General features: G+C 45.0%; 2 long non-coding RNA genes across 2 annotated transcripts in view; both read left to right on the top strand.

Moving 5' to 3' along the window:
- The first annotated feature begins 1275 nt into the window (after positions 1-1275).
- LOC308478824 lies at positions 1276-28267 on the top strand. Its single transcript, XR_013987316.1, has 3 exons — positions 1276-1611; positions 9913-10008; positions 25843-28267. It is a non-coding gene; the product is annotated as an uncharacterized lncRNA (long non-coding RNA).
- A 22708-nt stretch (positions 28268-50975) lies between these two features.
- The window catches only part of LOC308479879, a 12082-nt gene continuing 2109 nt past the window's right edge, over positions 50976-60948 (top strand). Inside the window, exons 1-2 of the long non-coding RNA XR_013987866.1 lie at positions 50976-51697; positions 58656-58733. This is a non-coding gene — a long non-coding RNA (uncharacterized lncRNA). The remainder of the gene's footprint in view (positions 51698-58655; positions 58734-60948) is intronic.

The raw sequence follows: 60948 nt of genomic DNA, 5'->3' as shown, positions 1-60948 counted from the left end.
TCAGAAAAGAGCACACAGGACATCTGGTGGAGAGATCACTTGCTCTTTCCCAAACACATCAGTCTTGAAAACCACATGTCAGAAAATGTCAGTGAACTGGCATACAGGTTTGAATGGCATACTGGTTTGACCCCAGTTGAATTCTTATCCGTGCCCCCAAAATAACAAATGCTCCTTAAAATCGGATGCTATTTGATAATTTAATCTTGATATGGGTATGTGTATGAACTGGATGAATAAAACATCAGTTCTATATAATATATGATGCTATATGACAGTCTTTCTTAAACTTGGGTCCCCAAATATTGTTGGACTACAACTCCAATCATCCCTGACCACTGGTCCTGGTAGCTAGGGATGATGGGAGTTGTAGTCCAACAACATCTGGGGACCCAAGTTTGGGAAAAGCTGTTGCTATATGATATAATAGCTCTGGAGATGCAGTTTTCTAGACTCCGCTGCAGTCTTCAGCAATTGGGGATGTAAAAAGAGGCTTTGGGGCTGAAAACTCACTGCTACAGTCATTGCAATCAGTACTCCCTCCTCAATCGTGGGTTAGGACCATGAATTAGGAATGGGCGAATCAGGCAATTCAGATTTCTTCCTGTTTCTTTTTCTTCCAGTCTTTGGGTCAGTTCTCCACATTTCCACCTCAGTATGCTGCTGATTTTACTTTCTTGGGCTCCATGATCACTGCAGATGGTGACAGCACTCATGAAATTAAAAGATGCCTGCTTCTTGGGAGAAAGGCGATGACAAACCTAGATAGCATCTTAAAAAGCAGAGACATCACCTTGCCAACAAAGGTCCGTATAGTTAAAAGCCATGGTTTTCCCAGTAGTGATGTATGGAAGTGAGAACTGGACCATAAAGAAGGCTGATCACCGAAGAATTGATGCTTTTGAATTATGGTGCTGGAGGAGACTCTTGAGAGTCCCATGGACTGCAAGAAGATCAAACCTATCCATTCTTAAGGAAATCAGCCCTTAGTGCTCAGTGGAAGGACAGATTGTGAAGCTGAGGCTCCAATACTTTGGCCATCTCATGAGAAGAGAAGATTCCCTGGAAAAGACCCTGATGTTGGGAAAGATGGAGGGCACAAGGAGAAGGGGACGACAGAGGACGAGATGGTTGGACAGTGTTCTCGAAGCTACCAACATGAGTCTGACCAAACTGCGGGAGGCAGTGGAAGACAGGAGTACCTGGCGTGCTCTGGTCCATGGGGTCAACAAGAGTCGGACACAACTAAACGACTAAACAACAACAAATGCTGCTGATTTATTTATTTAAAAACACCCGGAAAATTCACCAGCATTTCACTGCAAAATTATCCTAATACATGGATCGATTTGTGCGTAGTTTTGCCTAATGCCAAATGGTGTGTTAACTTCACAAATATATGCTGTTTTATGCACACTTTATGAACATGCATCTTTATGTACACAAGACTTGGCCAGAGAAGCGCGATGCAAAATTCAGTGAAGCACAGGTTGCAAGGGATCGCCGTTTCTCGGCCGGCTTGTCGGTTCGGGCAGCGCGAATGAGGCAGGATTGCCTCTCGGTGTGAAGTGGAGCGACTTCCTCTTTGCATCCGGACAGTGACATCAAAGGGTGAGCACTGGTTCTTGTCAGCTTTCTAAAACCAGCGGTTTCCTGCGGCCAGCATTTGATAACCCCCAGAAACACAAGAAGCGCCCTAAAGGAACTTTACTAGAGGGGTGGGCTGGCGACTGATACCCTCCTTGGGGCAACATGGTGGTCTTGGGGGAGTATTGGGAGCTATTGTGGTGATTAGAGAACCCCGCCTCCCCCCTCAGCTGATCTCGAGGGATTGGCCAGATGGGCTGCCCTTGTGCTTCGCTTCCCTTTTTTTTTTTTTTTAAGACCTCTGGGCTGCAGAGAAGCTTGATATAATCACCATGACAACTTGCCATCTATGAGCATACAAATCATGGAGATGAAATAGACAAAAGATTAGGCCTGCCCTGAAAAGTACAATAAGTTTCTTATTTAGCATTTAGATAACTGCCTTGCCTTTCGGAGCAAGCTTCAAAGTTGAAGCCAGTTTAGACCAAGAGGATTAATTCTTTCTCCCGCATGCTTCATTGAATCTCTCATTACCAAACTTTGTCTGTATTGATGTAAGATTTGATTGAAGATTAGAGCATTTAGCAAATCTTGCTTTTCTGCATGTATCAGGCCTTTTCAAGCACAGCCCGGTGCTGCCCCAGTGGTCAATACCCTTACTTTTATCCAGTGTCTGCTTCATTTAAACTTAATCAACTCCATCAATGAACTGGAACAGGGAAACGTCCCTGCGGTAAGAATGCGGTGCTCTTCTTAGATAATTCTTTGCTCCTGTTCCCCAGTCTGTTGGTGTTAAACCCAAAATTGCACTCTGATGAACTTCATCAATATGATAATGACAATTGGAGCTCGATAGCCGTCCTGGATGTATGCGCATGGTTTTTGTGCATGCATAGGAGAATGGAAAGTGCATCGTGAAAACCAGATACAGTGACTAGCACTTATTGTTCCTGCTAACTTCTGCTTAGCTTGCCTTTCTGGGTTTTTATTTATTTGCTTTTTTTTCCCTTCAGGAGGTGGTGTCCTTGCCCCTTCACCAGATCCCTTCCTTGGTGATTTTGGAAAGAATCTTTTTGGCCGCCCTTATTTTCGGGCTTGGCACAGGCGACGCAGCAGTGAAAACGCTCCTGAAATGCCCTTGAGCATTTCGTTCCAGACGAAATGTGTGGCTCTCCCAGATTTTCATAGAATTGTAGAGTTGAAAGGTAACCCTGGGGGGCATCTAGACCAACCCCCTGCAATGCAGGAATCGGCCATGCAACCTCTGCATAAAATACTGCAAGGAAGGTGAGTTCACTGCCTTCTGAGGGAGTCTGTTCCGTTGTCAACCAGCTCTTACCGTCAGAAAGTTTTTCTGAATGTCGGAATCTCCTTTCTTGCAACTTCAAGCCATTGGTTCGAGTCCTACCCTTCCATCTTTCATGTGAAAGCCCTTGAGATATTTGAAGATGGCTTCTCATACAGGGGGTGATGGAACTGCCACACCTTTGCTGCTCTGGAGGCTGGAGACTTGATATGGAATGCTATGCCCTCAGACATAGGAGTCATCTGTGAGGGGCTGTGGGGGCTTTGGCCCCCAGAATAAAATATTTGAGGGGGCTGGGCCTCCGCAAAGTTGATGGACATTCCCATTCAAATGGTCTGTGTGCACTGCATCATGTGATTGATTATGTGGGTCGGGGCTTACCTGGACCCCCACAATATTTTATTCAAGTTGGCACTGCTGCCCTCAGACTAGGAAGCCAATGGGTGTCTTCCTGACGCCATTGGACTACATCAGCCTCCCATCAGCCTCAACCAGCACAATTGGGAATGTTGGGAGTTGTAATCCAACATCTGAAGGACATCACATTGGCAACCCTTGGATGAGAAGCTGGTTAGTCAAGCAGTGAGAGCAGAGCACTTCGTACATGCTCTGAGAACCTCCTTTCCGCCACTTCCAGGAATGAGCTTGATAGCTTAAAAATAGGGCTCTTCCAGGCAACCTGTTTTGTTGAACTTTCATTCTGATTTGCTTGCGCAAAGCACCTTATGTGGAGGTTCGATTACAGCTGGCCTTTATGGAGCATTCCTTCTGATTATGTTGTGGGGTGTTTAAATGTCTTCCCCTCCATCCTTCCACACTTTCCCCTTCCATTTCTCATTGCTTGCCTAACTGCAAAAAGCCCCTTCTTTTTTGAAGTGGGTTTGCGGCGCTGAAGCGAGCTTCGATCCACTTCGATCTGAAGGATCGTCTCCACCCCCACCCTTCTACCCGGACACTGAGGTCCAGCACCGAGGGCCTTCTGGCGGTTCCCTCACTGCGAGAAGTGAGGTTACAGGGAACCAGGCAGAGGGCCTTCTTGGTATTGGCACCTGCCCTGTGGAATGCCCTCCCACCAGATGTCAAAGAGAACAACAACTACCAGACTTTTAGAAGACATCTGAAGGCAGCCTTGTTTAGGGAAGCTTTTAATGTTTGATGCATTACTGCATTTTAATATTTTGTTGAAAGCCACCCAGAGTGGCTGGGGAAGCCCAGCCAGATGGGCGGGGTAATAATAATAATAATAATAATAATAATAATAATAATTTCAATTGCACCAACCAAAATTTCCCAGTGCTTCAATTCCTCATGCAAAACACCAGCCATCCAAGAGCCTAGAACTATGTGGGGTGTTGTTTTTAAGTGACCAGGCTCATCCTTGGAGGTGATAAAAAGGAGTTTCTTAGAGCATGTGCAGATTGCTTTGTCTCCACTACCGGCTTTAGTCATAGGGCACAGCATTCCACATTTCTTTTTTTTCTTCTCCTTTTAGAAATTAACCTTTGACTATTCAACCTTTGCTGAGAACAATTAGCCACCGCCCGTTGGTAGGGATGAGGATTTGTTGCCTGGGGCCAGCCTGGTCAGGTGAATGCTTTGGCTTGGGGCCTTGAATTATGTGCCCGCTTTCTTCCCCTTGTCAACAAGTTTCCCCAGCAGTAGAGGACAGATCAATCAAAGCTGACAGGGTGCATGTGAAGCTTTTACGGTGTAAATCTGGAGCTCTCGTCCCAGCCCAGCGGCTGCTGCATCTGTATATCATTTTTATACGGCTACCAGTAGAGCAATTTCCAAAGTATTTGCAAGGAAAATGGATGTCCCCATCTGTTCGCAGCATCATAAATGTGCCACTTTTGGAAGCTTTTCCCCGGTAATCATATCTTTAATGATGAACAAACTTGTGATATATACCTTTCCATAAAATGGGGTTTTCTTTCACTTTATTGTGATTGGCTGGAATAAATAGCTTTTCCATATGTTAGGGAGATAAAATATAAGGATTAGCAAGGCTCGTTTGCTAGATCGTAAACAAAAGAAACAATTCATCCCAAAGACTCCTTAAACAGAAACAACTACAGAATTGAGAGGTGTTAATGAGGGAGGTCCGGTGGCCTTGGCCATAAAGAGAGGAAGAAATGCAATAGAACAGCAGTTCCCAAGCTGGTGCCCTCCAGATGGGCTGGACTACAACTCCCATCATGTCTGCTTTGGAAGAATAGCATCTGACAGGGAGAGCCTGCAGTTTTGTACATTGTTCTGTAGTTTTCTAATGCAGTCAGCCTTATCCGACACTCGGTCATTATTCTTGAGAAATGCTTTAAATGTTGTTATGGCATACTCTCTAACATTTCTCTGATGAAAATAGAGACATCCTATTCTATTATTATTATTATTATTATTATTATTATTATTATTATTCCCCCCTGTACATCTGACTGGGTAGCCCCAGCCACTCTGGGCTGCTTCCAACATATATTAAAACATTAAAAAGCTTCCCTATACAGGGCTGCCTTCAGATGTCTTCTAAAGGCTGTATAGTTATCTCCTTGGCTCGCCCAGTTGCATATCTCCATACCCTTCAATATTTATCCGATGAAAATAGGGACATCCTAAGGGACGCAGGTGGCGCTGTGGTCTAAACCACAGAGCCTAGGGCTTGCCGATCAGAAGGTCGGTGGTTCGAATCCCCCCAACGGGGTGAGCTCCCGTTGCTCGGTCCCTGCTCCTGCCAACCTAGCAGTTCAAAAGCACGTCAAAGTGCAAGTAGATAAATAGGTACCGCTCTGGTGGGAAGGTAAAGGCGTTTCCGTGCGCTGCTCTGGTTCACCAAAAGCGGCTTAGTCATGCTGGCCACATGACCCGGAAGCTGTATGCCGGCTCGCTCGGCCAATAAAGTGAGATGAGCGCTGCAACCCCAGAGTCGTCCGTGACTGGACCTAACGGTCAGGGTCCCTTTACCTTTACAGGAAAAGCAGGACATTCTGAGATCAAATCAGAAACTGGGACAATAGGAGGGGCTGTTATGAGCCTTGATTAAAAAAAAATCTTTGTTTGAGTCTTTCTTGTGATTTTGCTGTGACTTCATCATTGCTTAGGTCTTCACTGTGAGACAAGGCAAATGGGTGTGGTGCAATGGTAGCTAGGAATGTTGGACCCAGGAGGCTTAACTTCAAAATCTCCCACAAACCATGCACCCTCACTGTGTGATCACGGGCTGGTTCTCTTTGGCGCAGGACTATTGTCAGCACAAAGTGATATGTCTGTGTATGATTCTGCCCTGAGCTCCTTGGATGGTGGGCCGAATTACGGAGGTGAGAAATGAAGACCTCTTGAACATCGAAACCAGGCTCCTGAAATCCTACAAGTTTCAAATCTTCATGGGAACTGTATATGCAGCTGCCTTTTCCGCTGCTCCTACCAAGCTTTGTAAAGTTGTGTTAAAGAACGTAGGGCAGGGAGGAAGCAGCTGGAATACAACTCCCATCAGTTCCACCCAACGGTCAATGGTCAGGGATGGTGGGAGCCATAGCCCTACAGCTTCTGAAGGACCACAGATTCCTCTATCCTTGCCTTAGAACAGTGTTTCCCAAATGTGGGTCTCCAGCTGTTTTTGGACTACAACTCCCATCATCCCTAGCTAGTCAGGGATGATGGGAATTGCAGTTCAAAAACAGCTGGAGACCCACGTTTGGGAGACACTGCCTTAGAATGTGGACTTCCTGGGATTAATAGCTAGGTACTTGGTTGATTAAATGTCAATATCTTCAATGTATTGTATAAGTTTACAGCCCCTAATGGAGGCTTTATCAAGCTTGTGGATGCAGGGACAGACTTTGGTCTTTCGAATTTCAGCAGTGCCCTTTGCGAGCCCAACAACTGATGCCCCCTGAAATATACTCAGAGTCGCAAAGTGATTTCATGCTCTTTATTCAGCTCTTAGTGGTGAGGAGGAATGAATGAATGTCCCCTCAAAGTATCTGCTTTATATACATTATTTACACAATGGGCTGCACATGATTGGCTAATTCCGGAATTCTACTGTAAGCCAATCAGGTTGTGGATTCGCTTCTATCTGGAGAATGATTGGGTGGTTCCTGCCAACCAATCATACTGCTGCATTGTTCTAGGACCAATCAGACTGCTGCATTCTGAATCCTATTGTTCTAGGACCAATCAGACTGCTGTGTTTTGGATCCTATTGTTCTAGGACCAATCAGACTGCTGCAGTTTGGATCCTATTCAACTCAGTACAAAACACCCCCTCACCTCTTGTCTCCCGTTCTTGCTCAATTCACTATATCATTGCTGCGACGCCCTGCAGCGCCCCCTAGGCTCAGCACCCATTGCGTCGGAACCACTTGTGCTGCCCTAAATCCATCACTGGCAGATGTGCACAGATACGTTGCTCCTTGTGCCATTTCTGATGGGAGGCCAGGATTAGGCCATGTTGTTCCAGCAGCCCCTAACCCACTGAATTCAGTGGCCAGACTCGGGCTGATTTAATGAAGCCAGCTCAATATGAGACAATAGAGATCACAACTTCAACTCGCCGATATTTATTAATACAGGCACCTTGTACACTGCCGAAAGTGAGATCCTGATGTGGTGGGGAGCCACACCAGCACCTCAGGTTTTCATGTTTTAGTCTGCCCCCAGGTTTCCATGTTTTATTCTCCTTTCAAAGACTTGTAGAATTCCAGCTGTGGAGATTCTCTGATCTTGCTCCTCCTGTTACGAACAGTGCAGGTCCCTCACTCCAAGTGGAACAGCGGTTCATCATCCTCTGGCAAGATAGTGATGAACGGCAGGTTGTATTCTCTGCCTTTTGACTCTTAACAATGCTTTAAACGCATGCAGGCTGCACAGAAACAACTTCACCAAGCATCCAAATTACATAAAGTATATGTAATTTAATTTGTATGCCGCCTTTCCACAGTTCAAACGATGCTCAAGGTGGCTTCCAGCATGAAAAAATTACAACAGGAACAGAAGCAGTCATAAACACTAAACGGAGAATTAGAAAACACAAAGCCAAACTGACAAATTTCCACATAAATCGCAACAAAATCTAAAATAAATTTACCAAAAATCAACCTTCCCCGCCACAATACCCCAGCCCAGCAGCAGGAAATGTTCCAAGTAATAAAATATCCCCTTGGGATACCAAGGCTGCTTCAGAAATAAATGCCATTTGCCCACCAATCACATGTTATTCAGTGCTTTCTGAGGTGCTTGCATCAGAACAGAGGAAGCTGCCTTAACACTGAGTCGGGCCATTGGCCCATCTAACTGGCAGCGGTTCTCCAGGATTTCAGACAGAGTACTCTCCCAGATGTTGAGGACTGAACCTGGGGGCTTCTGCATGTAAAACAGTTGTTCTACCCCCAAGCTTTGGCCCTTCACCATTAGGTATGGAAATATTTCTTCACAACGGTGAATTTTCCCCACTCTTCCCAACAGCAATTTCCTGGAGGCCTTTGCCCTGTTCTAGCAAATTTCCTGTGGATGCAAAGGCTCCCAAAGTGCCGTATTTTTCGCTCTATAGGTCGCACCGGACCATAGGACGCACCTTGTTTTAGAGGGGGAGAACAAGAAAAAAAAATTCTCTCCCTCTCTGCTCAGCGCCCCTTCAGCGAAGCGGCAGGAGAAACGGAGCCCCTTCCATTTCTCCTGCCACTTCGCTGAAGGGGCGCTGCGCAAAGAGGGGGAGAATTTTTTTTTCTTATTCTCCCCCTCTAAAACAAGGTGCGTTCTGTGCGTTCAACTGTGCTGCCCCCTGAGCTTGTGGGGCTGGCGGTGGGGGGAAGCGCTGCTTCCCCCACCACCAGCCTCAAAGACCAGGTCAGGGAGCAGCGCAAAGGCAGCGCGCTGCCTTCCCACTGCCCCCCAAGCTTGTGGGGCTGGCGGTGGGGGGAAGTGCTGCTTTCCCCCACCGCCAGCCTCAAAGATCCCTGAAGCCTGCGGAGCGCAGTGCGAGTTCCCGCTGTGCTCTGCAGGCTTCGGGTTCCTTTTGCTGAAGCCGGGAGAGCAAGACTCTCCTGGTTTCAGCGAAAGGAACCTGAAGCCTCCGGAACGCAGCGGGAACTCGCGCTGCGCTCCGAAGGTTTCAGGCGGCTCTCCCTGAAGCCTGGAGAGCGAGAGGGGTCGGTGTGCATCAACCCCTCGCCCTTCAGGCTTCAGCGATAGCAACGCGAAGCCTCCGGAGCGTGGAGGGAACTCTCCCTCTGCGCTTTGGAGGCTTCACGTTGCTATCGCTGAAGCCAAGGAGCCTGCATTTGCTCCATAGGATGCACACACATTTCCCCTTCATTTTTGGAGGGGGAAAAGTGCGTTCTATAGAGCGAAAAATACGGTACGTACAAACGCCCTGCGAGATGCCCATTATTTCATGGCAGAACATCTCTGCATGTATCTCTCTTTGCACATGCAGAAAGGAGTCTTCCAATGTTCCTGTCCACAGGCACTCCAGTATGTGCAAGGAGTTCCTGTGTTTTTGGACTGCGGTGAAGGAAGCAACTCTAAGTGCGCTAAGGAGGAATACACACACAGGGTGTGTACACACCACCCATTTAAAGCATACAGCTTCCCGAAGGAATCATGAGAAATGTAGTTCACCCCGCATAAAGCTACATGCCCAGTACCAGAAACAACCTGCAGTTCCCAAGATTCTTTGGGGGAAGCGATACGTTTTAAATGGATGGCGTGAAAGCAGCTCAAGACAGATGTCTGCTTTTAACATTTCAGATAAACTATCGTAGCCCAGGATTCTGACAAAAACCTGGAGAGTCGCTTATTTCCTATCCCCTATTGACAAAGCAGCCATATTGGCTAATTGGCTGAGATTTTAATAATTCATGCTAATTGAAATATTTCATCTAATTAATGACTGCGGCTATGATAGCTGGCCTCAAGAGTTGCAATGACAATAGGAGCAGTACATCTTTTTAAGGTTTAAAATCTTTCTCCCCTGATTCCCTTGGCTTGATATATGGGCTAAGAACACAAACATTATCTTTTAGGAAAACGCGACTTGGTGCCATCTCAGAAGACAGGCCCAATACTGCTCTTCATGAAGTCCTTTCCCGGAAGGCTTACCATGCAAATTCAAACTTAAGGTGAGGACCAGTCAGGCCGTGTTTGCAGGTTTGGTGCTCTAGTTCTGATTTTCCATTCAAGACGCAGAAGTGCTGAGATGTTGAAGGACATAGAATAAAACACGATAGATAAAATGCTAGCAGTCCCATTGCAGTCTCCCCATTCTGTGACATGTTTTGGGAGGAGGGTGGAGAGAAGATGAGCATCTCATCACCAAAATTGCATTGAGCAGCAATTTCATGAGGATTGCAGAAATGGATTCCTCATCCTTCACCAGGGATGGGGTCCTCCGCATGTTGTTACACTCCAACTCCCATCAGCCCCAGCTGGCATGGCTAATGCTCAGGGATGATGGGAGTTGCATTCCAACCTTTGGTCTGGAAGGCCAAAGCTTTCCCATCCTTACTCAACACACCTCCCTAGAAGTAACTCCCATTGAACTCAGTGGGACTGTCCTTTGCGAGGACTCTGCGTTGGGTTGTGCTGTCCAAACTGTGGGATGTGATACATAAGTAGTAGTCAAGTACAACATTCCTTGTTTTCCTAGAGTGGACATGCGGGGGAATGTTTAGTCCAGCCAGTCGATAACTTCCTGTTTCCTCCTGGCTGGGACATATATAATGGGTATGGGTTGCTCGTGCGTAAGTTGCCGCCTCTCCAGGCTTTGTTGCCTTGGTAAACCTTTCAGTCTGGGCAGCCCTTCACTTCGCGGCTGCCTCAGTCGCTAGCAGAATCCGTCAGTGGGCGTTTCGTAAATCTTTTCCAACATAAAAGTTGTTTGACACCCAGTCTCCTCCTACTCTCTCTGCGCGGAAGTCTTCTGCGCAGGGTGGGCGTGGGTAGCGGGGGACCAGTGCTCTCCCCGCTGGTGTCCGGTGAAGAGTCCTGGAGCCCTCCCGCCGATTCCCCCATCAGCCCCTCCTTATCCCTGGTGTAGCACTGATTTGCTTCCCCATCTGCGGAGCTGCCTCTCTCCCTGCTGGGCCCTTCTCCAGCATCATTTGAGAGCCTTCCCTCCGCCTCTAGCTCCGATGTCAGTTCCCTGACAACATACTTCCTTTGCATGTCACTAGAAGTGGGTGTGACCTTACCTGTCCAGGTAACAAAAGGGCAAGGCATGCTGCCACACTCTCTGTTCCATCTTTCCTTCGTCATTGGAGCAGGTTTTTAGCTAGAAATGCTCTGTTGCCTTTCAGCCAATAGAGGACACTGGGATTATCCCCCTATGGGATAGATCCACATGTATCTACCGGTACTTTGTAACTAAGTCTGCCTTCAGGGATCCAACTCTGAACTGATGATGTGAGTAAACTTCTTTTACTGACTTCAAATAAGGTTGTTGTGTTTTTATTCTTTTAAGAGGGATAAAAAGGGAACTTACCAGGAACATACAGTTCAATTACACAAGCCTGCAACCCGCTATTTGCTGTGCGTTTAAAAGGGAATGTAATTGTCATGAGTTGGCTCGCACATACATGTTCACCACTTAGACAGCATATCACCACAGACGTGTTTCAGTGGGGTCAATTCACACACTCAGCTGCCAGTCATCAAGTATTCTGTATTCTTGATGACATAGGAGCCAACTCCTAGGGGCCAAGGTCTCTTTGCCCCCCCAAAAAAAATATTTGAGGGGGCTGGGTTGCCCCAAAGTTGATGACATTGCCATTCAAATGGTGGATGTGTAGGGCTGCCATACATTTGGGTTTTCCTGGACATGTCTGGGAATCTGCCAGCAAAATGGCGTCTAGGCGGATTTTTGCTGAATTGGCAAAATGTCCGGGAAAACCTGAACATATGGCAAGTAGGGTGATTTTTTTTAAAAAATGATGATAATAATAATTCTTTAAAAAGCAAAGAAAATCCCCCCCCCCCCAAAGAAAGCTCCACAACCTTGTCTGGATTTTCACTTTTGGGAATACGGCAACCCTATGTATGTGCACTGCGTCCTGAGATTGATTATGTGGAGCGGGGCTTACTTGCCCCTCCCTGTTTTATTCATGTGGGCACCCCTGTTTGATGAGTGGCATATGGGCATGTGAACATGTGGAAAAGGGAAAGTAAGTGATGTCTAAACATGTGGATATCGGACCAAAGAGAAAGAGAGAAATATTCTGTTCCTCTTGGTTCCAGAGAGCAGGATCCGGAATAATCACGGGCAGCACGTTCGAAAGCAAAAACATATGCGGCGGCGACTTTGATACACCGTTTCCTTGAGTGCAGGATCAGACCCTAAATCTATGCCAAGAATGACATGTTAAAAATAAACCTGCTAGAGCTCTTGGAATGCAAAGAAAGCATCAGCAAATGTGTGAAAGTGTGAAAATGCCGCCCCCCCTCTTCCGTGGGCCCAATCCGATCATTGCTGAGCTCCCACTCAGTTCAATGGCATATCTGCACAGAGAGCCTTCACCACCAACCTCCTTTTTTTAAAAAAAGCAGAATAGAATATTTATTCCTGTCTTTGCCGACAACTGTAAAAGAACACCTTTCGGCTGAGATGATGCTTGTGAAATATTAGCCCACGTAGTTCTCTGCCCCCCCCCCCAAGAAGCTGCTGTAATTAAGGTTTCATAATGAAAGCCTGCCACCTATTTATCACCCAGAACTTAAAACCTTGTCCAGAATTGATGCACAATTCAGCTTTATTAAGAGTTTGGTTTGCAGGGGTCTGGAGGGAGAAGAGGCAAGGATTGCTAATTGTAGGCAAGCCTTAAATTTCCGGGTGTTAAATACAGTAAAAGGGATAAATAGGGTGATAAATAAACCCTTGTAATATGTTATCTATATAAAAAGGGAAAGGAGAAGCTCAGGTTTTTGTTTTTAAGCAAGGATGCCTTCACCTTGAAATCGGTTCTGCTCACTGGTCAGGTACAGCTTGATTAAATTGAGATATAAGCTGCTTATAAAATTAAAGGCAAGAACAGATCTAAGCGGAAAGAAGGGCTTTACATATCCCATACACATGCTTACTTTTGTGATATAAACACTGGTTTCTTAGAACTTTCTTTGCAGGCTGTCAAAATGCAACTGGCTTTTCCTTAGAAACAAATAAACAAGATATATGAATAACTTAGCATGCCTTGCGAGTTTGAGTTGTGTTGCACTTCTGATGGAAAACATACGTCCTCATCCAGCAAAGGAAGTGACTGCCTATCTGCCGATTTAAGTTGCAATCCTATAACCATAGAATCCTAGAACCATAGAGTTGGACGGCACCCAAGGGTAATCTAGTCCAACCCCCTGCAATGAAGGAATCCTGTTCATATTTAGCTGGGAGTAAGTCCCATCGCCTTTTGACAGACATACATCAGGTTGCTGTGTCAGTTGCACACCTGGAAGCGGACATCCCCATTTGAAATGGCTAATTGCCCGCTACAGAGCTCACCTAAGGATGAATCAGGAAAGTAATCTCTTAACAGCGAGTCATGTAGAAGCACTACTAACAGTATGGATAAAATACACCCATACTATTAGAACAAATGTGTTAAACAGGTTCATTCTGTTTCTATGTAAGAGCCCATTCAGACATTTGGCGCCTGTAAGACAAATGCTGAAGACATTCGTTAAAACAGATCATGGTTCATTCAAACAGACCCCCCAACATCATTAGGGTCTACTGACGATGTATTCCCATAGCAAACCGATCACTCGGTTGACACTCTAACTATCACAGCTCAGATTGGGCTAAAACATGAATTGTCCAAGGTTCACAAACCAAAGACTGGCTGAACAGCATAAGGGCAATATTATACACAGCAAAGCTTTTGCATTTAGAATGGTTTAAAGACAAGGAACAGGCAGCGAACCCTGTGCATTTATTTCAAGCTGGCATTTATTTGTTCCTTTTTTCAACCTTCATTTTCAACAAAATGCGACCATAGATGTGTTGTGTATATATACAAGAACAAAGGCATCTGAGCTATCAAAATGCTTGCTTTTTGTATTATTATGGAACAACAGTTGTTATTATGCTCATAGGCGACACCAAGATTCTGGATCCAGTCAGCAATACAACATTTTCATTGCATTGTGATATTAAATGGTTGTAAGCCACCCTGGTAGGTGCTGGAAGGATGGGCTAGAATTTCTGTGATAGAAGATTGGGGAACATCTCAGATCAGATTTAGGGGGTGAGGAGAAGGAGGAAAGTCCCATTTTGCAAGCAGACCTCATTCTGCTTGCACCCCCACCTGCACTTAGAACTACAGTGGTACCTCGGGTTAAGAACTTAATTCGTTCTGGAGGTCCGTTCTTAACCTGAAACTGTTCTTAACCTGAGGTACCACTTTAGCTAATGGGGCCTCCCGCTGACGCCCAATTTCTGTTCTCATCCTGAAGCAAAGTTCTTAACCCAAAGTACTGTTTCTGGGTTAGCGGAGTCTGTAACCTAAAGCATCTGTAACCTGAAGCGTCTGTAACCCAAGGTACCACTGTACATTGAATTCCACTCCCTAACTACAAGCAAACTGGGAAATATGAATGGATGCTTCATCATGGGAAACCCTCGTCTGCAGCCAAAGATATCACGCCATGTTTTGTGGGTGCATGATCTGCTGTGTCACCATAGGCTGGAGTTTGAGCACATGTTTTTCCCCCCAGAAGTTGTTAGTGAGTAGTTTGAAAAACCTCTGCCAACTAAAAAGGCTTCTGCTGACATAAAGGCTGACCGAGATGTTACTGCAGTGCCCCTTCTTTCCCCTGAAGGCTCTGGTATGCTTTGTCCATAAAATTAACCTTTGTTTAAAAAGCATTGCAATAATTCACAGAAAAGGGCAAGTGGTTAATGCAATGGTTTCCCCATGTTCTGCCTTCAAAGAAGTCTTTTTTGCATTCACTTATATTCTGGGGGTTTGCTGCAGGATGTATGGATATTGCATTCTAGGTCATGTTCAGCCCCTCTGGAGTTTGCTCTCCCCACAGGAAGTATTTTTGCCTCTGAAACTTCAGAGCAGAAGTAGCTGACAGGACACTTCCCAGAGGTGAACTCCAACACCCTCTGGAGGGCACCGCAGATTAACCCCATCTTCAGGAGTTTGACTGGCCCTGGCACTAAAAGGGACACAGGCATCTGGGTATGAGGCTAGGTGGACCCCTAGGCCTGGTTACAGCCTAGGCAGGCCCACTGTCAGGAGTGGGTGTCAGGAGAAGGTCAGTAATAAATCACATGGCATCAGTGAAGCAAACTCCCTTTATTCAAGGGAACCAGGAAACCAGGTTGACTCAGGAGGCCAGCAACTTGGCTCAGTAGATCATGCCCCAATGAGGCAGTTGTCTGGACTGAATGTCCCCGCCTTCCCGTGGTTTCCTATATCTCCTCCCCTAGGTCCTTCCTAAGCAATCTGAGACTTGGTCGTTGTGTCTGCCTTTGCTCCTCCCTCTTCATACCTCTTCTGGTCCTGGAAGACTCCCTGGCTTCTTTACCAGCCAGACTCATCTCTGCCTCTGGGCTTCCCTCCTCTCCAGCCTCCACTTTTGCCTCTGATTCTGGACTGCTCTCTGCCACAGACTCTTCCTGCTCACTAAATCCTGTTACTTCTTCAGCTCATCCTCTCAGCCTACTGCCTCCTCTCCCTCTGACCACTCGCTGTTGTCCTACCACCAATCTCTGAGCTATGAGCCTTCTTCCCTTGGGGGTTCCCCAGGTGGCGCCAACCATCATTCCTCTGTGTCCAACCAGTCCATGTCATCCACATCCTTGCCTGTTTCTCTAGGAGCTGTGCTGCTAGCTAACCCACAGCTCAGTAAGCCAGGGGCAAAGCAACACACCCCAAAGACCTGTATATGCTTGTTGTTGTTGTTTAGTCATTTAGTCGTGTCCGACTCTTCGTGACCCCATGGACCAGAGCACACCAGGCAATCCTGTCTTCCACTGCCTCCCGCTAGATGCATATAAAAATGACACCATCCTATATTGTGACTTGTGGCAAGCTTTCCAAAAAGCTTAACCAGCACTACTCTAGAGCATGCTTAAGCCAATGTAGTGCCCTCCAGGAGTTGCTGGACTACAATTCCCATCATCCCTGACCATCGGCCACACTGTCTGTGGCTGATGGGAGTTAAGAGTCCAACAACTTCTGAAGCGAAACGACATTTGCTAGCACAGCTCTAGAGATACCAGACAATATTTAACAGCATAATTTTGCCCCATCAGTAACTATTATTAGTTTTGATCTCACAGCGCCCTCCCAACTCCACAATCCTGTAATTCTGTATCACTCAACTTTTCTCCCTCCCCCAAAGCAGAGAGAGCCTTTGATGTAATTTGCGCTACACCGTTATTTGTGTTTTGAGTCTGCCCTGTGTGTACGTTGCCGAAATCTTTCGGCTTGTGCCCTTGGCTTGAATTCTCTCTTCTCTACCTTTTCTTTGACACCCTCGCTGGCTTCCCTGCACTACACATTATGTGTTCTATTTCACAATATTGATGTTCTGCTTCGCCGTGTTGTGCAGGTGAAACCCGATTTCCGTTAAAGCTGTGTCACCGACTTCAATGAAGCCGGGATTTATTACGACGATTCTCCTACATGTTTCCGTGGAGCCTGGCTTGATCTTGACTCGGATCTTTGGGGAGTTAACATAAATAACAACAATGATCACAATCCCTCAGAAGCAACGCAGGGCTTTGTTCACCGTGGGCTTCAGTGGGAATTGAGACCTCTGAGCAAGTGGCTAGGCTCCAAATGCGGGGGGTGGGGTGGGGAGATAGAGGAGGGGGAGCTTCCCTAAGTTTAGGTTGCCTGACTTTTCTGCTTCTTGCCTTTTAGGATGTCCTAGACTTGAATGCACAGAAGTGATAAACATCTCCCATTGATCTAACCATCTTTGAAGTTCCAGGCATGAGGTCTTAAGCTGTGTTCTTAATTGTTATTGTTGTTTTTGTTTTTACAAATCATGTCCTAGTCTAGTAGCCTAGCACAGATCTTTTTTTTCAAAGGGGCTCCTCTCCTGCTGTCCTCAAAGAACATGTTAAACCCTCCTAAGCTGTGATTCTAAATACACATACATGGAAATAAATTCCCTTGTAAACCACGGGGATTACGTTCCAAGTAAGGCTGCTGTCATAAACATGCTTACTCAGTTGAACCACTGAAATAATGAGAAGTAAACTTGGTTAAAATCAGACGCTGTCTTTGAGACTGACATTCCAGAAGGGAGAAGACAGGAGAATTGCTGTAAGTCTTTTTCCCAGCATGGAGATGCAGGGATAGTGAAAAACTGAGGCATGGAGACACAATGAAATTCTGCTATGTGTACCGGATATCTGCCAGTCTTGCAGCTTTTAAAGGTGTCGCACCTCTTCAAGGAAAAAAGTGGGTAACTTTAGCGCAAGTGAAATGCACAGGCCCCAAATCTCTGCTTATGGATGTCTAAAAATTTAGAACTTGCTAGACAATGTTTTTCAGTTTTTTGCCCAGTTGTTGCATGGGCTCCAGACGTTTCACTTCTGCCTAGCACTTCTGTTGTGGGGAAATGCGTGTCTTCCCATAATTCAAATGACTAGATCTTGATATGGGGAAAATGAAATCCTCCCGTCTGGCCCTAGCTAAGGTCCCTTATTATAATCTGAGGTGTTCTAGGCACATATAAACAAGGAGGAAACAAGCCCATTTCTTATTACTTTGTCTTTTTCTGCTCTTTTAAGAACTTCACTGTTGATAAATTTTAGCCATTAGAGGTGTTCCCCTGTTTTATTGTACAGACAAGAGAGGACCACACTCTTTCCTCCTCAGCAGTACTCTTTCAGAGGAGAAGTCAACGTGGCACCCTCCAAATTTTGGGCTTCAACTCCCACCAGCCTCTGCTAGCATGGTCAGTGGTCACAGATGATTGGAGTTGTAGTACAGCAACATCCGAAAGACATCACATTGGCAACTCCTGCAGTCTTTCACTTGCCATGGACTTCTGATTCCACCTTTTTCTCTCCCCCTCTTAAGGTTTCTCACATCTCCTTTTCAGTTCACTCTCCCCCCCCCCCTAAAAAAAAATAAGATAAACAGCCAGGGCAATTTCATCTTTCCGCTTTTCATAGCTGTGAAGTGACAAACTGGATTTAGGATGGAGAAAACAGTGTGTATCTAACATGACTGTCCTAAAACAAGACTTTTCTTTTCTTTTTGGTAGCAAAACAACCACCTACCCACCCCCACCTGTCAGGGAATGATATAACAATACAAGGGAATTGTGGGTCACTTGCCCAAAGGACAGAATAAGTATGGGACAAACTTTGGATAATTTTTTTAAAAATCAATCAAATATTTAGAGAAAGTAGATGCTAAGTAAAGCCTTGTGATTTGGTACTTTACTCGAGTGTAACAGTTCAGACTGGAGGTTGGCAATGCTTCCTGTGTTCCAAGAAATCTAGCTTGGATATATAAACATAGCATAAGAGGGAGAGGATATTCTTGCTTTCCTTCTACCTAATGTGTTCCTTTCCTGTGTAGAAAGGTTTCTTAAAACACATGGAGCAACATTCAAAAGCATGATCATCCAGCCAGAAACTGAAATAAGGCAGTCGCAGGAGGTTTCTACAACATGGTTTTGCTGAATTGGGTACGCAGACCTTTTTAGTTTTGTCACTGGCTTAAATAGTCTGCACTCACTGTTGTTACCTATAAGACAAGATGGATTTCCAAGCAGCTTTGGCAGACCATAGACTGTGTACACACTCCTGTTTGCTCTATATGCAGTGCACTCCCACCACTGGTTTTGGAAATGGTGTACACATGACGTTAGCCACAATTCATACCTATCCTTTTCTCATATCTGCTTTTTTTTAAAAAATGAAACATTGCATTTTGATGTGGTTCCCACTTGAAACCAGCTTTGATCTGAACCGAGAAAAAGAACAACCTAGCTACATTTGGAGCCAGCAATGTGTACGCAGCCTTAGTCATGGAAGTTGAACTAAATTTCCTTCCCCCTGCCCACTGTGGCAGGAGTTCAACAGGTGCAGCCTCACATCACTGCGTCTGTATGGAAGGGGGGAAAACCCACATTTGCCAACCATGCAACTATAAAGGCACAGGAGCCTTCCTAGCAGAAAAGCAGCAACTGGATCTAGAGGGAGCTCGCCATTATATTCATTGTACAGTTAAGGAACTAATATTAGTTTCGCAGTAAGGCCACAGCCAAGCAAGGATCTGGATCCAAGAATGAGCTTAGTACTTTTGCCATTGCGCCCATTGTCTTCCCGCAGCCGAAATGAATACAAATGTCTCCATCCGGCTGGTAATAATTCAAAATAAAACAAATCTGTGGCTCAATAACACATGCATATGAGAACTTCTTTGGAGAAGGCTTTGTCAGAATTCATGAGCTCTCCTCCATCAGCTTTTTAACATAAGACAACCACCACCAGCAGCAGCAGAAGAAGAAGCCAAGGGGGAACAGATTAATTTGGCACTGATTATATGCCCGCGCAGCAGATTATGGCCCTGCTGCTGGTGAGCCCTAGGCCTGATTTGGAAAACGGGAAAGCTTGGCTCAGGCAGTTGTACGTCGCATTTGCAGAGCGCCCCCTGCCGGTGCCCTTCACGGATCAATGGAGTGCAGGGCGCTAATGAAAGGAAGATTGGTCAACAATATATTTTAATTACTGTACGGCTTCTCTCGCTTCACTGGCCTTGTGTGGTGATTGCAGGGCTTTGCGGTGTCCTGATTGACACTTGGCCTTTTTCACACACACCCCTCTCTCTTTCTCTTTTCCTGTGCCATATTCTAGGGTTGTCATATTTCAAACGGTGAAAATCCGGACAGAAAAGTTTGTTTGTTTTTTGGCCAAAGGTGTTGAGCTTTTTTGGGCAAGATAAAAAAACAAACCAATTGCTGTTTTTGAGCTATTGTAAGGGGATATTGGCACTGCCGACATGAGATGCGTCTGGATTTTTCCTGGATATCTGGATGATTACTATGGACGGATGCGGAATTCCGTGTATGTCCATGGAATTCCGGACGTATGACACGCGTTCTCTGATTTCCTTTCCTTGTCACTTTTGTCTTAAGAAGCTCCCCATCATCCTTGGCTGGTCTTATCTCTCTCTTGCTCTCCTTTCATTCTCCGATATACACCCCCTCCCCGCACCGTCGAAGCCACCCGGCGGGATCCATCCGTCGCGGGCAGCCCAGACAGTTTTCTTGTACTTTATTAAAGTGTAATCAAACATCGGTTAAGTGGAAAATAAATATCCAGATCTAATAAGCTGCTCAGTCAGATCGTGTAAATGCAAATTGCAAGCTGGTTCCCATCTCCCCGCCAGGGGACTTGGAACAAGCCGCAGCAATGGCTTCATCCGCCGCGATTGTAAATCAACGAAAATAATGGCTGGATAATGACCAGTTTGCGGTTTCAAGCAGATTGAATGATAACAAACGGCGTGTGTCGCACCAGCTTTTCATTTAGCATCTCATCATGGAGCGAGCAGCTCGCCTAACAGCTTGCCTGCCTCATTAGGTTGTTGTCGGCGGCTTGTAAATTCCTGGCTGCAGCGAGCAGATTACCTGACAAAGTTCCGGAGGAGGGGAGGAGGGATGCGAGACAATTCAATCCTGCCCATCCATCCCCTTCCTTGCAGAAGGGAAACCGCCTTGATCTATTGCTGAGGGCTGCAGTGAATGGATAGCAATATGATGCTTTCCTAATGGGGCAATGGGAAAGGGGGGGGGGGACATACACACGCCGTATAATATAGAGAGACGGAGGGAGAGAGAGAGAGGAGGGAAAGGAGTCGCAGTGCTCTGCTAGGTGCCCCAGCGAGCTTTCTATTTCTTGTTTGTGCTGATGTTGATTTAGCTGCTAATTGGTGACAGAAATTGTCAAATAAGCGGCAGAGAGCGACTCCCCTCCCCTCCCGGAAGGTGCGAAAACCCTTTCAAAGATGAACTGCTTGCCTTTAGAAAAAGGGGGGAGAAGGGGGTAAAAAAAAACAACCACAACCAAAGAGAGAGAGAGAAAAAATGCAGAAAGGGAGGAGCAGGAGGAGGCGACGACGGAGTTTTGCTAAATTTCTCCCGGATATTTATTGCGCGCATTAAAAAGACAAATCAGGCAGCAGGCCCCATATTACAAAGATCTCTCTCGTCCTCCTCGAGAAACGCGGATCGGGCGCGTGTTTGTTTGCGGAATGTGTTTGCTTCCAGGATGTAATTTAACAGAGTCCCACTCAACCTATTTAAACAGAGAGGCGGATAAAGGGCTTCCTGGAGATCTCTGGGGGAGCTGCCAGAACCCTGCTTTGACTCCTGCTTTCCCCAGGAGCATCCGCTGAACAGTAATTAGGCTTTGATACTCTGGCAAATGAACAGTAATTAGAATCTGCTACCTCCAAGTCCTTTATGCCGCGTTCCCGGCTCTCCCGCTCCCTCCCCATTATGGAGCATTTAGATGAGGCAGCTTTCCACCATGGCGAGCCTCGCCACAGCCCCACAGATGGCCCAGGGAAAGGGAGGCCGAGCGAGAGGCTCTCCGTTGGAGGGCTCTGGGACCTCCGAGGGGATTTTCTGGTTATTAGAACCCGACTAGATCAGGGCCAATTATAAAGAAAACTGTCAGTCAAGGGGAAATGGCTACATGATTAGTGAAAAGGACAAAATCAGGTGAAAAGTGTGAATCATTCAGGCAGCTTTGATTTGCTAATCAGGGGAAAGGGAGAGAAGAGGGGAGTCCCCAGCTGCACCTCTCCGGTTTACTCTTTTCGTTTTTTATCGTGACCTTCTGAGCAAGTTGCTGATTTAATCTGTGGCTGTAGAAGAAGAAGAAGGGGGCCAAAAAAAAATAATCAAAATACACGCACAGAGACAGAGAGATGAAGGGGGAACAAGCAGCTCTCTCGGAAGCCCACAGAAACAAGCTCCCAAGGAGCCATGGCGGGGTCAGGCAGTGTAAATTGAGACGAGACGACAACCCCGCCTTTTAACAATGGCTGCGGCGGGAATAAGCGAAGCCCCCGTCGTTCTTAGGGGCAGGAGCTTCCTAATTATGTTAATGGTTTTTAATAGACTAATTCCCACTGTAAAGCTTCGGGAGACGGCGTGCGCTCCCGCCCCTTCGCTTCTCCGTCGAGAAGGGCAGCATTAGCAGCAGCAGGGCTGTCTCTTTTTGCAAGCGCGCGTGGCGCCATTTTTTCCTCTTCTCCCCCTTCAGGGGCGCGCACACAAGAAGGCGCCTCTCCCTTCCCGCCTTCCCTTCCTCCTCCTCCTCCCCCGCCGCCATGGTTTTGACATTTGAAGGGCGTGGCGGCCCCTTTTGTCAGGTCTAGCTAGGCCTTGGAGAGAGAGAGAGAGGAGGCAAGCAAGCAGCAGCCGCCGCCGCCGCCGCGCGCCAGGAAGGGAGCTCTAATGAAGATGAGCGAGAGGAAGGAGCCTGACAGTTCTGGCAGCTGCGGCATCGGGGCCGCCATGCTAATTTTCCTCGCCGGGGAGAGAAGGGGCCGCGATGATGGATCCCCATCGCAACCCCCCCCCCCGCCAAAAAGAAAGAAAAAAAGAAATCTTGACCACCCGTCCCATTAGCCTCTCGTCGCTGACAGTGGAAGAGAAAGAGACGGGGAGAGGGGAAGGGGGAGATGACGGAAAGGTGGGAAGCAGTCAAAAGAGCCGCGCTGAAAACCTGAAGCTTCTCTTCCCAAAGTAATAAAAATAATAAAGCCACCCCCGCTCTCTCCTCCCAAGACGCTGCTTACTGCCAAATTAACCTCTCGACCGAGGAGCTGGTGGGATTTGGGGACTGACAGGAGGGGAAATAGTTGAAATGTGTTTTCAACCCCCCCCCCCACCGCCCAGCCCTTTCGTGGTCTGAAGCTACTTGGTGATACTCTTAAGGTGCGGCAGAAAACAACTGGACATTAAGGAAAAGTAGCTGCCTTCCTCCAGATGCTTTGATGCCCCCTTCCTCCAGACGCATTGGTGCCCCCTTCCTCCAAATGCATTGGTGCCCCTTCCTCCAGATGCATTGGTGCCCCCTTCCTCCAGACGCATTGGTGCCCCCTTCCTCCAGACGCATTGATGTCCCCTTCCTCCAAATGCATTGATGCCCCCTTCCTCCAAATGCATTGGTGCCCCTTCCTCCAAATGCATTGATGCCCCCTTCCTCCAAATGCATTGGTGCCCCTTCCTCCAGATGCATTGATGCCCCCTTCCTCCAGATGCATTGGTGCCCCCTTCCTCCAGATGCATTGGTGCCCCCTTCCTCCAGATGCATTGGTGCCCCCTTCCTCCAGATGCATTGGTGCCCCTTCCTCCAGATGCATTGGTGCCCCCTTCCTCCAAATGCATTGATGCCCTTTCCTCCAAATGCATTGGTGCCACTTCCTCCAAACACATTGATGCCCCCTTCCTCCAGACGCATTGATGCCCCCTTCCTCCAGACGCATTGGTGCCCCCTTCCTCCAGACGCATTGGTGCCCCCTTCCTCCAAATGCATTGGTGCCCCTTCCTCCAGATGCATTGGTGCCCCCTTCCTCCAGATGCATTGGTGCCCCCTTCCTCCAGATGCATTGGTGCCCCCTTCCTCCAGATGCATTGGTGCCCCCTTCCTCCAGATGCATTGATGCCCTTTCCTCCAAATGCATTGGTGCCCCTTCCTCCAAACGCATTGATGCCCCCTTCCTCCAGATGCATTGGTGCCCCCTTCCTCCAGACGCATTGGTGCCCCCTTCCTCCAAATGCATTGGTGCCCCTTCCTCCAGATGCATTGGTGCCCCCTTCCTCCAAACACATTGGTGCCCCCTTCCTCCAGACGCATTGGTGCCCCCTTCCTCCAGACGCATTGATGCCCCCTTCCTCCAAATGCATTGGTGCCCCTTCCTCCAGATGCATTGATGCCCCCTTCCTCCAGATGCATTGGTGCCCCCTTCCTCCAGATGCATTGATGCCCCTTCCTCCAGATGCATTGATGCCCCCTTCCTCCAAATGCATTGGTGCCCCTTCCTCCAGATGCATTGGTGCCCCCTTCCTCCAAATGCATTGGTGCCCCCTTCCTCCAAACGCATTGGTGCCCCCTTCCTCCAAACGCATTGGTGCCGATGGATGAGCACAAATATTGTGCATAGAAAAGAGGGTTTTGTCTCCAAATGCTGGAATCTTAGGCTTTTAATACACCATAACTGGGGTGGGCAGGCAATAATTATGCAGTTGTCACTCATTGGGAGTGATTCAGTTGCCTTTGCTCAAGATAGTTATTTTGCTGGGGGTACTGGATGTTTCTAGCACCTCCACTGCTTGTTGCTGGGAAAGTGAAGTTCCCTGGCCAGATATTGTCAGTATTGCGATTGCCACCTTGCAGAAATGTCACAGGCTCTTGTGGATTAGATCTAGACTCTATATCGGTTTTCTTGAACCTGCTGCCCTCCCGATGTTGCTGCTCTACAACTCCAACCATCCCTGACGATTGGCCAAACTAGCTAGAGCTGGTGGAATTGCCAATCCAGCAATTTAGGAAGATGACTGTAGATCACTGATGAGTGGCAATGTGCCTTTCTCTTCGAAATTTTCATCTTTGAGTTTGTTTTTTAAAAAATATGTTAAATGGGCATAGGACCACCTGTCTATCAATCAAGTTCTTCCATCAAGTAGCTGTCTTGTCTCCATCGAGCAGCAATCTTCCTTGAGCTTTCTACAATGCTTCATACCCAACTGTACATTTTGGGTGCATGGGCTATTCTTTCTCTCCACAGCCTGCTCCCCCTGTGGTTATTTTCCTGCATCAATTCTAGACCCACGCTTCCAGTTCTGGATAACCTCTAGATAACAACTGTGTGAATACAGTACTGTAGGAAAAGATGGCTGGATTACACGTTGTTTACAAACGTTTTGCAACATTTGTGGAATATGTTTGCAAAATGTCAATTTGATGGGATCGTTTTGACATGCATCTTTTTTAAAAATTACATCTTGAGAGTGTTCAAGCCCCAAACTATTATCAAAGGTCTCTTTAAGTTATTCAGACACTTTCTGCTGCCCCCTTGTTCCCTCCATTAGAAGCATTTCTTCTAATGCTCAGCTTAACCCTTTCTGGGCACCTTCTTGGCTACCTGACAAGCCATGAAAGATAAGAGATTTGTGTGCATTGCTATTGAACTGGGGAAGAATGAATTGGCACACCATATCCTTCAGCAATCAAGAAATGCAAATAGTGAGCCAGAAGGAGTTGGAAGACCTTGCATCTCCCCTACCAACTTCTTTCACGTCACTGTTAGGCAGGCCAACCTTACACTTCGAGAAGCATGACAGCAGATGCTGTGCGCATACGAAATCCATCCATCAAGCTCCTCATTACAGCAATTTTTATTACCGCCTTAGTTTTCAATTTGTATACCTGTGAGTTTGGATACCTTACGGCTTTGCCATACTAAAGGAATTTAGTATTTAGAGTATGACATCGGTACCAAATGACAGAGGCTACATTTCATCTTGAAAAACTGGCAAAATATGGATGACTTTTGCATTCCTCATGAAAGGCTAAGGCTTTAGAATCACAGCCCTATGATGAAACTTAAAACCCAGGTGTATCTTTGCTGTGAATGTTATTGTGCGGATCAGGCTAAAAACTGTTGACACATCCCCTAAAATACAAATGACCTCCGCTTCGGACAAATAGAAAAAACCAGTTTGGAGGGGATGAAGCACAGGGAAGCTTCTACACAATTGTCAGGGTGATTTTTTTTTTTTTTAAGAGCGAGAGGGAAAAAAAAACCCTGTGTCTCCACTTTACAGTTGACAAATAGTACGGTGTGGAATGCTTTGGAAGGCAGAGGAAGAGGGTTACCTTGACAGACAAGAAGTACAATTATCACAATATGATGAAAGAGTTTCCACGAGGGTGTATTGCACCGTTAATTACTGTCCTTTTTCTACAGGCTTCTAATGTGAGGAAAAACACGCAATGACAAGTGTGGAAAAGAGCAAGCACTAAATTACTGTCAGAAAAATAAACGGAGTAGTGTGCTGCTGCACAGTGATTTACGGGGGCAATTAACCACCACCCCACAGAGCTGCTGAGGACAGCACTGCTGCCTGCGGAAGTGTCAGGCGAAGAGGAAGGAAGAGGCATGCTTGGCCGTGGCTTACCAGACAACTTTGCAAAATAAAATAAAATAAAATAAAGCAAGGAGCCTGGGAATGCGAGGGCTTCAGTAGCATGTCTAATCCATGTGCATCTCTCCTTGCCTTTCTGTCCTTAAAGGTTGAATGCGGAAACAGGCTGAAATGAATGCACAGATCCAGGGTGTTTCACTAGTGGCCGGAGGCTGCTTCTAAGTGTGGTCTGCCTCTATCCGTGACCAACTTCATGCCCATGGGAAACTTTCAAGTAGGACATGTCTTGCTGTTTTTTACCAGCACCTGCTCATTGGAGGGATAGGGCCTCTGAACTCAAAGTTCCAGTTGTAGACACACACTATGGATAGCTATTTTTTTTAATGCATTCTGGGCTAGGGGCCCAACTTCATGCTTCTGATGCAGTGTTTTGTAGCTTCGACTGTATGGAAAGTGGATGCAGTGATATCTTTACCATTCTTCGTCAAGTGATTATGTTGATCTCTTCTACCCAAATCTCCAGAATGATTTCCTGTTGTGTGGCGCTAAATTTGAAAAGTGGTGCTCTCTGTTTCCTTTATCATCAAGGTTTCCTGGAAGTATTCCAATCTACAAATTAAACACGAAAGAGCCAAAATGCAACTTGGAATTAGTAAGAATTTAAAAGGGCTCTTCATAGTGATTGAGGGAAAACCCCCCACATATGAATTAACTCTGGCATATACCTACTAAAAAGGTAAAGAGATCCCTGACCATTAGGTCCAGTCGTGACCGACTCTGGGGTTGCGGCGCTCATCTCGCTTTATTGGCTGAGGGAGCCGGCGTACAGCTTCCGGGTCATGTGGCCAGCATGACTAAGCCACTTCTGGCGAACCAGAGCAGCGCACCGAAACGCCGTTTACCTTCCCGCTGGAGTGGTACCTATTTATCTACTTGCACTTTGACGTGCTTTCGAACTGCTAGGTTGGCAGGAGCAGGGACCGAGCAACGGGAGCTCACCCCGTTGCGGGGATTCGAACCACCGACCTTCTGATCGGCAAGTCCTAGGCTCTGTGGTTTAACCCACAGCGCCACCCGCGTCCCATATACCTACTAGAGAGCAACAAACACACGCTGTGCTATACATAATCTTGGGTTGGAATCAATCTCATTCATCAGCATTTCATCAGGTCCATGGTTAGGCCAACTTAACCGAAACAGAAAACCAACCTTCCACGTTTGCTGCTGCTTTTTCTTTCTACAAGCATAAAATTTTGAATGGATTTTCAATTGTTTCTCCCATTTCACCCTAAATTGTGCCAGTTCTCGTGCTGCACTCCTGCTTTGTGCACGGAGAAGGAAACAAATCTCCCAGAGCTGCGCTCGGGAGCTTGTGTTCTTCAGGAACTTGGAGGAGTCTGCAGATCTGCTTATTTATCATTGAAGCCAATCTGGTTTGCAGGTGTGGTAGATGATTAAAGAGACTGTAAAATAAAGGTTAAATGAAAAATACTCTGCAAGAGGAGAGGTTTGAATGCAAGTTTTGATTAAGAGAGTGCTATTCCATCAGGAAATCTGGAGCAAATGTGCTATGGAGGATGAGCTGAAATGGTACGAGTGATGGTCACTGGGGCAAGGCAACCAATGGGACCCAGAGCCAAGGAACCCATGAACTAAAGGCTGCACTGTCATTTGGGCTGTTTTGATAGAGTCTCATCACATAAGAGAGAATGCACACTGCCTATTGACTGAGAGAATGTCCAAAAGTTCCCTCTTAACAGGAATGCAGATATTCTCAAAGTCTGTTCAAAGCACCCTCCTAGGCAGACAGCCTCAACAGAGCTGAAAAACTAAAGGGGATCCTGCAGTTCATGCAGCCCACAAGCCTCCATGTATAATTTGATAATGGATTTGGTAATACTTAGCAATGAGAATCCAATGGCAATTTTGTCATTGACTCTAATGCATGGCATGCTGCATTAGTAATTCGGTACTTCTCAGTTTGCAGTTCATGATTTTGCACCTCATCCTTGTTACTACAATATGAAAATAATTGTGGAATCACACAAAGAAAGCCCTTCCTATCTTTGCTCCTGAGTTTCCTGGGTGTCCTAAGGATGTGAATATGTGAGATTTGTCACACAGGAATCTTGTTCTAAACATTACATTTCCATGCCATGCTCAATGACACTTGGAGCAACCGCTTTTTCTGCCATTGTGTTTTAATTATTTTGAAATACTGTGTGTGACCCAATGGTGCTATTGCCTGATGATGTTTCTCCCTGAAGGTGAGTCTTGCCAGGGGAAAATCAAGGGTCTGATTTCCCCTCTTTCTAGGTGGCCCACCATCTCACAAAGAAAAAGATCCCACCCAAATGTCTCAGCATTTGAGTGGCTGACCCTAAGGTGAACTTCATGACGAACCAGAGCAGCGCACGGAAACGCTGTTTACCTTCCCGCCAGAGCGGTACCTATTTATCTACTTGCACTTTGATGTGCTTTGGAACTGCTAGGTGGGCAGGAGCAGGGACCGAGCAACGGGAGCTCACCCTGGCCAGGGATTCGAACCGCCGACCTTCTGATCAGCAAGCCCTAGGCTCTGTGGTTTAGACCACAGCACCACCCGCGTCCCTTGTAATCCTTGTTTAGGATGTCACTAATAGGGAAAGTTGATCAGAGGGTAAGTATGCTAGTCAACACTTGTCTTAACTGCCCACTCAGAATAGTTTCTGACATCCTCAGAACACTTGGCCATTTCATAGTAAATGCTGGCGTATGTCATATGTACAAGATTTTTGCTCCGGAAAGCAACTGTTAGAAAGCAAAATGCTAAAAGGTAAGGGATGGGTAGCAAAAGCTGACCCTAGTTTTTAGAGATTAAGGATACAATTTTAGACACTTTCATATGTAGTGCTTTTCACTCATTAAACCAACCCAAACAGCTGGTTCTTTGCTTCTTAAGGCTGAGAACTCCCAACCAAGGAGGGAAATATGGGTAATTTCTATTTCTAGTCATTCTTACAGGGTGCAGTAAAGTATATCAGGTATCAACTCTGGCTTGTGTAAGATGCACCCTTCAACTAAGATGGTGTTCTTAAAGAGAGTAATAATAATAATTTATTATTTGTACCCTGCCCATCTGGCTGGGTTTCCTCAGCCACTCTGGACAGCTTCCAACAAAGATTAAGAATACATTAAAATGTCACACATTAAAAACTTCCCTGAACAGGGCTGCCTTCAGATGTCTTCTAAATGTCAGGTAGTTGTTTATCTCTTTGACATCTGATGGGAGGGCGTTCCAAAGGGTGGGTGCCACTACCGAGAAGGCCCTCTGCCTGGTTCCCTGTAACCTCACTTCTCGTAGGGAGGGAACCACCAGAAGGCCCTCGTCGCTGGACCTCAGCATCTGGGCAGAATGATGGGGGTGGAGACACTCCTTCAGGTATACTGGACCGAGGCCGTTTAGGGCTTTAAAGGTCAGCACCAACACTTTGAATTGTGCTCGGAAACGTACTGGGAGCCAGTGTAGGTCTTTCAAGACCGGTGTTATGTGGTCTCAGCGGCCGCCCACAGTCACCAGTCTAGCTGCCGCATTCTGGATTAGTTGTAGTTTCTGGTTCACCTTCAAAGGTAGCCCCACATAGAGCGCATTGCAGTAGTTATGAAATCCCAATGATTCCTGAATGCTCAGGGAAATTCGGGTTACATGGATGACACTTCTTTTGAAGCCCTTATCTCACTACCTGGAATGGTGAGATGGAAAGGGCTATTAACAGGTATCATGAAATGCCTTCTCTGACGCTGCAGAGCTCAGAGTGCCTCCTGGTTTTTCCAGTAAGCTTGAGGCAATGAAGCAGGCTGGATGACCACTGGCACAAAAGTCGCAACCAAGCTGATCGAACACAGATTAAAATATATAACCACCCCCTACCATTGAGACAGGTGTCTTATGGAGAACCTTTCCTCCATATCAGCCAGCCTAGGCTCTTAGATCGGCAGAAGGGACCTTATTGTTGCCCCACTGGCAAATGTTGCTTCTTGTGTGGGGATGCAGGATAGCGCCTTCTCAGTAACTGTGCTCTGGCTGTGGAACCCTCTCTCCTCTTGGCCGTATAGATGACTACGTCACCGATGAGCTTTTGTTACGTAATTAACACATCTTGGCTGCGCCTGGTGTGGAGTTGGGGGATGTTTGCATTATGAACTGTTGCTCCTAATCTGAATTTTAGCTGTCATTTTGTTGTAAGCACTGTGTTTTATTTTGTGTCAGAAACCGCTTTGGGACCACATCTGTGGTGAAAAGCAGCCTGCCAGTTTATTAAAATAAACCAACCAACCAACCAACCAACCAACAGGGTGCCTGGCTCATCAAAATACCTGGCATGACTGAGGCCTCCCAGGGATGTAGCTAGGACCAGCTTATCGAAACAGCTGCTGTCAGCTGTTCACAGGAGTCTGTGCCAGAAGCAAGGGGTGGGGGGTGGGAGAGAGAGAGCCGGGTCTTGTTTGTCAAAGGAACCAGCAGCAGTAGCCCAAGCAATATATACGACAAAGGGAGGTGAGGTGTGACAGGGCTGGAAGCAGGTGAATGTTGATGATATCCCAAGTCTTTATAAGGAGCCAGGAAAAATACTAGGAAGAATTCTAAAGGAATTAATTTCTAAGCATTTTGATGGCTAGTAGAAGCCAGAGTGGACTTGTCAGATTCTGCCAGACTAATCTTTTTTGGGTGTGTGAGGTTACTAGTTTAGTGGACTTTGGGAATGCTTTGGACCTAATTTATCTTGATTTCAGCAAAGTATTTGACAAAGTTCCCCATTATATTTTGATTAGTCAATCCTGAAGCTGTTTCTCCTGTAAATATATTATATTTTTTCCGTGTATGGGACACCCCCATGTATCAGACAACCCCTATTTTTTTTGAACCCAAAATTAAGAAATCAATATTTCTTTGGTTGTTGAGCGTTTTCGTCTGCCCACCCTTCTCTGTATTCACTATCCGTGTTAAACACGAATGTGGAAAACTATCATAAAGCCACTCCATAAAGTAATTTGAGGAATAAAAGCATCATCCCATCTCTAAAGGCTAAGGATGGGTCTATATACAAGAAAAAATGCTATAAAAAACAAGAAATTAAATTGTTATAACCAAAGGGGGGGGGGAGCTATGTAACAATTGCATAGAACATATTTTTGCTCCCTTGCGCCATCTGGTGTTGCATGTTTATAACGAATTCAAAACGTTTTTTGGCTAATGTAGCTGAGTCCTAGGAGAGAGAGAGAGCGCTTGACAGATCTCCTGGGGAAAGGAATCCTACAACTGTGGAGCCACCACTGAGTAGCCCCCACTATTAGCCAACTGACCTTCACTAGTGCTCAGCCACTTGGGTAGGTTCACAAATATTTGTGAAGCCTTGTTGGGTGTTCTGCACATTTCGATTTCCAACGGAAAGTCCTCCCACCCCCATCCAGATAAGCTCCCAGTCACTGCCCATGGCATATGCTCATCAAAGACAAAGACACACACATATCATAAGGTTAGAAGTTACAGTCCTTGATAATGTGCGCATCTCTCCTCAGAAGAGCTCCGTTCGCTCTGGCAAATTGCTTGAACAGAGGCTGCAACACATCACATGTTTATGTATGTATATTCTAATTATACATGCTGCGTTATCTACCTACTTAATTACAGCTGTAGTTTAGAGATTAAAGTTTATATGCTTTGTGATGCATGCGCACCCATGCATAGTTATGCATTCATGCTTGAAAGGAGCATCATTAAATATTCATCATTACTGCTCAGATTAGTTGTCAGATCCTATAGAATACAAGGGGCACCTGCTATCTTTCACTGTTTTAAATTCAGCAACGAGCGAACAGCCGTATTTTACATCTCGCAGTTAATGTACTTCTCTCCACCCCCCGCCCCTTTAAAAAAAAAAGATCTTTTGGATTACGTGTTGGGAAGCGTGGAGGAGGTGGGAGGGGAATGTGCTGTAGAATCCAATATGTTACAATCTTTGTTTACAGTGCATTTAAAGGGTTTATTGATTTATCAATAAGTGCCCCTTCTGCTGAGTGCAAGTCTGAGGCCCTGTTCAGTGCAGAGCAGCTATAGCATGTCAGCCTGGAAGCAGGGAGGTCTAAAGGTGTTTTCTGGGGAGAGCTGGGTAATGTAAGGTCATACCTTTGTAACCTATAGCATCTCCTAAACTTTGTTGGTGGCGTAAAATGCTGGATAGTTCAAAATTTAGAAACAACACATCTGTTATTTTTAATGTTGTGTATCTGGTATGGGAAGAGTGAAATAAGAGCCCCACAGGGTTTTCTTTTTAAATATAGAAATCTGATAGATTTCTCAAAGTGAACCTGTATGTTACAAAACGAGACATTTTTGTTTGTGCAGTATATATAAATATCATATATCATATCATATATCATATCATATCATATCATATCATATCATATCATATCATATCATCATATCATATTTCTATATATGATTATTATTCTGGCCAAAGTGTCTGTCTATCTATCTATCTATCTATCTATCTATCTATCTATCATCTATCTATCTATCTATCTATCTATCTATCATCTATCTATCTCACTTTGCCTTAATCTCTCTATTTGCTACTGCTTAAATTGCTTATTTTCCTACAGACGAGAAATACAGTTGTTAAATGCCACTCAGCTTCCCCCTCCTCACTGCAGCTGGACTGGCAATAGCCACCAATTTCTCTCTCTCCCCCCTCCACCCAAACAGAGGGGAAGAAATATATAGGTCCATGAATCAATCTAGATAATGGGGAAGGCTGAATGTAATAAATAATACAGTAACAACCCTAAACTAATGAGCTGTTGCTAAGGTACATTTCACAGGCTCATCCTCTATATAAAAAGTCACTAATAATCCCTTGGTGTAATCAGATGATAAAGCTTTGCCATAAGGCAACACCTGTGCAATTAAAACTGCAGATTCTTTTGCACGTTTCATTAATTTCAGGATTTTGTAAAGGCACAATGACTGCACTAATAATCTAGTCTACTTGACTCCATGTCTACTGGAAACAGGGTGTCTAATTAGGTAAAGGTAATTAATTAGAGATAAATGGAGCTAATCAGACTCAGTTAACACTAGTTCTCTGAATTAAGACATTTGGGGACACCTACTATTCCACTGCCTTTGATATTTCCCCAACAAAGAGTTGGAGGGGAACAAGAAAGCATTTCATTGATGTCATTCCAACAGGCCTCAACAATTCCATAAATGTTTTTATTAACATTGGTAGCCCCACTAGAGTCCATAGGGAGTTATGTAAGTGGTCATTATACACAAGGTTTCAGTATTGAAGGGCCATTATGAATTTGGGATTGTGCAAACCAAATACTCTGTATTATCTGATTTGCCACATGACAGAAAAGGCAATTACTGGAGGTGGGTGGAACTTCCCAGAGAACTTCAACCAATCTTTTTTTTAAAAAATAAATGAGCTGCCTTTGAGATTTCTCAGGGTTTGTTTTGTTTTTGCCCATGAAGGAATCGGTGAATGAAAATTTTGTTTCCAATTTCAGGTTAGGCAAAATTTGATGGCAACTGTAATAGTAATGGAAGATTAGGGGGTGGGTTGGGGTGAAGAGTACATCTATAATAATACACTACACCACAACCAGGAAAAAAAAGTTGTTTGTGTGAAATAGGAAGTGCCATTTTCTCTTTAAGAATTCCTTCACCAAATCCCAAAACTGTTTCTTTGAACTCTTGAGACTTTGAAGCAGTTTGATGTTTTAATCTTATGGCAGATTTTGGGTTTCAGTAGAGAGACTGGGTTCCTAAGTCATTACTAGAGTCCATATATCCTGGTTGGAACAATATCTTTTTTAAAAAATGCTGTATGCTTTGTGATCAGGACCTTGTTTGAACTGCAGATAAGCTGCAATCTCTCTGTAGTTGAAGAATAGCTACTTTGGCATGATGTAATAAAATTTAGACACCACTTGATTGTAAAAACAACAAAAACACCCAAAACTATTAAAACGATTTACAAAAAAAAAAAAAAGATTAAACAATAAAATAAAGGGAAATTTACAGCCATACTTTAAAATTTATGTCTTTTGTATACAAAAGTTAAAATACTAAAACAGATTTAAATTACCTCAACTTTCCAAGCAATCTGAATAGGCTTGTCTAAATAATCATGTTTTTAGCAGGCACCTAAAAAAAGTACAGTGAATTCGCTTCATTGATATCAATAGCAAAGTTGCTCTTGTGCAGATATCACCAATTTTGTCTTGTACCTCCTACCCATTCTTCTGCAAAGAACTACTCATCCAAGTAACTGAATACACGCTTTTGGGCCTTCACAGAACATTATTCTCTACAATCTACATGAAAGCCCATTCTGTTTCATTTTAAACCCAGGGATAATATACAACAAGGCAATGTTTTCCAGAATTTTAAGTGTGAATGAGATCCATCAGTGACACAATAGACCCAAAGACTTGTAGATGGACCACAGGCACCCTGTTCAAAATGAAATATTACCAACACCTGCAAAAGTTGATTGAAGGTTGCATTGGGTTGGAATAAAAATGATAACCCAAATATTTCACCTCTTTATTTGGTTCTTTGGCTCTGACATATTTCTCGAGGGCAGCCTATCCCATTGGCATTTGGTTCTGAGTGTCATGTATTCTTATATAGTTATCATAAAGACCACTTTAGTATTGACTGAGTTATTGATATTTTCCCAAAGACTTAACATTCCATTCTTTCCCTCTTGCACAGTGTTGAGCCAGCTGTACTCCTTTGTGACCACATTGTGGGTTGCAATCCAATATTCGGAAAACGCAGATACGGGTGATTTGAAAGAACTGCTTATCCACGTCAGGCTCACCAAATCGTCGTAAACTGTAATCTGTGAGAGCAAAGCAAATAAAAGCCATTTTTAAAAAAAATCCAAAACTGTAATGGAGGGAAGGAATCTTTGCTCTTTGGAAGCCCCACCTTGTGACTTGCCACCCACCGGAAGGTTGGAAACTTCTAATCTTGACTGTTAAAAGTGCTTGGAGAGATTTTTTTTGAAATAATGAAAAATGCTGTAAATAAATAAGGAGTGTTCTGGGAATGAGACCTTGTTGAGAGAGTTTTAGCCTACAGCATGTTTTTTAAGCAGCCAAGTTCCACTCTCCTAAAAGGAGCATTTATAATGGAAATGCCTGAACCTTTTAACTCTGCTAGTACTGTCAGAGAGTGTTGTAACAGGACATGAAAATCTTCATTGTGTTAGAACTGTCAATAGAAACAGGAAGGATCCCTCTTGAAGGATAAATATGGTCTAGAATAGTCAACAGTGCAATTAAAGACTTTTAAGTCTCTGGACCTGGTGGGTTCTATCCATGTGACAGTCACCTCCAGGCTTGATTATTGTAACTGGCTCTACGTGGGGCTGCCCTTGAAGCTGACCCAGAAATTCCAGTGGGTGCAGAATGCCGCGGCGAGGCTCCTTATGGGGTCCTTGCTGTGGGATCACATTCATCCAGTGCTTTACCAACTGCACTGGCTCCCGGTGGAGTACAGGGCCAGGTTTAAGGTGCTGGTTTTGACCTTTAAAGCCCTATGTGGCCTAGGACCCTCGTACCTATGGGACCACCTCTCCTGGTATGCCCCGCGGTGGACCTTAAGGTCCACAAATGACAACATTTTGGAGGTCCCAAGTCGCAAGGTGGTTAGATTGGTCTCAACTAGGGCCAGAGCCTTTTCAGTACTGGCCCCGACTTGGTGGAACGCTCTGTCACAAGAGACTAGGGCCCTGCGGGACTTGACATCTTTCCACAGGGCCTGCAAGACAGAGCTGTTCCGCCTGGCCTTTGGTTTGGACTCAGTCTGACCCTTATGTTTCCATCCCCTTATGGTTTTGATCTATGGGCTACTTTTAAGATGAGGCTGCATTTTAAATAGCATTTTAACCTGTATTTTAAATTGTCCCCCCCCCATTATGTTTTTACTGTAATTTTACTGGTGTTAACCGCCCTGAGCCCGGCTCTGGCCAGGGCGGGGTATAAATAAAATTTATTATTATTATTATTATTATTATTATTATTATTATTATTATTAACACTGCATGAGTGGATGTTCAACTGTGCAATGGGACTTGCGGTTCCTTTCTTTCCCTCATGTACCCACCAGCTCTGCTCTGGAAAGCATCGTCCAACATTGCATGGATACCTCGTTTGTGAGTTAATGTAACAGGTGACCCATGATCCCAAAGTACCCACCTCCCAAGCTGATTTTGAGGCTGTGCAGAGAGATGGAGGTGACAAGAGAAGTTCTGCTGCACACACAGAAGTCTGTTGTGTGAGGTCGTGAACAGGAAAAGGATGCAGAGGACGAGACTCCTGGCATCAGCACCAGAGGAGGAGGAGAGGAATAGTCTGATGGGGACATGCCTTTGCTCAAGGAGGAAATGAAGCTTTAACAGCTTTCTCAGGGACGCAGCTTACACATTTTCTGTGTTACCTGTGTTCTTCCTGCAAGCTCTCTCCTTTGTAGGTCCATTATGGCACTGATGTCTTTGTGTCTGAGTCTCCTGTCCCAAAATTGCAGATCCACCTCATCCTTCTGGTTTGAGCGTCCCACTTTAGCAGATTGTGGTTCTGAAAGGTTAGTCTCATACACGCCATCTGTTAGACTTGCTTCAACATACGCTATGCCCCTGCCCTCTCGGTTCTTGAGAAGCGGAAGGTTCAGGAAAACCTCTGAAGGATCTTTCGTTTTTGGAGAGAGATGGGAAGGAGCACCAGAAACTTAGGACACTTTTGTTAATAGCTATTTACAAATGTACAGCTACAATACTGTGCTGACTCTTGAGATGTTCTTTCTCCCCCCGTGGCTTAGTTCCTTATAGAGCACAGCAACGAACCATACCTAAGAAGAATTTCAGGTGTGCAGCTGCACCTATTGGTGAGTTTCCAGACTGTGGCTTGGGAAAACAAAACTCTGTAATGCCATTTGCTGGCTCCTGTATTGTATTTGCCGAACTGGAAGTCGATGCAAAACTGCAGAGTATTTCTAAGGTCTCTAGCGCAAAGGATGCTTCTTGATCATGACGTAGTGGTGAGAGTATTGGACCTGGGCAAGAGAGTATTGGGTTCGAATTCCCATTCAACAATAAAACTCAGTCGGCAACCTTAGGCCAATCCTTGTCTCTTGGCATAACCTTTATCTCAAAAAAGATTGTTGTGAGGATGAAATGGGATGGCTCCACTTCCCTGAGCTGCTTGGGGTGTAAATGTGATGGCAATCATTAAACAGAGAGGGAAAATAAGGCAACTTCAACAACAATCACAAATAATATATATGAACTCAATAAAAGAGGAGGAACATTAACCTGTTAAGAATAACTTACCTTTTCTTCTCTATTTCCAGTCATTCCTCTTGGCTTTTGACTGCTATTTACTCAAGTGATATCAAAGTAAGCTTCCCCACAGCCAGGAGCTATAATGCAGCCCATAATCCCCCATCTTGTCAGCCACTCACTAGATTCTGTGCCAGGAATTGAACTGTTGTTCTTAAAAACAGTGGTTGGTTCCTGCACCGTCTTAGGACCCAGCAGGCCAGCTTCACATCTTAATTTCTCTTTATCTAAACACTGAAGCGCAGAAACTGATTGAGGAGGGCACGAAGTCAAAGCCGGACTCCAGCATTTTCCGCTCATATAATCAATGAGAAGTGAGTTAAATATCTTTTAAAACACAGCACTCCACCTGATTTCGTATGCTCCACAAGCCAGAAGAGAGGAAATGGATGATGGATGTGCAGAGAGAGGGAGTATAGGAAAGAGGGGGAAAGAGAAAATGGGGCTTACTCCCAAGTAAGTGGATATAGTACTGCAGCCTTTGGAAATGCCATCCAAATAGGCCATATAGGACTGATGTTGTGTTATGTAGTTGTGCCACACTTTCCAGGCACAGGTCTGGAGTTTAAAACTCTGTGTCTGAGCAGTTTTTTTGTCCACGTTTTGCCCACATTTTACCACAGAAAGGCGATCCACAGAAAACCCAGTTGAGAGCTACAGTTCCCAAATCTCCCTGGGGAGAGGGATTGGTTGTTGAACCATTCTGAGAATAGGGTTCTCCTAACAGCTACGGGGTGTGGGTGGCGCTGTGGGTTAAACCACAGAGTCTAGGACTTGCTGATCAGAGGGTTGGCGGTTCGAATCCCCGTGATGGGGTGAGCTCCCGTTGCTCAGTCCCTGCTCCTGCCAACCTAGCAGTTCAAAAGCACATCAAAGTACAAGTAGATAAATAGGTACTGCTCCGGTGGGAAGGTAAATGGCGTTTCCGTGCGCTGCTCTGGTTCGCCAGAAGCGGCGTAGTCATGCTGGCCACATGACCCGGAAGCTGTACACTGGCTCCCTCGGCCAATAATGCGGGATGAGCGCCGCAACCCCAGAGTCGGCATGACTGGACCTAATGGTCAGGGGTCCCTTTACCTTTATCTTTAACAGCTACCAGCACCCTTAACAAGCTATAGTTCCCAGCATCCTTTTGGAGGGGGAAGCCATGGCTGTTCAAAGTGGCATGATGCATTAAAAGTACAGTGCAGATGGTGTGTTGTACACTAAACCTGACATGGATATGGAAGCTAGCTGCCATTTTGTTTTTTGTGACTAATGTCACAGACGCTTGCCAATAGATGGCTGCGACAGTCCCACCTCTGTAATCCCAATGGCGCTGCAAAGTGTAATGGAAGCCCCTGCTGGATGAAAAATTGCACCACCCCAGCATCGGCTGTAAATCATACAGTGGAGTTTTTTAGGCCAGCTGCCCCACTGCTGTTCCTTGCACCCCTGGTAATGCCACGTCTGAAAGTCCAATGTAACACGAAGCTGAAGTTGGAAGTTAAAATGGCCAAGGCCTTCATGCACCTATGTGGAGGTGTCTTCACTTACCTGGGAGTAAGATCCACTAAACTCAATGGGGTTTACTTTCAAGTCAACATGCATTGCTATTGCAGTTGTATCCAGTATTGCCTTGGTCCAGTATATCTGAAGGAGTGTCTCCACCCCCATCGTTCTACCCGGACACTGAGGTCCAGCACCGAGGGCCTTCTGGTGGTTCCCTCACTGGAGAAGCCAAGTTACAGGGAACCAGGCAGAGGGCCTTCTCGGTAGTGGCGCCTTCCCTGTGGAACGCCCTCCCATCAGATGTCAAAGAGAACAACAGCTACCAGACTTTTAGAAGACATCTGAAGGCAGCCCTGTTTAGGGAAGCTTGTAATGTTTGATGTATTACAGTATTTTAATATTTTTCTGGAAGCCGCCCAGAGTGGCTGGGGAAGCCCAGCCAGATGGGCGGGGTATAAATAAAAAATTATTATTATTATTATTATTATTATTATTATTATTATTTGGCACTCTTTAGATTCTGCCAGAGGTTACTGACAAAACATAATTCCCTTCTAGCAGAAGTTCCCCTGCTAAACTGTTGTTGGGAAATTGCTTGCCGTGACTGAGCCACAATAATGTATTGCCCACGTTGTAAAATGATGATTTGCAAAGCGTCCTTTTCTTCTGGGACTCCTCTAAAACTTCCCCGCTATACTGTTCAAGAAGCGTTTTAACTACATGACAGTTGTCGAATGTTTAATATTTCAAAGAGAAAGTTCATAAATTTAATAGTTTCTTTTATTATAACTCTTTTGGATGCAATTAGCCGAGGGTGTACTTTAAACTGCCTTCTCCTTGCTATCAAATTGGGTGGGTTTTTCCCCCTCTTTTTTTTTTTTAATGTTTCAGAAGGAGGATGGGGGGAAGGTCTGTCAAACCACGGGCCTTCTCCCTTGGTGCACATTATTAGAGTCTTTTTAGAGACAAGCAAGCAATTTTGCTGTCATTGGTCTTGTTCAAATAGACTCTGTTTATTTATGCAATACACTTGGGGAAGGGTGTCGAAGGAAAGCTCACCACCGAGCAGCTGACACCGAACCTGCACAATCATCTGAAAATACTCTCAAACAATGCACTGTCAGAGAGAGTTCACTTTAAGAAATATCGCTGATAGCACACTTTGTGCCTCACTCCTTCACTATGAGGCCAATTTATATTGCTCTGGCAGGGCAGAAGCGATATGAAGTGGGAGGGTGGGATTAGGTTTGCATCCTTTTTGGACAATGGGGATGCGATGGCTACTTACAAAAAGGGGGGAGGAATCCATCACTGAAAAAGAGTGCAGATATTTGAATAAATCTGTATACAGTGGTACCTTGGTTCTCAAACGCCTTGGCACTCAAACAACTTGGAACCCAAACACTGCAAACCTGGAAGTAAGTGTTCCGGTTTGTGAACATTTTTCGGAAGCCGAACATGCTCCGTTTTGAGTGCTACGTTTCCGTTTTGAGTGCCGCAATTCCACTTTGAGTGTTACTCTGAGGTCTGTCTGTTTTTGCTATTTATTTTGCTTTTTTTGTTTTTGTGGCTCTTTTTGTGACTGCGTGAAGCCCAGTTCAGCTACTGATTGATTGATTGATTGTGTGACTGCAGTACATTGTTTATTGCTTTCATTTTCAGTGGTCTCGTTAGATAGTAAAATCCACGTTAAATTGCTGTTTTAGGGGTTGTTTTTAAAAGTCTGGAACGGATTAATCCATTTTGCATTACTTTCTATGGGAAAGTACACCTTGGCTTTGGAACGCTTTGGTTTTGGAACGGAATTCTGGAACGGATTGAGTTTGAGAACCAAGGTACCACTGTCTTCCAATACACGCACATACAAACACAAACTGATGCAAATGCTGAAATAAATTACTGCAATATAAATGCAATGCATCTCTCCATAATAGGGATTGGGAAGGGTGCGGCCATCTCAGTCTGCTGTCAAGGTGCTCCTGGTCTTCTCTTTGAATCAGCCTCAGACTGGACTTCAAATAGAATACAGCTTCAAATAGAGTGCTCTAAGGTAGGACACATGGCCCTTTGAGCAGACAAAGAGTAATGCAAAAATGACCCATGTGCTAAGGGAAGCTTGGTTTTTGGTGAATTGCGGCCAGCTTCTTAACCCTGTACAGAGTTGGTCCAAGGTTTTTTGCTGCCTGAGCAGCAAATGGCATATTGCCTCCATGCCAAGGTGGATAGTATTCAAGCCGATCATGTTGTTTCGGTACCTGAGGCAGAAGCCCCACAAGTACCTTTCGTGTGTTTTTCCTGTCATTAAAAATACGATAGTAAAATGATGAACAACTTACTGTTTGGTTACCTACAACAGTTTTACAAGAAGATACAGCAACTCGGGCTGTCAGTGGAACATTTGTAATCAATGTCCCCACCATCTGCAAAGGCTATAATAAAAACAAGGTTGTGGGATATTGGACGCCAAGAACTAACAGTAGCATCAGAGAAAACATGTTCCCCTCTTTATTTTCCACTTTCTTGTGCACATGAAACTAACCATGATTACCTTGAATTTCCGCTTAACCCTCAAGAAAGAAGGGCATTTTCGCTGGCCAGGTTTAATTCAAATCCATCAAACCTCCTTTGGGGAAAGTTCCCAGGCAGGGTGGAAGGAGAAAGAACTTGCCCATGTGAAGACCACCTGGTGGAAACCCTTACACATATGGTTCTCAATTGTAAACTGTATGCTGATCTCCGCCAGCAATTTCTAGATCAACTCTGTATCCCCAAATGAAAACCAGAGTCAGAGGTCATACAATTTCTATTACTGGGGAATGATCAGGAGCTTACCAAGATAGTGGCTAAATATCTCTATTTGGTTTTTTTGTCGTCGAAATACACTGCAGACGTCTGATCTCCCTGGAGACCAAGAGATGTGACGACAGACTGCTCTGCCTCCTTTCTTTTAGCAAATGTTTTGTGCCACTGGGGAAGTGGTAATTCTGTATTGATTTGATTTGTTTTGGATGTTGTATGTGGTGCCAATAAAAGGTTTTACGAATACGAATACTTTTCGGTTAGGACTCCTCCACAGATCAGCCAATTGCAGTGGCTGTCTCACGCTGCCTAACAGTAGGGCCGGCTTGCTCAGTAGCTCACGTGTGGCTCCTGGGCAACCCTTTCTGCAGATCTGCAGAGAGGCAAATACTCACAGAATCATAGAATAGTAGAGTTGGAAGGGACCGCGTGGATCATCTAGTCCAGCTCCCTGCAATGCAGGAATCTTTGCCCAACATGGGGCTCGACCCACAACCCTGAGATTAAGAATCTCAGGCTCTACCGACTGAGCTATCCCTTGGAACGTTAGCTATTCCACATTTAAAAGTCGTGGTAGTTTGTTTAATCCCAGGGAGAGGGGTTTTTTTTGGGGGGGAGGGTAAGGAACGCGATGCTAGTACTCATATCTTGATAAAAGTGCTGTGCATCCCAGAACAAAATTATCATTATTATTTATTAAATTTGTTTACCGCCCTATATCCACTGGTCTCAGGGGAATCAGCTATACAAATAGAATGTTTTAAATGTGTTGTAAAGTGCAATATACAAATGTGACACTAGAGGGCGAAACTGAGCTATGCAAAATTCAATGTATTTTTCAAAACTTTTTTTTTAAAAGCGTTTTCACAGCATTTTTTAAATATGTGTGTAAATTCCACCGGGGTGGTTCCCAGGATAAAGTCACGATATAAAAACACAGAATACATAATCAAAATAAAAAACAAGAACAACCCAATAACCCAACAGCAAAATGATAAGTGATGGTACTCTACATTGGTGAGTAGCGTCACAAAAAAAGCACTGGGTTTGTAGGATTGTCTATTTGAGGGAAGGGTGCCGTTTAATGTTCCATCTTAGGCAGCAAAATGTCTTGAGCCTGAACTAAACCACCTCATAGGTCAGATGTGGCCATAAGTTGGCCTTTTCTTACCTATCACTGAATCAGACCTCCTTTTCAAACTCTATGATAAATTGACAGTCACTTGGAAGTAAGGGATTTAGTGGGTCGGAAGGCTATGGAGGGAATTGCACCTCAAACGATACGAGGTAAGGGTCTGAGGAATGAAATTGCTTCTGAAAAATTCCCCTCAATGGAAAATTTGTGACGCCCCTTTGACTCTCCAGAGTGCCCATGGAGGAGCTATTTGTTTGCATTTATTTATGTGTTTATATCCTACCTTTTATAAATAGGTTTTCCCCGTCCAAAGTGTATGTGTGTGTGTGTAATTTTGATTTTTCTTTTATTTTAACAATGAAAGCCATAATATCTCAATAAAATCCAAATGCTAAAAACAGCACAGTGTAAAACAAAAATGGACAAGTTAGCATTCACAGGTCCCCAGTGATGCTTTTCCTTAAAAATGAAATTATAAGCAGACTTCTTTTTTTCTTTTATAGCACATTGATTAAAAATGGCTTGACCCTCTTTGGGCCAGACAGTTTCTTCAGGGGAGTCAGCTGAGTCCCGTGGGACAGCATCTCTGACTGAAAGTATACATTTCTCTTTAAAGCACAGATTATTTTTGAAGGTTATTGATGCATGCAGATTTCAGTAAAACACGTATTGATGGAATGCCATGTTCGCTCTTCCTCTGGCTGACATGTAAACTCGGCGCTCTCAGCTTCAAGAGTGTGGCTTTCAGTAGGAACGTATGTTATTAGGAAAGCTGGCTCCTCGCCCTTCCTCCCACCTTTTGCGCAAAATGCAAGAAAAACTGAAAACCGGTGTCCATTAAAATAGAATCTCTCAACTTTGCCGTTACCTTACGACCGGAATCTTTTGAATACGAAACACAAACGTCTGTTATAAAGTTTGAAACCGTGCCCTGTTTGATTTCTTTGACGTTATCATTCAACGAGCCTGGTGAGAATGATGGAGTTTAAAGGAATATGCTTAAGGTATACATCACTGGTGTGAGTGAGGAGAGAGATCTGACTCCTTGTCTTTTCATTAAGGATGAATTCAGCCCAGGGGTGCACTGCGGACTTGGCAAATTGCATTATAATAGTGAGAGAATATGGCCCACTGGATAGCTTGAGCAGATGATTAAATTTAAAAGTGCACATTGTCCACATAAAGCAAATAATGTTTGGGTTTTTATTATTATTATTTTTACATGTACTGTGAACATTCATCACTGGTGCTGAAGATACGCAGTTGCTAATTATTGCAGGGCTTTTTTTTATTTGTAATGTACTGTAAATTTTGTATAATACTACTGTGACCTTATAGAGAACAAGGAGAGATGACAGGGGGCCTATAATTATAAGATGGTGAAGAAATGCTATAATTATTTACTATTTTTAGGAGCAGTGTGCATAGCCTCTTAATTTGCATAAGCTTTAGACATTCACACGTTTTCTGCCTTTGCTCGCGGATGATAAATTTTTCTTCAAATGAGAGAGGAAGACTCTTTCCATAAGAAGTTAGCCAACTGGGAGCCTGATTATAATGAACAACGAAATTGTTGGTGGCAGCTTTGCAAAAAAAATGGGGAGAGTTTATTTGGATAAAATAGGTTTTAAACCAAGATTCAAAACATCCCCTCCATTGGGTCTTGAAAGCCTGTGATTTGCTTTTAGAGAATTGACTAAATTATCTTGTGGCTAAAGCATTAGCTTAATAAGAAGGGGGGTGGGGGTGGGGGTGGGAAGCAAGGCCCGCAACTCCCCAGTAATCTATTTATCACGTGTAGAAGGTGATTATGACAGTATGTTCTTATTAGGGATGAATATTTTGTGCTCATTAAGTTTACCCCCTTGAGTACTTGAGGATGTAAAGTGTGTTTTTCAGCAAGTACCACAATGTAAGCTACTTTTATTGTTTCATATTTAGTTTTCATTTGTCTTGCTGCTTTGTTGTAGTACATCTGGTGCTATTAAAAGGAAATGGTCCAGCCAATCTGGAATGGCTGGCTCACATACCAAGGAATGGGGAGGAAGCAAGGCTTGAACAGAGACCAGCTCCCGCCCCAGAATGCTACCTAGGCTTGGCAGCCCACCTTCTGGCAAACATCCTTTTATATTAGCATTTGAATAAGGAGTGTGTCTCACTAGAAGGGGCTCTCATGGATAGCTCAGATTTACTTCTAGCGATTTGAAGTCACCGTGAGTCCTTATCTGCAGGGATTCATCTTGGAAGTCATATTCCAGTTTTAAGGAAATGCATTCCCTTGGATTTCTCCAGCCCTACTAAAGATAGATAAACTTCCTCCCTAGCTGATGATGGCAGCCATGTGTCCTACTTTACAAATACCTGTTTTTTGTTTTTTTTTTATTTGATGGGCTATCAGAGGAACATAGGAAGTTGCCATATACGGAATCAGGAGATCTAGCTCAGCATTGTATACACTGACTGGCAGTAAGGTAGCGCTGTGGCCTAAACCGCTGAGCCTCTTGGGCTTGCCGATCAGAAGGTCTGTGGTTTGAATCCCCATGATGGGGTGAGCTCCCATTGCTCTGTCCCAGCTCCTGCCAACCTAGCAGTTCGAAAGCACACCAGTGCAAGTAGATAAATAGGTACCACTGCGATGGGAGGGTAAACAGTCTTTTCGTGTGTTCTGGCTTCCGTCATGGCGTCCCGTTGCACCAGAAGCGGTTTAGTCATGCTGGCCACATGACCCGGAAAGCTGTCTGTGGACAAATGCCAGCTCCCTCGGCCTGAAAGCGAGATGAGCGCCGGAACCCCATAGTCACATTTGACTGGACTTAACCATCCAGGGGTCCCTTTACCTTACCTTTTTACCTGCTGACTGGCAGTGGCTGTATAGGGTTTTAGGTGGGGATCTCTCCCTGTCCTACCTGGAGATGCTGGGTATTGAACCTGGGACCTTCTGCATGCAAAGCAGATGCTCTACCATTGAGCTATGGCCTTTGAAGGGCTGTCCTCTCCATCTTAAAGGAGGGGATGGCAGCCCTCTCCATAGGAACCCCATTTCCCTTGCCAGGAAACCAATCTTTTTGGAAGCCAAGTGTGATGGTCTGTGCTTGGTATTGGGCAGAGGGACAGAGTGAGGATCTTGGGTTCTAGTCCACCCTGCTTCTCAACAACCTCACCACCTGATTTGGCAGAGGCAGTTTGTGGTATAGTGTGGGAGAACCCTATGATAATGTTCCACCTTATCTCATGAATTCATGGCTGTCATGAGACCTATGGGGCTGTCTCAATACACAGTCGTACCTTGGATCCCGAATGCCTTGCGAGTCGAATGTTTTGGCTCCCAAATGCCGCAAACCCGGAAGTGAGTGTTCCGGTTTTCGAACGTTCTTTGGAATCTGAATGTCTGATGCAGCTTCCAGTTGGCTGCAGGAGCTTCCTGCAGCTAATCGGAAGCCGCACCTTGGTTTCTGAACGTTTTGGAAGTCGAACGGACTTCCGGAACAGATTCCAATCGTCTTCCGAGGTACCACTATGTTAGGCATCCAACTCACATCACAGTCATGCTCTGCATTTAGCTATAGAACAGATCTGGGTTTTGCTACCAAATGGATTGGAAATAAACCAGTGCCTTGAGTGTCAACCCCAGGTCATGATGGTTGAGATTTGCATTTACTCTGTTCAGACAATAGATGCACTGATTTCACATGATTTGATTGCACTCTAAGAAAGCTGTCGTATTCTGAGTCAGATCATCCGTTCACCCAAGTCAGTACTGTCCACAACTACCACCAGAAGATCTCCAAGGTCTCAGACAGAGGTTTTTTTCCCAGCCCTTTCTGGAAATGCAAGGGACTGAGAGCATGTTTTATATTCCAAACCCAACTTTCAGTGGTTTAAATAAGTAACTTGGCTCAGTGGAAGACATTTCACTTATTCTACCATTCACATAGATACTTAATGCCTGCAGGATCTCATTACCATCTTTTACAATGTGGTAATGTTATGGAAGCGACACGTGTTTGACAGTAAGGTGCTGCTGTTCTAATAAGAACAATTATAATGAGCTTTAAGGAAGCTAAGGAAGAAAGCAGAAGGCCGTAACATGGGAGGGAGTGTTATAACGGAGAGCCAGTTAATCAAGATGAGGAATAACCTCGCTCTGCCTGCGTAGTACCTTTTCTGTCTGTTCAAACCTCTGACACTTAGAGGAATAAAGGACTTTTTCTTTTATACCTCATTCATGTCATGAATCGATGTGAAATAAGATCCACTGAAAATACTAGGGATTTGCCTGGCAGGACACAATTTGTAAAGTGCCTTTTCTCCTAATCCAATTCCGTTTAAAATATCGCAGGAATGGGGCTGTAATTGATTTATATTAATTGACATTGGAAACTTGGTGCTTGATCAAGAAATCAGATAGGCTCAAAGTATGGCTCCTGACTATACATTTGCATTTAAAATGTTGCAGGCATCGTTAGGTTTTTTTTTTTTTTAAAAAAAGAACCAAAATCCTAGTTTATATTAAAAACCACACTCAAATGTGAACTTCTGTCAATCAAGTCGGTGTTAAAATTGTCAGGGAATATTTATTTCAGTTAACTGAGTGTCCTCTCAAGTTTAAGGATTTCCGCAGTTAGGCCACTGGTTTTCTGAATTCCATGTTCAACAAAGCCTCCCTAAATTCTCATTATAAATTGTTTCTATCTGCAATGCAGTCCCCACTTAAACTGTAAAAGGACTGCTCCACAAAATGTCTTCATTTGAACATAAAGCAGACTTGGTATGACAGTTCTTAAACAAAGGCTAGCATTTCAGTGGTGCCCGGTAGCTGAAATAAGACTGGAGTGGATAGGAAGTATATTTCCTTGAAGAAAATTTATTAGGCCAATTAAATAATTGGGGCCAAGACAGACAGACGTAATTTGAGCAGTTAGCCCATTGTAGATCCCAGACAACTTTTTTGGACATCCAAAATAAATGAAGGCCATGAACAATCAACTCTTCCTATTTCGATGAGAAGCTGGCTAAACAGACGGCTGATTGGATGGCCTAACAATAATCATCTCCCCACCTGGCTGTGCAGAGTGTAGATTGGCTGGCACTTGTGAGAATCATGAGGACACTCACACGTAGTCAAATGAGGCTCCCGCCTTGCTCACCCTACATTTATGCAACACGTTGGCGATTAATATACACACAATAATTACCAAAATGATTATACATTCTTTATCAATCTTCTGAGAAAAATACGAAACCTTCTGAAAAGCCACAGAGACTTGCGAACTACCCTACCTAAGATGAACTTATAATGTCTGATTTCAACGGATTTTTCAAGTGCTTAACTCAGTCTTTTCTTTTCTTTATCTTTTTAGGTAACTTCATGAAGATACCAACAAAAGGTAAATTTGGTGTTGTCCACAATACTGAGAGATGCTAGTGAAGTTGTACATGGATGTTAATGAAGTTGTAGACAGGGTGCTGGCGTTTTGCCCCTGTTTCGCCCTGGCAGTCCAAGTAATCAAGAGGCCGCTGTTTGCCCCCGATGGGGCACTTTTACTGGGGCTTGCAAGTAGCACGCTCCCAAGGTAGTTTTCCAGGCTTCATCAGTGGTCTAATCTCAAAGCCTTGATATGTATACAGTGGTACCTCTGGTTACGTACTTAATTCGTTCCGGAGGTCTGTTCTTAACCTGAAGCACCACTTTAGCTAATGGGGCCTCCCACTGCCGCCGCACGATTTCTGTTCTCATCCTGAAGCAAAGTTCTTAACCCAAGGTACTATTTCTGGGTTAACGGAGTCTGTAACCTGAAGTGTATGTAACCTGAAGCATATGTAACCCGAGGTACCACTGTATTGATATTCAATTTAACAGAGAATACTATTTCTTGGCTTAAGAGACTGATTTGCTTAGCCACTCACTGATTTGCTTAGCCACTTAGTCAAATGAGGTTCCTGCCTTGCTCATCCTACATTTATAGCCAATAGGTCATTCATAGTCACATGGGATGTTTACTCTTCAGGGTGTGTCAAGCCATGAAACTGTCCTCAGTGATGTTACATCCTGTTATCATGATGTCTCTCTCCCCCCCCCCCCAACTAAAGAAGCATTGGATATTTGTTGTGGTTGCTAGAGAGCTAGATGCACTCTCTAACCACATCTATACCTACCCAGAGACATAAGGGGCATGTGTGGAAGTCAGGAGCCAAGGCTCGGAGAGACCTCGCCCATTGGCTACAATGAGGAAACATCCAGTTTCTGTGATTTTCATAGGTTCCTCTCTCCCCAGATACGCTTTTGCTCTCGTTTCCCATTGTTTCTTAGTGGGGAATGTGTGTAACTTCGCAAGATGCGTCCAACTGAGCATGTGTACAATGTCTCAGCGACTGAACAGCGCAGTTGCCTTTCCTTGTGCATTCAGAATTCAGGGGGGTGACAGGGAGAGGAATCCAGAAAAGGGCAGAAAACCAGCCAACGTCTAATCTGAAATTTGGGGAAGGGTTAGAAAGATTACGGTTGCCTTGGCTTTACAGCTTGCCAGCCAAACAACCTGGTTGTAGCATGGGAAGTAGGCACAGGACAGGGAAACCTGGAACTCAGGGTATCACTGTCATATCATACGTTGCATCTATGATAGTGCTGTCAGTGCAAATTATATACGGTGCAGGTGTAAAAGCAACGCATGCCCTAACACAAACTCGGCAGATCAGATGCACATAGCGATACATCAAATCAGCATTAGGGTGTGATACATCTGGTACAGGCAATTCCTTAATTCATTTGTTGGGTGTCCTGGGCAACTTGTGGTGCAATGAGCTTCGCCAGAAATCACTATTTGATTTGATTTTTAATTTTTAAGCAAGACCTTCCATTTTTTGAATTCAAACACAGCCTACTTGTTATAAGCTCTGCCACCCTGTGTGCAAGCAGGCATATAACACCCATGGGTCGTGAATCCTCGTTTATTAAAAGGGAGCAGGCGATGGGCCCCAGCAATTGATCGTTTGGATAAAGAACAGTGCAGTCAACATATTTAAAAAGAAATAGGCTTGCTTGGGAATGCACCAGGCAAGCACACCCTTTCAAAACAGAGTTTTAGGTGATAGGGATACATAACAAACTAATCCGATGGCCGTATTTTACAGCGCAGTGTGTACAAAAGGGCAGGGGCAGAAAGAAAGAAAGATATGGTTTCGCTGTTCATATTGTTTTTTCCTTGTCCGTTGTTTGGCAAGAAACCGTTGATAATTAGTGCATATCTGCATATCAGCCTCTGTGGTTAAATAGGCTAAGCTAAAGCTTCCATTTGATTGATCCTTCGTCGCGGAATGAGTGGTTCCTGTTACAACCTAGTCAATAGCTGTGTCGCTGAGGCACGAGGCAATGCGGAACCCAAGGTACTGGTCCCCTTTCATTTCCGCAAGAACACACCACACCGTGGTGACAGCAAAGCGGCAAATATATACAGTACATACATGTATAATAAATATTGTTGTTTGAAAGTTCTTCCACGCACATTGGGCACCGACTCTCTCTCTCTCTCTCTCTCTCTTTTAAAACTTCACTACAAAAAAAATCACAAGGCGTAATGACAGCAAAGACATTTCATACCCTTAGCGCGTAGTAAATAACAAACACAAAACACTTTTTTGCTGTCACTGTTGCGGTTCAGAAGTTCCACCGGCGTGCAGTGGGCTCCACTATCACTTTCATTTCACAAAACTGAATTAATAGCAGAGTCACATCTCTCCTTAACGGCAGAACGCACCAAACACTCTTAAGTTTTGTGCAGACACATTGTACAAATATTTCATTTGAGCACATCAGAAGGGAACAAAACACCTCCGCCTGCCTACACGGCTGCACCTGAACTACCAGCATAACCAACGCTACCTGTCAATTTCCTTCCCACACATATACTTCCTTAAAAAAGAAGAATATATATATATATATATATATATATATATATATATATATATATATATATTCTACACACTCCCTGCCGAGATAGAAAACCAGAGTTTGAGTAAGCTTCCAATGTCCAGGAGGGCTTCAGGAAAAAGTTGTGAACTATAGAAAGCTGCCAAATGCTGAGTCAATCCATTCAGGGGAGGAGGAAAGGGGGCGGGGGGCACCTCGTCCTGGGTGTCATCATGGAGGGGGGTGACATTTGGCACACCGTCTCCCCACAACTCCCAAGCCTACCCTGAGCCATTGGAGGAAGGAGTGGACCTGCACCGCCATGCTGCTGGCCTTCCCCCCTTCCCCCTTTGTTTTAACAGCTCAGGGGAGGCTTGGGAGTCATGGGTGGGCGGCGCACCGTTGCCCCCCGCTTCCAGGCTGCTTTCTGGGGGGCGGGGGTGGTGGAAGCTGTTAGAATTCCTGCTCTGTAATTGCAGTCATGGGATTGTTGTCTATCACATGACGGTGTATGTTTTGACTCCACAGAGTGGGAAGTGACGGAGACAGGATGTTTGTGTTACTGTGTTCCGTGAAGTGGGACTATTGTCCTTCGTTCTTTTTTTCTCTTTGCTGTCTAATGCTAGAGAGAGAGAGGGAGCCATATTGCAGTGCTCCGTGTGTGTTTATATGTAAATAAAGTAGATTAGCCAAAATGCTGAGTTGCTGCGGTCTGTTACGCGAAATGCACAAACTCTGCGGATCCCTAAGTGTGTCTGTGTTGGTTGGCATTGGTCACTGTGATGTTCAGGCTGAAGAAAGCTCCTGAAGCTCCTGAACAAAAGACCAGGAGGAAGAGAACATGCCAGTCGGGCATGTGTCTCTGCCAGGGTCCTACTCGAGTATAGGCTGAACTCCTCCCCCAAGCTGTCAAAAGGAAGAGGGAAGGGAGGAAGGCTGCTGGCAAAGCGGTAAGGCTCCCTCCCCCCCCCCAGGAAGCAGCCCACCATGGGCGGCTCGCTCCACCCCACAAGGGTGTCGCGCCTTGCCTCCCTGGGACGCTTGTCCCTTCCCCATGGCCCCGCCCCCTGCCTCTGAGTCCATTGGTCCATTTAGCTCAGATTGGCAGCAGCTCTCCTGATGGGGCTTCTCTCCTAGTCCTACCTGGGAAGCCAGGAATTAAACCTGGGACTTTTTCAATGCTAGGATCTGCAGCCCTTCTCCAAACAACCTAACAATTCAACGGACTGCTCTTTGCAGTAGCCCAAGATTTGTGACCTAAAATGTGGGGTGCAGACCACCAGCCCCACTGCACCTCGTTTTTGCAGCCAGAAAGAACAGGAAGTTTACTGCGTTCCTGGTGGGTCACCAAACTGAACATGAGCTAAGTTTGGTGCCCGGCCCAGAAAGCGTGCAGGCATCCAAAAGTCTAGAAGGAATGATCCACATTATAGAGCTGGATGGAACCAGTGCTGTTTTTCTAGAACTCACCTTGAACACCTGCCTTGTTCTCTTAGAATGGCAATGGTGCCCACTTGAGAGGTGCCACCTGAGAGGAATTGAGTTCCAGCTGATAAAAAGCCCTGGATGGAACCTTGTAGGCCTTGAAATTCAACCCTACCATTTGATGCAGGCCATTCAGGGCGAGAGCACATAGCTAGAACTGTGGGGTTGTTGGTTTTTTTGTGTGTGTTTTTAAGGGTGAAAATAAAAAATATCCTTCCAGTAGCACCTTTAAGACCAACTAAGTTAGTTCTTGGTATGAGCTTTCGTGTGCATGCACACTTCTTCAGATACACTGAAACAGAAGTTGCCAGATCCTTCTATATAGTGAGAAGGTGGGGAGGGGTATTACTCAGAAGGGTGGTGGGAATGGGAGATAGGCAGATAGCTGGGATGAGCCTGCTGACGACTCTTAACGACTGTAATGGGTCTTACAGGAAAAGGCAAGGGGTGAGAAGGTGAGAAATGGCTTAGTCATGTATAATGGGATAAGAATCCAATGTCTTTGTTCAAACCAGGTTTCTCCATGGTTTTAAGTTTGGTAATGAGTTGCAATTCAGCAGCTTCTCTTTCCAGTCTATTTCTGAAATTCCTTTGTAGTAAAACAGCTACTTAGAGATCTTGTATAGAATGTCCTGGGAGATTAAAGTGTTCTCCTACTGGTTTCTCTGTTTTGTGATTCTTGATGTCAGATTTATGTCCATTTATTCTTTGGCGTAAGGTTTGGCCTGTTTGTCCAATATAGAGAGCTGAAGGACACTGTTGGCATTTGATGCCATACACAATGTTAGATGATGAGCAATTGAATAGTCCCGAGATGGTATGTGTGATGTTGTTGGGGCCAGTAATGGTGTTGTCCGGGTGTATGTGGCAGCAAAGTTGGCATCTGGGTTTATTGCAGGCTCTGGTGCCAGTGTCCGTGTTAAGTCTGGTTGTAGTATTATTGTGGGTTAGGAGTTGTTTAAGATTGGGTGGCTGTCTGTAGGCAATGAAAGGTCTTCCTCCCAGAGCTTGAGAAAGAGAACTGTCATTGTCCAGGAGAGGTTGTAGATCTCTGATGATGCGCTGTACTGTTTTAACTTGGGAGCTGTATGTGATGACTAGAGGTGTTCTGTTATTTTCTTTTTTGGGTCTGTCTTGTAGCAAGTTCTCTCTGGGTATAAGTCTGGCTCTGTTGATCTGTTGTCTAACTTCATCTGCTGGGTATTTTAGTTCTGAAAAGGTTTGCTGTAGATCTCTTAGGTGAGAGTCTCTGTCTGTAGAATTGGAACAGATGCGGCTGTAACGTAGTGCCTGGCTATATACAATGGACTGTTTGGTATGTTTGGGATGGTAGCTAGAGGCATGTAGATATGTTTGTCGGTCAGTTGGTTTACGGTATAAGGTGGTGTCCATGCGCCCATCCTGTATTTTTATAGTAGTGTCCAAAAAATGTATTTCTTGCATAGATTGATTCATTGTAAGGTTGATTGTGGGGTGAAAATCATTAAATTTCTGGTGAAAGGTGTTCAGGGTCTGTTGACCATGTGTCCAGATGATAAAAATATCGTCAATGTATCGCAGATACAAGAGAGGTTTGAGTGGGTAGGAGTTTAGGAAACGTTGTTCTAAATCTGCCATGAAGATGTTGGCATACTGTGGGGCCATGCGGGTGCCCATTGCTGTGCCGCTGATCTGAAGGAACAGGTCATCACCGAATTTGAAGTTGTTGTGGGTAAGGACAAATTGGCAGAGTTTGGTGGCAAGGTCCGCTGTGGTTTTATCTGAAATGGTGTTCCTTATAGCTTGTAAACCATCGTTGTGTGGGATGTTGGTATACAGAGATTCCACATCCATAGTAGCTAGTATAGTATTGTTGGGAAGATTATTTAAAGATTGTATTTTCCTCAGAAAATCTGTGGTGTCACATACATAGCTGGGAGCACTGATGGCATATGGTTTCAGAACAGAGTCCATATAACCGGAGACACCCACTGTAATAGTGCCAATACCTGAAATGATGGGGCGTCCTGGATTTCCTGGTTTGTGTATTTTAGGTAGAAGATAGAAAGTTCCTGGTCGAGGTTCTGTTGGTGTGTTGGTGAGGATCTGTTCTTGGATGTGTGGGGGTAGCTCCTTAACAATCTTGTTCAGTTCTTTCTTGTATTCTTGTGTGGGGTCTGAGTCCAATTTTGTGTAAAAGGCGGTATTGGAAAGTTGTTTGTGAGCCTCCTGAATGTAGTCAGTTTTATTCATGATGACGACAGCTCCACCTTTGTCTGCTTCTTTAATTATAATGTCTGGGTTGTTTCTGAGATTATCTATGGCTCTCCTTTCAGCATGGTTTAGATTTTGTTGTAAGCGATGGTGTTTTCTGGTCACATCTGTTTGGATTCTGTGGTGGAAGCAGTCAATGTACAAGTCCAGTGTGGTATTGCGTCCATCAGGAGGGGTCCATGTGGAGTCCCTTTTTGTGTAACACTTTTTCGGAGGTAGTTGGTGGTCAGTGTTCTGTTGGGAGGGTGGTTGTTGTTCTCCAGTGGGTTGAGAGGTGTTGTGTTGTGAAGTTGTTGTTTGTTCTGATTGGTCTTGTTGTTGTGTGTGTTGAAAATACTCCTTCAGGCGTAAACGGCGGAAAAATGCTTCCAAGTCCCCGTAGAACTGAATCATGTGTGGGGATTTGGCGGGGCAGAATGACAGTCCACGTGAAAGGACTGATTCCTCGGCTGGGCTGAGTGCTTGCTGTGAGAGATTGACAATATTGTTGATCTTGTTTTGATTAGTAGCCTGTAGGTTGGAAAGGTTAGAGAGTTTCTTGTTTTTCTGTTTTTTCAGTAGCTCCAGTTGAGAGTGGTAAATGTTTTGTTTTTCCTTTTGGAACTCTTGCCAAGCTTGGTGGTTCCTGATAGAGTTGTCTAATACAAGGAGTTCCTCCTTTATTAGCTTCTGTTTAGAGTAGAGAACGCTGATCAGATGTTTGAGCAGCTTCTTAGAGAAAGTGTTGCATAGTTTTCTTGCATATTCAGTGGGATACGTGGATTGTAGAGGGTTCTTAATTCTAAGACCCTTGGGTATAATGTCCAGGTTCTTGCATTTAGTAAGAAAGAAGATATCAGTCTGTTCCTGTGCAAGTTTCTTGGTGAGGTTGATGGACTTCCATTTCATGCGGCTCAATGTGGTGCCTTCCATGGTTCCAGTTACAGATAGGTAGCCGTGTTGGTCTGCCATAGTCAAAATAAAAAATATCCTTCCAGTAGCACCTTTAAGACCAACTAAGTTAGTTCTTGGTATGAGCTTTCGTGTGCAAGCACACTTCTTCAGATACACTGAAACAGAAGTTGCCAGATCCTTCTATATAGTGAGAAGGTGGGGAGGGGTATTACTCAGAAGGGTGGTGGGAATGGGAGATAGGCAGATAGCTGGGATGAGCCTGCTGACGACTCTTAACGACTGTAATGGGTCTTACAGGAAAAGGCAAGGGGTGAGAAGGTGAGAAATGGCTTAGTCATGTATAATGGGATAAGAATCCAATGTCTTTGTTCAAACCAGGTTTCTCCATGGTTTTAAGTTTGGTAATGAGTTGCAATTCAGCAGCTTCTCTTTCCAGTCTATTTCTGAAATTCCTTTGTAGTAAAACAGCTACTTAGAGATCTTGTATAGAATGTCCTGGGAGATTAAAGTGTTCTCCTACTGGTTTCTCTGTTTTGTGATTCTTGATGTCAGATTTATGTCCATTTATTCTTTGGCGTAAGGTTTGGCCTGTTTGTCCAATATAGAGAGCTGAAGGACACTGTTGGCATTTGATGCCATACACAATGTTAGATGATGAGCAATTGAATAGTCCCGAGATGGTATGTGTGATGTTGTTGGGGCCAGTAATGGTGTTGTCCGGGTGTATGTGGCAGCAAAGTTGGCATCTGGGTTTATTGCAGGCTCTGGTGCCAGTGTCCGTGTTAAGTCTGGTTGTAGTATTATTGTGGGTTAGGAGTTGTTTAAGATTGGGTGGCTGTCTATAGGCAATGAAAGGTCTTCCTCCCAGAGCTTGAGAAAGAGAACTGTCATTGTCCAGGAGAGGTTGTAGATCTCTGATGATGCGTTGTACTGTTTTAACTTGGGAGCTGTATGTGATGACTAGAGGTGTTCTGTTATTTTCTTTTTTGGGTCTGTCTTGTAGCAAGTTCTCTCTGGGTATAAGTCTGGCTCTGTTGATCTGTTGTCTAACTTCATCTGCTGGGTATTTTAGTTCTGAAAAGGTTTGCTGTAGATCTCTTAGGTGAGAGTCTCTGTCTGTAGAATTGGAACAGATGCGGCTGTAACGTAGTGCCTGGCTATATACAATGGACTGTTTGGTATGTTTGGGATGGTAGCTAGAGGCATGTAGATATGTTTGTCGGTCAGTTGGTTTACAGTATAAGGTGGTGTCCATGCGCCCATCCTGTATTTTTATAGTAGTGTCCAAAAAATGTATTTCTTGCATAGATTGATTCCTTGTAAGGTTGATTGTGGGGTGAAAATCATTAAATTTCTGGTGAAAGGTGTTCAGGGTCTGTTGACCATGTGTCCAGATGATAAAAATATCGTCAATGTATCGCAGATACAAGAGAGGTTTGAGTGGGTAGGAGTTTAGGAAACGTTGTTCTAAATCTGCCATGAAGATGTTGGCATACTGTGGGGCCATGCGGGTGCCCATTGCTGTGCCGCTGATCTGAAGGAACAGGTCATCACCGAATTTGAAGTTGTTGTGGGTAAGGACAAATTGGCAGAGTGTGCTTGCAGAGTGTGGCAGAGTGTGCTTGCACACGAAAGCTCATACCAAGAACTAACTTAGTTGGTCTTAAAGGTGCTACTGGAAGGATATTTTTTATTTTGACTATGGCAGACCAACACGGCTACCTATCTGTAACTTTTTAAGGGTGGTGAGAGTTGTTAGGAGACTCCTGTTCCCCTCACAGAGGTTTTGGCCAGAGGTTTCTGTGAAGAGGGATACAGTTTTACGCAGGGAACTGTAGCTCTGTGGGGTCATCTTTCATCACCCTGCACAGGGATCAAAAATGCGGGAAGTGTGTGTAGTGGAGCATAAGGAAGTCTAACAAAGTTCTGATTTTTCCTATGAAAATGCTTATACACACACACACACACACACACATTATTTCAGAAATTTCTCTCTCTCTCTCTCTCTCTCTCTCTCTGTGTGTGTGTGTGTGTGTGTGTGTGTGCCCCTGCTTTTGCTGGTAGCCTAAGCATTTGTTCAGTGTGTCTATTGGGTAATGAATTGCTGAGTCAGACCAATGGTCTATGCAGCTCAGTATTGTTTACAGTGACAAGCAATGGCTCGCCAGCATTTCAAGTCAGGAGCTTTGCCCAGCCCTACCAAGCAATGGTATTTCATTAACGTTTACCCCAAAACTGCTTTCTTGCAGTTTCCACCCATTTGTTCTTCTGGTCTGGCCCTCTGGAGCCACAGAGAGCAAGTCTGTTTTCTAATTGGCATAGCACTATTGCCTGAGATCAGTGGCATAGCATGAGGGGGGCACAGGGGCGGTTGTTAGGGGTGGGAAATTTCAACATCTGGTGCTGCCTCAATACAGCCGCATGCTTCACTTGCTGGGCTCCGTTGAAAATGGCTTCTCCATGCAAACCAGGAAGTGACCTCTCCAGACAACAGAACAACTCTTCTTTACTTATCTCTGCAGCTGTGATCTCATGGGTGACACAGATGCCATTAGGCAGTTGAATGTGCGTATGTACTCCATCCATTTCCCTTCCTTGTCGCCTCTGTACAGCCCCGGACACTGGCAACCCACGTTATGCCACTGCCCGAGATGAAGAAGAGAAGTTTGGATTTGATATCCCGCTTTATCACTACCCGAAGGAGTCTCAAAGCGGCTAACATTCTCCTTTCCCTTCCTCCCCCACGACAAACACTCTGTGAGGTGAGTGGGGCTGAGAGACTTCAAAGAAGTGTGACTGGCCCAAGGTCACCCAGCAGCTGCATGTGGAGGAGCGGGGAATCGAACCTGGTTCACCAGATTACGAGTCCACCACTCTTAACCACTATACCACACTGGCTCTCCTTGAGGGAAAGAAAGTGGGGGTGTCACTAAGAAGCTTACTAGCTGTGCTGCTTTCAAGCACTTTCCTATGGTGGCGTGGCTTGTGGTGCTTCTGTGAGGGAACAGGAAAGCGTGGAAGGGAATCTTCTGCCAAATGAAGCTTCTGAGCAAAACCAGAGCGTTAGAAGATTCGAAGCCAGTTGTGGGAGACATTTGGCCTTGCAGATGATGCTGAACTACAACTCCCATCAGCCCCAGCAAGCAAGGCTGATGGCCGGAGATGATGGGAGTTGTGGTACAGCAACATCTGGAGCGCCAAAAGGTACTCCCCTGCTCAAAAAATGGGAATTCCAGGTGGATCTATCAACCTTGACCTTGTGTGTGCTTTATGTAGGCTCAAATGCCTGAGGAGAGAGACTGAAGGAGCTTGGTGATAATGAAAATGGAATGAAAAGAGAAACTTGCAAAGGGGGTAAGAGTTAGTTAAAATGGAAGTCCATTTCTTCTTCTTCTTCTTCTTCTTCTTCTTCTTCTTCTTCTTCTTCTTCCTCTTCGAATGTGATTTGCAGTTCTGTAAACTGCCTGGACTAGACATGTGATCGGTGTTATATTATTGGTACTGTTCATCATCATCAACATCATCAATATCGTCAACAATAATCTCGTGAAAATTTGTTAATGTTATTTGTAATAATAATAATAATAATAATAATAATAATAATACTAATGTGAATAACCACTATTGAAAATGTTTGCATTTTCATGAACCATTTGGAGAAAATAGGCACCAAGGAAACATTTCGCCGTGACAAAGCCTCGCAAGATTCATTCTCAATTATTTGCAGGCTGCATATCGCAGGCACAGGGCACGATGCCAAAGGAGTCAGCAGTCTGGCAGTTTAAAAAGAGAAGGGAAAAAAAGAGAAATAACTGATTCAGAGAATGTGTGACAGGCCTTTTGCACCATATGGCGCCCAAGAGTTAATCCAGGCAAGGAGGGTGGACACCTAGGGAGATTCATGTTGAAATGCCATTTAGAAGGGAAACGTCAACTCAAAATGGCAAGAGTCCAGGAGCCTAAACAAGCTCGACTGGGGAGCCAAGAAGCAGAGCGGGGAGGGAGGGAGACAGAGGGTAACTGGCTCCATTTCTGAAAGCTTATCTGAATTTAGTTCCCCATCTTCGCTTTGTTCACTGCACCCCTGGGAAGGGACAGCCTTGTTACCTAAAAATGCGCTGTTGTATTACCCCGGGAAGAGAGGGCTCTGGTTGGTGTCAGTTCACCCTGATCCATTCACCTCATTACAGGTCGATATGTGTGGCTCAGTCGTAGGCCGGTGGATTTCAGAGTTGTTGTTATAAAATATACAGAGTGCTCCAGCTTGGCAGCTCTTGCGTTTCTCAGTTTGATGGGCGGCCTGGCCCTGACAGCACTGCTTCCCTGCTAGAGCAAAAGGAGCCTGTCTCCATAGAGTCCTTCCCAGATTCCCTCAGTTAAGGTGGTGCATGTTTCACAAGATCCTGCATGGAATCCAGCGTCTGGCGCATTGGGGGCAGACAGAGCATCATAGAATCGTAGAGTTGGAAAAGACCCCGAGGGTTGTCTAGTCCAACCCCCTGCAATGCAGGAATATCAACTCAAGGATCCATGGCAGATGGCCATCCAACCTCTGCTTGAAAACCTCCAAGGAAGGAGAGTCCACAACCTCCCGAAGGAGACTGTTCCACTGTTGAACAGCTCCTACTGCCAGAAAGCTCTTCCTGGTGTTTAGTCGAAATCTCCTTTCTTGCAACTTGAAGCCGTTGGTTTGAGTCCTACCCTCCAGAACAGGAGAAAACAAGTACAGTGGTACCTCAGGTTACATATGCTTCAGGTTACATATGCTTCAGGTTACAGACTCCGCTAACCCAGAAATAGTGCTTCAGGTTAAGAACTTTGCTTCAGGATGAGAACAGAAATCGTGCTCCAGCAGCACAGTGGCAGCAGGAAGCCCCATTAGCTAAAGTGGTGCTTCAAGTTAAGAACAGTTTCAGGTTAAGTACGGACCTCCGGAGCGAATTAAGTACTTAACCCGAGGTAGCACTGTATGCTCCCTCCTCCATGTGACAGCCCTTAAGATCTTTGAAGATGGCTATCATATCTCCTCTCAGTCTCCTCTTTCCCAGGCTAAACATGCCCAGCTCCTTCAACCGTTCCTCATAAGGCTTGGTTTCCAGACCCTTGATCATCTTGGTTGCTCTCCTCGGCAGACGTTCCAGCTTTGGTTCCTTTCAGCAGGGAGACACTCAGCTCGTTCAGTCTCCCACTGCAGCACTGATAGGACAAAATGCACCTTTGGAAATCTTGGCCTTCCTCTGGGGTGGAGCAACTTGGCCCTGTGGACTACATGTGACCTTCTAGACCTCTCTGTCTGGCCCTCGGAAGAGGTGGGGTTTATCACAGCATGACTACTTCCCCTGTACAGACACTTTCCTACCTCCTTCCAAAAGATCTAGTAAGCTCTGGGCTTTGGTAAGAAGGCATGAGGGCTCTAACAGGATCCTACAGTCCTCCTGCCTCCTTCTCAAAGCCTAGTTAGAGCTTTTCTGGCTTAGGGAAGGAGGCGGGAGGCCTCTGGGACCCTGCCAGAGCCCTCACACATCCTTCCCCAAACCTGGCACCTCCCTTACCCAGCTATGGGGAGGCA

The sequence above is a fragment of the Podarcis pityusensis genome, assembly GCF_964106645.2.
Source record: "Podarcis pityusensis genome assembly, chromosome: 6".
NCBI classification, from domain to species: Eukaryota; Metazoa; Chordata; class Lepidosauria; order Squamata; family Lacertidae; genus Podarcis; species Podarcis pityusensis.
Note: the sequence above shows the minus strand (reverse complement) of the source record. Positions and strands in the feature narration are given on the sequence as shown.